At 45.2% G+C, this 72,089-nt stretch overlaps 1 protein-coding gene across 1 annotated transcript; it reads right to left on the bottom strand.

Annotated features, from left to right (window-relative positions):
- Nucleotides 1-53,556: 53,556 nt before the first annotated feature.
- LOC147965708 (uncharacterized) lies at nt 53,557-55,455 on the bottom strand. Its single transcript, XM_087530570.1, has one exon. The coding sequence runs from the start codon at nt 55,453-55,455 to the stop codon at nt 53,557-53,559; it is 1,899 nt and encodes a 632-aa protein (XP_087386696.1).
- Between the last annotated feature and the right edge of the window lie 16,634 nt (nt 55,456-72,089).

Here is a 72,089-nt window from a genome sequence, read left to right as displayed (position 1 = left end):
TTCGGCGCAGGTTGTCTAACCATCTCGCAGGACCGCCACAGCCATCAAGAACCAAGACCAGGCGCAACCCGCCTTGAGGTAGGGCCTCGTGAGTCCCACGCTGGCTCATGAGTGCCCAGATACACCTCCTCCAGCCTTGCCGTGCAAGCCATGTGTCAGGGCGGGGCTGTACACGCCCCGGGGGCTCTCTGCTGTAAGGAGCCCCCTCCCACGTACCAGCGGAAGCACCATGCTCCACGCTGGCAGTCGACACTGCCGAGGAGCGGCTATGCCCGTGCAAGTGCGGAAGCGCCATGGTCCGTCCTAGTGATAAACAACCGAGGGCGGCCTCACGGCCGTACCAACCTCGGGGAGCCTCCGGGCTCAGTGTCTGGCCTCATCGCAACACCTCCCCTCGGGAGAGTCGCGCGAGGGGGCTGGGCACGGGGGCTGCGCTCGGGTCACACCCAAGCGTACGCCACCCCGCCAGGTCCCTCGGACCTGGTCGTCACACGCCCTCCCAAGCAGAGCTAAGGTATGAAGGTCGTTTGAACGTCAAGGGGGACTCCCGAGCATCATGACTCAGGAGCCTAACTGACCACGTAGCCCCTCACTCCTTGGTCTGTCCTGGTGATCCGGTCGGCCCAATGGCGGCTGAGGTATGCGCGGGGGCCCTGCCGATGTAGAACACTAGACCTACCCTTGCATCCCCTTTTCCATAAGTTGTTTGCGCGTCAAGGGGGACTCCTGAGCATCGCGACTCAGGAGCCTAACTGAACACGTAGCCCCTCACTCCTTGGTCCGTCCTAGTGATCCGGTTGGCCCAATGACGGCTGAGGTATGCGCGGGGTCGGGCTCTGCCGATGTAGAATGTAAAGTAAATGGGAAGGAAATCGCAAAATCTCAAAGCAAATATTACATGACATATTGTTCTTTGAGTACCAAACACAAGTTTAAACGCCTCCACGAGGCACGGTACATGCTGCAGGAGTTTAAACAGGAAAGGAGCCACAAGCAAGTCATCCCTGGACACCGCCGGCGCCCGCAAGAGGCGCCCCCTCCTTGGTGGCGTCACCTTCACCTGCGCCGCCGGTCAAAGGCGCGGGGGCGAAGGCGCGGAACCTGTGCATCAGGGCCTCAACCTGACCCTTCACGGCTGCGGCAGCAGCTACGTAGCGCTTGTCGTCCACAGGCTCCAGCAGCTCGTCAAGGCGGGTGGCAGGATCGCGAAGATGGAGGTGGCTGAAGACGCGCGTCAGCGCAGCCGAAGAAAGGACGCAAGCCTCTTCCTCCGCCATGGGGCCGATGCCGCTCACGACTTCCTCAAGCGCCTCGACCAAGTAGGGAAGCAGCTGGGCAGGGCCATCCCCATCGGTGGCATCAAGTTCGGCCTTCTCCGCCTGCACCTTTCGCTCCAGCTCCTCTAGCCGGCCGCACTCGGCGGCCTGCGCCCGCGCCGACTGCTCCAGCTCGGCGTCGCGACCCTTGATGGCGTCCTCCTGGGCCTTCATCTTCTCTTCCTCCGCCTTACGGCCACGAGCATCTTCTGCACGCTCTTCACGCAGGGTCTTTAGCTCGGCCTCTAGCACCCGGCAGCGACCTTGGGTGGCCTCGACGTCCTTCAGCGCCGCCTAGCAAGCAACTGCTGCTTGGGCGGCAGCTCGCTTCTCCCCCTCGAAGATCGCCGCGGCCTGGCTAATCATCGCTCGAACCGACATGTCAGAATGAAGCCAGCCAGAGACCAGCTCCACGCGCCTAGCTGCGAGGAGGGGTTCGGCGCCCTGAAGATCTGCTCGCAGCCAGGTCATCTCAGAAAGGGCACGCTCCAAGACATCAAGGGTGGCAGAAGAACCTGGAACAGGAGGAGGAAGAGGCGACGACATCACCATGGCCTGAGAAACTGGAGGCTTCGAAGCTTTGGGGACCTTAGTAGCTGCGCTGGACATCAGCGCCTCCAGAGCCAGCAGGGTCACGGGGGCTGACTCCTCAGGAGGACACCCTACTGGGCCTCGCAAGGACGACCGGGCCGGTGAGGCGCGAGTGCCGTCGCTCCCCTTCCCCGCGGAGGGGGGTGAGGCCGCCGCGGGCGGATCGGCCCCGGGCGGTGTCACCGTGCCCTCCTTCCTCTTCTTCGCCGCAGACGGCGGCCTAGCCAACCAACGGCGAACGTCAAAGATCATCAGCCTAATCAAGAACAAGATGGAGCACGAACACTTACAGGTCCACCGCGGCGTAGTCCACCTTCCTCTTGGTAAGCTTGAAGCCCGAGAGCCTCACAGCCTGGGGCGTGGACGCGCGAGCTCCATAAGCAGAAGCAGGGGCAGCGGACGGACTGGGAACAGCTCCAAGCGGTGTCGGGGCTGGAGTGTCGTCCTGGAGGATCAGCGCCGACCTGCCCCTCATCGGGACCGCGGGAGGCTCCTCCCTCTCAGGAAGGGTGACATTCTCGTCATTGTCGTCAGGGTAGGTGCGGAGGATGTCGGCCTTGCGCAAGGGGGAGGTCTCCCCCGTCCCCTCGGGGGTCACCTCCGGGTCGCGCTCCTCGTCCTCGTCCTCCTCCCCGTCCCCTCGAGAATCACCAGAAGACACGTCCACCGTCGCCGCCGCCGCGGGAACCTCAAAAGGCGCTGGCGGCACCAGGCCGCGCCCATGAAAGGTGGGCATGGAGGCTACGACCTGCACCCCGTCCTTCCGAAGGAACAAGGGGGCGTGGGGATTCGGCGGATACTCTTGGTCATCGCCAACCAAGAGATGGAGGACCGCGGCCAGCTCCTCGTCAGATAAGGCCTTCGAGCTCAAGCGGATCTTGTCTTCTTCATCCACGAGCGTCCACAAGGGGCGCGTGCGCGCCTGGAGAGGAGCCACCCGCAGCATCAAGAATTCCCTCAGGAGCATGGCCCCCGTCAGCTTCGCTGCCTTCGCGTTGCCCGGCTTCAGGTCGGCGTTCATCTTCTCCAGCACCAGCTTCGCCCGGTCGTTAGTAAGCTTCGCGCGGGCCCAACCCTCATCAGGCTGGGGCATCCCCATCGGTAGCTTCAGCCGTGGATGGACACACTTGGCATCCATCATAACCCACTTGCTCCTGAAGCCATCGGCCTTCTTCCCGGTCTTCGAAATCACATTAGCCTTACCGTCTGCGATGAAATTGGCACACCCCATGGTGTGGCCGTCGTTGATCCGGAGGTAGGAGAAGTGCCGTAGCAGTGCCATGAAAGGCATCACCCCAACATACGCCTCGCAGTAATAGGCAAAGATGGACAGGAGAAGAACGAAGTTGGGATGGAGGTGAAGAGCCTGTAACCCGTGGTGTTGGAGTACTGCGTAGAAGAAGTCGGAGAAGGGGGGAACGAGGCCGTCGACGATGCCGCTCATGAAGAAGGGATAGAAGGACCTCTTCGGAGCCTCGGGCACGGCAGAGCCGGCCCGGAGCTCGGTCTTCCCCTTCTCGTTGTCCTTCCCTGCCGTCAGCAGGCGTGTGGCGGCGAAGTTCTTCTCCGAGACATTGGGTGTGTCCAGGCCCGACTCGTACTAGGCAGGCGGCGAAGCAGGCTTGGGCTTCCGGGGCGCCATCGGACGGAAGTTTGGAGAGGGATTGGAGCGGATCTGGAGATTTCGGGAGCAAGGAGTGTGAAGGGAGATCTGGAGCAAGGCGAAGGAAGCAATGAAGGCAAGCGTTGCCCGCACCGGCCTTTTTGTCAGACGGGCAGTTGCCGGGGCAGCATGGGGAAGCAGAGGCGCCCATGTCCAATCAGTCGCCACGCATCGACCAAGGCCGCAGGCTGTTGGAGCCCGCGGCGCTCCGCGCTTGCCCTTTGGCTTCGCCTCGAAGCCAAGACCGAGCGCGTCTTGGGCCCGGGGGCTACTGTCGGTGTTCTGGGAACGGGGGTCCCCAGACTTGCCCGCCTGCGGCTTGCAGCGTGGCTCCACGAGCGGCCCCGTACGACCCATCTTCACCAGCAAACACCCAAGACCCTCGCGAGGGGCCAAGCCTCACGAGGCGGACGATGCAATACCTCCTCAGGAGCGGCCTCATGATAACCCACAAGTATAGGGGATCGCAACAGTTTTTGATAAATAAGAGTGTCGAACCCAATGAGGACCTAAAGGCAGAACAAATATCCCCTCAACTTGTATCGACCACCGATACAACTCTTCGCACGCTTGATGTTTGCTTTACCTAGAACAAGTATGAAACTAGAAGTACTTTGTAGGTGTTGTTGGATAGGTTTGCAAGATAATAAAGATTACGTAAATAAAAAGTAGGGGCTGTTGTAAGTAAAGAAGAAATAAAGTAAATATAGCGAGTGTGGAAAAGTGGTGGCAGGAGTTGCGAAATTGCCCCTCAAGCAATTGACTACTTTACTAGACCGATAGCAAGTATTATGTGGGAGAGGCCACTGCTAGCATGTCATCCCTGACTTGGAATTCTATGCACTTATGATTGGAACTATTAGCAAGCATCCGCAACTACTAACGTTCATTAAGGTAAAACCCAACCATAGCATTAAGATATATTGGTCCCCCTTCAATCCCGTATGCATCAATTTCTATGCTAGGCTGAAGCTTCTGTCACCTTTTCCCCCCAATACATAGTCCTATCAACATACAACTAACCCTATGGTTTGATCCACGCGCGCGCTCATATGATGGGCACCAAAGGACAGCAACATAACCACAAGCAAATTAAATCAATCATAGCAATTCATCAACCACCGATAGGACAACGAAAATCTACTTAGACATCATAGGATGGCAACACATCATTGCATAATAATATGAAGCATAAAACACCATGTTCAAGTAGAGGGTACAGCGGGTTGCGGGAGAGTGGACCGCTGTAGATAGAGGGGGGAAGGTGATGGAGATGTTGGTGAAGATGGCATAGGTGTTGGTGTAGATCACGGTGATGATGATGATGGCCACGGCGGCGTTCCGGCGCCACTGGAAGAGAAGGGGAGAGGGGCCCCTTCGTCTTCTTCTTCCTTGACCTCCTCCCTAGATGGGAGAAGGGTTTCCCCTCTGGTCCTTGGCCTCCATGGCATGGGAGGGGCGAGAGCCCCTTCGAGATTGGATCTGTCTCTCTATCTCTCTCAGTTTCTTCGTTCTGTTATGCTGCCCTTTCACAGTTTCGTATATATATGGAGATCCGTAACTCCGATTGGACCGAAACCTTTGCCGTGATTTTTTTACCAAAAATTAGCTTTCTTGCAGCCAAAGAAGGGCATCAACCTACCTACAGGTGGCCCACGAGGGTCAGTGGCGCGCCCCCTACCTCGTGGCCACCTCAAGCACCGTCTCGCGTGGATTTTTCTTCCGGAATTCTCCAAATATTCAAAAAATATTCTCCGTCCGTTTTTTATCCCGTTTGGATTCCGTTTGATATGGATATTCTACGGAACATAAAACATGCAACAAAGAGGAACTGGCACTGGGCACTGGATCAATATGTTAGTCCCAAAAATAATATAAAAAGTTGCCAAAAGTATATGAAAGTTGTAGAATATTGGCATGGAACAATCAAAAATTATAGATACGACGGATATGTATCAGCATCCCCAAGCTTAATTCCTGCTCGTCCTCGAGTAGGTAAATGATAAAAAGGATAATTTTTGATGTGGAATGCTACCTAGCATAATCTTGATCACATATCTAATCATGGCATGAATATTAAGACACGAGGGATTCAAAGCAATAGTCTATTATTTGACATAAAAATAATAATACTTCAAGCCCACTAATAAATCAATCATGTCTTTTCAAAATAACAAGGCCAAAGAAAGTTATCCCTACAAAATCATATAGTCTGGCTATGCCCCATCTTCACCACAAAAAATATTCACATCATGCACAACCCCGATGACAAGCCGAGCAATTGGTTCATACTTTTTAGCGCGCTTCAACATTTTCAACCCTCAAGCAATACATGAGCGTGAGCCATGGATATAGCACTATTGGTGGAATAGAATGGTGGTTGTGGGGAAGACAAAAAGGAGAAGATAGTCTCACATCAACTAGGCGTATCAATGGGCTATGGAGATGCCCATCAATAGATATCAATGTGAGTGAGTAGGGATTGCCATGCAACAGATGCACTAAGAGCTATAAGTGTTTGAATGCTCAGACTGAAAACTAAATGGGTGTGCATCCAACTTGCTTGCTCATGAAGACCTCGGGCGTTTGAGGAAGCCCATCATCGGAATATACAAGCCAAGTTCTAAAATGAAAAATTCCCACTAGTATATGAAAGTGATAACTCAAGAGACTCTCTATATGAAGAACATGGTGCTACTTTGAAGCACAAGTGTGGTAAAAGGATAGTAACATTGCCTCTTCTCTCTTTTTCTCTCATTTTTTTCTTTTTTTGGGCCTTCTCTTTTTTTGGCCTTTCTCTGTTTTTTTGTCCGGAGTCTCATCCCGACTTGTGGGGGAATCATAGTCTCCATCATCCTTTCCTCACTGGGGCAATACTCTAATAATGATGATCATCACACTTTTCACTACTAGGGAAAAGCCTATACACAGAATCTTACCAGCAGCGCGCTTTAAAATCAGGCGTTGCTGCTAAGTAGCAGTAGCGCGGGTTTTTAAACCTCGCTACTACTAAGTTGATAGCAGTAGCACTGGTTTTTAACCCTCGCTACTACTAAGCGGTCTCTACCGTGCCCCCCGGGACATGCCATAGTAGTAGCGCGGGTTTTTAACCCTCGCTACTACTAAGTTGATAGCAGTAGCGCTGGTTTTTACCCCTCGCTACTACTAAGCGGTCTCTACCGTGCCCCTGGGCCATGCCATAGTAGTAGCGAGGGTTATAAACCCGCGCTACTACTAAGTTTTTACCCCTCGCTACTACTAAGAGGTCTCAACCATGCCCCTCCGGGACATGCCATAGTAGTAGCGAGGGGTAAAATCCCTCGCTACTACTAAAGGTCCCATTTTGAAACTCTACCCCCCCCCCCCCGTGGATCGCCTTTTCGGTTTTGTAAAAAGCAAAAGAAAATGATAAAAACTTCAGAAATTAAAATCCTTCGAGATGTAGTTATATTACTACATCTACTAGTTAGGAAAATTTAAAAACTTAAATTTTGACATGTTTTGCAAAAAGTGTAGGGAAAATGTAAAATGGCTATAACTTTTGCATACGATGTTAGAAAAAAACGTATAATATATCATAATGTTTCAAAAATTAAAATCCTTCGAGATGTAGTTATGTTCTTACATCTACTAGTTAGGAAAATTTAAAAACTTAAATTTGGACATGTTTTGCAAAAAGTGTAGGGAAAATGTAAAACGGCTATAACTTTTGCATACGATGTCAGAAAAAAGTATAATATATCAAAATGTTCAGCATGAAAATCCGCGTACGATGGAGACCGCCTATGGCCTATTTGCAAATTTTTAGAATCCTCAAATTCTAAAAGGAAAAAAAGTTATGCTCAAATTTCAGTTTTTTTAATTTTGGTCAAATTTGGTCAAACTGTGGTCAAACTACTTATTCAAGACGTATTAGTGTTACTAAATAATTATTCAAGAATATTAGTGTTACTAAATAATTATTTCAGTTTTTTGGTGGTCAAATCTGGTCAAACTGTGGTCAAACTTTGGTCAAAATGTGGTCAAACTCCTTATTCAAGAAATATTAGTGTTACTAAATAATTATTGTGGTTTAGAACAATAGTTTTAAACTCAAACAGCGAAATGTGTGACTTCATGCTCAAGCTAAACTCTCGAGGGTTAATAGGATTGACATCTTACTATTGTCAGGAAAACAACAAGTGCAGACTTGGAATCGAGGGAGAATAGAACCCGGAAGTTAAGCGTGCTCAGGCTGAAGTAGTAAGAGGATGGGTGACCGTCCGGGAAGTTAGATGATTTGGAATGATGAGGGGTGATTGGAGATTAAATTGAGCAGCGATGAGGGTGATTAGAGATTAGAGGTTAAAATAATTCAGAAATTTGAAAATTCGGGCAAAAAATTCGAAAAAAAAATTCCGCGGGTTAGTAGTAGCGCGGGTTTTTACCCACGCTACTACTAACGGACGTAGTAGTAGCGCGGGTGCGCCCGCGCTACTGCTATACATTAGCTGTAGCGCCTTATTAGTAGCGCCGGCCCCCGCGCTGCTAATAGGCCCAAAACCCGCGCTGCTGCTAGGCTTTTCCCTAGTAGTGTTTATTTACTTACAACTCGATATTACAACTCGATACTAGAACAAAGATATGACTCTATATGAATGCCTCTGGCGGTGTACCGGGATGTGCAATGATCTAGCGTAGCAATGCCATCAAAAAACAGACAAGCCATGAAAACATCATGCTAGCTATCTTACGATCATGCAAAGCAATATGATAATGAATGCTCAAGTCATGTATATGATGATGATGGAAGTTGCATGGCAATATATCTCGGAATGGCTATGGAAATTCCATGATAGGTAGCTATGGTGTCTGTTTTGAGAAAGGTATATGGTGGGTTTATGGTACCAGCAAAAGTTGTGCGATACTAGAGAGGCTAGCAATGATGGAAGGGTGAGAGTGCGTATAATCCAGGGACTCAACATTAGTCATAAAGAACTCACATACTTATTGCAAAAGTTTATTAGCCCTCGAAGCAAAGTACTACTATGCATGCCCCTAGGAGGATAGATTGGTAGGAAAAGACCATCGCTCGTCCCCGACCTCCACTCATAAGGAAGACAATCAATAAATACCTCATGCTCTGACTTTGTTACATAACAGTTCACCATACGTGCATGCTACGGGAATCACAAACCTCAACAAAAGTATTTCTACTAATCCACAACTACCCACTAGCATGACTCTACTATCACCATCTTTATATCGCAAAACTATTGCGAGGAATCAAACATATCATATTTAGTGATCTACAAGTTTTATGTAGGATTTTATGACTAACCATGTGAATGACCAGTTCCTGTCATATCTCTAAATAGATATAAGTGAAGAAAGAGAGTTTAATTATTTCTACAAAAGATATGCCCACGCTCTAACAAATATAAGTGAAGCAAAAGAGCATTCTACAAATGGCGGTTGTCTATGTGAAGAGAAACAGGCAATCCAAACTTCAAATGATATAAGGGAAGCACATGAAGCATTCTATAAAGCCATACTCAAAATATATAAGTGAAGTGCAAAGAGCATTCTATAAATCAACCAAGGACTACCTCATACTAGCGTGGTGCATAAAAGAAAAATGAAAACTAAATGCAAAAGACGCTCCAAGATTGCACATATCGCATGAACGAAACGAATCCGAAAACATACCGATACTTGTTGAAGAAAGAGGGGATGCCTTCCGGGGCATCCCCAAGCTTAGACGCTTGAGTCTCCTTGAATATTTACTTGGGGTGCCTCGGGCATCCCCAGCTCTTGCCTCTCTTCCTTCTTCTCACATCGAGACCTTATCGATCATCGAACACTTCATCCACACAAAACTTCAACAGAAAACTCGGTACAATCCATTAGTATAAAAAAACAAATCACTACTCTAAGTACTGTTGCAAACCAATTCATATTTTTTTGCATTGTGTCTACTGTAATATAAATTTTTCATGGCTTAATCCATTAATATAAATTGATAGTTTCATCAAAATAAGCAAACTATGCATCAAAAACAGAATCTGTCTAAAACAGAACAGTCTGTAATAATCTGTACATTCACCATACTTCTGATACTTGAAAAATTCTGCCAAAATTAGTAAAAATAAAAAATTTGTATAGAAAGACATTGCAAAAAGAATAAGAACCATTTAACATTCCAGTTAAAAAAGTAAAATCGCGCACTACAGCCAAAGTTTCTGTCCTGCACCGTACAAACCATCAAGCAAATGTAAACATCCTAAAGGCAAACCTTGGCACATTATTTTTATAATACAATGGAATTGTACAAGGGGATAATTATTTTTTGTTGAAAAGTTTCTGTAATCAAGATTCACAAAGTTTCAGTGAGCATGAACAAAGTTCAAGGAGCTCTCCCACTTCAACAATGCCTGTCTTTCTCACTTTCACTTTCCTTTTTGAAAAAGTTTTGGGTTCCCCTCTTTATTTTTGTTGTTTTTAAACTATATGAAAGCACTCAACAGAAATAAATGACTCTCTAAAACTTCTGGGTTGTCTCCCTGGCAGCACTTTCTTTAAAGCCATTAAGCTAGGCATATAGTGCTCAAGTAATGGATCCACCTGGATCCCAAGGTATATCAAAGACAATTTTAATTAACAATGATTTGTAATTTAGTAGTGAGCACAAAGTAACATATATCATGTAATGACGAAGTCTAACTCTCTTCCTATGCATCGGCATGTCATAAAAGAACAATTCATGCACACAAAGTAAAGGCCAATGCATAGTATAAATAGTTTCTTGCAATTTTATCGTGTGGGAAACATAGAGAGGTGGAGATATAGTTCCTCTCTCATAATAATTACAAGTAGGAGCATCAAACACATGCATATTATATCTATCAAAATCATCATGTGTAACAGTAAAAGGCAACCCATCAATATAATCCTTAATAAGGGCAAACTTCTCCGATATAGTGTAGTCGAGAGAATTCAAAAAGATAATAGGACTATCATGTGTGGCTGCAATAGCAACAATTTCATGTTTAACATAAGGAACTATAGCAAGTTCATCTCCATAAGCATAATTCATATTGGCATCTTGGCCACAAGCATAGCAAGCATCATAAAAAAAGGCATATTTCAAGAGAATCAACGGGATCATAACAATCACCATAGCAATCATCCTTCGGTAAGCACGAAGGGAAATTAAACAATGTATGAGTTGAAGAGTTACTCTCATTAGAAGGTGGGCACGGGTAGCTAATCCGCTCTTCCTCCTTTTGTTCTTCGCTCTCCTCCTCATCTTTTTCATCCAATGAGCTAACAGTTTCATCAATTTCTTCTTCCATAGACTCCTGCAAAATATTAGTCTCTTCCTGGGCAGCGGAGACTTTCTCAATAAGCGCATTAATATAGGAATTATATTCATAATTATCATAGCAATATTTTAGGATAGCTAAATTTTCAGGCCTATAAACATCATCATGAAAATCTTCAAACTCTTTAAACATAGATTCAATTTCATAAGCACCCATAAAAGCAACAAATTCTTCTATTTGTTCCACATCATAGTAATCATATATACCATTAGCATAAGAAGCTAAGGTTTTATTATCATTAATTTCGCATAAAAAGGGAAGGTGTGGAGCCTTCATCCTAGAGCAGCAAGTATAATCATATCTCAAGCATAGTTGCCTAGCATACCAATTCAATATATGAATTTGATCCCACAATAGTTTCCCTTTTTGTGTCAAGCGGTAATGCCTAAAGTATTCACGTTGATCCAACGTTACTCCCATTACATAATTGAATGGGGTTTTCTCAGGATTATTAAAGTAGTACATAATATCTTTCACATAACCAGCATCGAGGGTTTTAGGAGGTTCCCCATCTCCATGAGTAGCAAGTACACCTAATTTTTTTGGTATTTCGTGTTCCATATCCATAACTAAAGATAAAGAACAACTAAGAACAGAAAAATAAAAATTACTTAGTGATAAAGCAAACAAGCACACACGAGAATATTCACCCCACGCTATTGCTCCCCGGCAACGACGCCAGAAAAAGGTCTTGATAACCCACAAGTATAGGGGATCGCAACAGTTTTCGATAAGTAAGAGTGTCGAACCCAACGAGGACCTAAAGGCAGAACAAATATCCCCTCAACTTGTATCGACCACCGATACAACTCTTCGCACGCTTGATGTTCGCTTTACCTAGAACAAGTATGAAACTAGAAGTAATTTGTAGGTGTTGTTGGATAGGTTTGCAAGATAATAAAGATTATGTAAATAAAAAGTAGGGGCTGTTGTAAGTAAGAAGCAATAAAGTAAATATAGCGAGTGTGGAAAAGTGGTGGCGGGAGTTGCGAAATTGCCCCTCAAGCAATTGACTACTTTACTAGACCGATAGCAAGTATTATGTGGGAGAGGCCACTGCTAGCATGTCATCCTTGACTTGGAATTCTATGCACTTATGATTGGAACTATTAGCAAGCATCCGCAACTACTAACGTTCATTAAGGTAAAACCCAACCATAGCATTAAGATATATTGGCCCCCCTTCAATCCCGTATGCATCAATTTCTATGCTAGGCTGAAGCTTCTGTCACCCTTGCCCTCCAATACATAGTCCTATCAACATACAACTAACCCTATGGTGTGATCCACGCGCGCGCTCATATGATGGGCACCAAAGGACAGCAACATAACCACAAGCAAATTAAATCAATCATAGCAATTCATCAACCACCGATAGGACAACGAAAATCTACTCAGACATCATAGGATGGCAACACATCATTGGATAATAATATGAAGCATAAAGCACCATGTTCAAGTAGAGGGTATAGTGGGTTGCGGGAGAGTGGACCGCTGTAGATAGAGGGGGATGGTGATGGAGATGTTGGTGAAGATGGCGGAGGTGTTGGTGTAGATCGCGGTGATGATGATAATGGCCACGGCGGCGTTCTGGCGCCACCGGAAGAGAAGGGGAGAGGGGGCCCCTTCGTCTTCTTCTTCCTTGACCTCCTCCCTAGATGGGAGAAGGGTTTCCCCTCTGGTCCTTGACCTCCATGGCATGGGAGGGGCGAGAGCCCCTCCGAGATTGGATCTGTCTCTCTATCTCTCTCTGTTTCTGCGTTCTGTTCTGCTGCCCTTTCACCGTTTCGTATATATATGGAGATCCGTAACTCCGATTGGACCGAAACCTTCGCCGTGATTTTTTTAACCAAAAATTATCTTTCTTGTGGCCTAAGAAGGGCATCAACTACCTTACGGGTGGCCCATGAGGGTCAGGGGCGTGCCCAGGGGGGCAGGTGCGCCCCCTGCCTCGTGGCCACCTCGGGCACCGTCTCGCGTGGATTTTTCTTCTGGAATTCTCCAAATATTCCAAAAATATTCTCCGTCCATTTTTATCCCATTTGGATTCTGTTTGATATGGATATTCTAGGAAACATAAAACATGCAACAAACAGGAACTAGCACTGGGCACTGGATCAATATGTTAGTCCCAAAAATAATATAAAAAGTTGCCAAAAGTATATGAAAGTTATAGAATATTGGCATGGAATAATCAAAATTATAGATATGATGGAGACGTATCACCTCACCAGGCTGGCTCGCGAGGGGCGGAGAGATCAAGGCAAGGCGAACCTCGCGATGTTCCAATGACGTAAGCCATGACGATCAAGACCAGGCGGGCGCCAACGCACACAGTGTCCTCGTTTCCTCTTTAGTGCTAAGGAGGAAAGGCAGGCGAGGAGTTCCAAGGCATCAGGCAAAGGTTTCCATATCGGTGCAACGAGACCAAGACCAGCAGAACGGCAGGACGAAGGTCACCGTGGAGCCCAAGACAGTGTTACCACCAGAGCCTTTGGCAGGCGAAGACTACTTTTGTCAGGATAGCTTGTACTAGTTGTCCTTCTTCAAATTGGCCGTTGTGGGATCTCTTCCCGCTCAATATTTTGGAAGAGGACCAAGGCCACTATAAATAGGGCTAGCCACCACCATAGCTGGGCATCTCATCTCACCTCGGCTGATCTCATCTTGGATCGGAGCCATTCCATCCTCAGCCTCACACAAGTTCACCAAGCACAAGAACATCTCTCTTCAGGAGGCTGTTCTTCCCTTGTAACTGTTCATCCTCAGCCCAAGAGGCAATCCACCACACCACACTGGAGTAGAATATTACACCACAATGGTGGCCCAAACCAGTATAAATCATGTGTCTCATGTTCTTTGGGTCGGACGAGCTAGGCCGTGAGATTGTTGAGTGTGCGAGCTAGATAGGGGGGGATCTTGGTGCGCACCTTAGTGTTCGAACCTCAAGGGTTTTGCCGGAACCCGAAATCCAACACTGAAGTCCTGCGAGGCCTGCCAATTCCATGCCAAGTAGATCCATCAGCCAGCTCAGGGCCTCCAGACCATCCCGCTCTCGTGGCCGTTCGTAGTTTGTGGGATGGATATCTTAGAGTCGTTCCCTCGAGTGCCTGGGGGCTATCGGTACCTCTACGTCGCATCGACAAGTTCACCAAATGGGCGGAGGTAGAAGCTGTCCGCACCATCCCGACCAGATATGCGGTCAAGTTCATCAAGGGTCTCGTGAGCCGGTTCGGGATCCCTAATCGCATCATCACCGACAATGGCTCGCAGTTCACTAGCAATCTCTTCAAGACATATTGTGCTAACCTTGGAACACAGATCTGCTACGCTTCGGTGGCACACCCCAGGAGCAATGGCCAAGCCGAATGCGCCAACGCGGAGGTCCTGAGAGGCCTCAAGACCAGGACTTTCAAGAAGAAGCTCGAGGCCTGCGGCAGGGGCTGGCACGACGATCTCCAGTCTGTGCTGTGGTCCATCTGCACCACCGCCACCAAGCCAACAGGCGAGACCCCGTTCTTCCTCGTCTACGGAGCAGAAGCGATTCTCCCTCACGAGGTCAAGCATCGCTCCACGCGGGTCCTGGCGTTTGATGAGACGCAGCAGGACGCCATGCGGGGGATGGACCTTATGCTGGGGAAGGAACACCGCCGTGAAGCCACGCTCCGAATGGCAATATACCAGCAGGCGTTGCAGCGGTATCACTGCCACAACGTCCGCTCCAGGACGCTCGACGTGTGTGACCTCGTCCTAAGGCGGGTCCTCTCCAGAGAAGGGCTGCATAAGGTTTCGCCCATGTAGGAGGGCCCGTTTAGGGTTGCCCACGTCTCCAGGCCTGGCGCCGTGCGCCTGGAGACGCAAGACGGGGTCCCCATCCAGAACGCCTGGAACATCCAGCACCTCCGGAAGTTCTACCCATGAAGTAAGGCCCAGCGCCTATGAAGCAAGGCCCCGTGCCTGTGAAGGTCTCCGCCCGTGACACTCTCACGTAATAATGAGTGGGGCTGTACACGCCTCGGAGTCTCAGGAGTGCCGCCCTTGGGCCTCGAGGGCTCCCTCTCATGTCCTAGTGGCAACACTTAGCTCCACGCTGGTGAGAAGACTAGACTAGGTGCCGGACGCGGCTTTTCATTTGCTTTCCGTAGTTGGCTTGCCCCTTTTTTTTTAATGGAAGTTCACATTTTGGTGTTTCTTGTCATCTTGGTTCGATCACCTTTTCCTCTGTTCTTCCCCCGGTTCTTTGTTTCGGCCTGTACTCTTCCTCACATGCCTCACGAGGGGGCTGGAGAGGTGCACTCGTGAGCGTTTTGTTTTTCCTGTTCTTCATGAGGCATCCTCGCTCGAGCTCGCAAGCTGGCACTCCTCCCTTAATCCGTGCCCCTCGGGTACCGCGATGCAGAGCTCTGGGTCATGGCCGGCCACGCCTACGACGTGGGCTTGGAAGAATAAGAGGTTCTTAACAAATTTTTGTAGTTCCTCGACGCCTCCCAAGCCAACGGCAAGGAGGTCTCACCAGGTACTAGGAGAGGCGCGCCTCACGAAGCGAAAACTACTTCAGACACGTCAAGCTAAGTTATCTCTACACGCCCACGTAAAACGCTGATACTGCAACACGACACAGGAACGATAAACATAACATAGCAGCCTGGAAATCATGATTCGTTGCACGCCCTTGCAGGGCCCCATACTGGTTTATTTTTCAAATGCAGGAAGGAAGGAACAAAACAAAAGTGGCACGCACCCCCGCAGCGGTTCGTGAGGGTAGGCCCTCGGCGCCCCCTGGACTCAACCAGACCCCTCCTCGTGCTTCACTGGGGCGCGACGACGAGATGATCCGCTACCGCCTTCAAAGCGGGTGCGACGGCTGGTCATAGCCGCCGCTGCTGGAGCTGTCGCCGGAGGAAGAGCCGCCCTAGCTGGACGAGCCACGGCCAGCGCCGAGGACGAGTCCACCTTCATCCTCATCACGACCGTCGCCAAGGCCGAGCACCTCGCCGCCGTCGTTGTCCTCAAGGCAACACCCGACGCGGCGACCATCTTCCCCGAACACCCTCACGTAGAGGGTCGCGTTGCCATCGTACTTGAAGTGGAGGGTACACCGCCTGCCTAGGCCGCACGCGCGGGCAAACATTTGCCATCCGTGGGCCAAGGCTGTGTTTCCTGCGGCGGAGACCTCCACCGCGACCCACGGCCTTGCTGCAGCAGCCGTCCGCCTGCAGCTAGAGACCGCCTGAACCCATGGTCGGTAGTTCACCGGCGAAGAAGCGCGGGAGTTGAAGCCATGTGCCGGCCAGGTTCCCCGACCACACAATGAACTCCGGCAGCACCTCTGCCGAGTGGAAGTGCGGTCGAGGAGGCCGCGGAACTATGGTGCGCCTCGCTTCGTCGATGGGGCTGCCATGACTTGGGGCGACTCCCACCGTGCGAGGAGGCGCCGCCGCGGCCGCAAGGGGCTACGACAGGGGTCGCGGCGTGCTTACGCGGGCGACCGTGCCCCCTCTTGGGCGGCGGCGAGCCGGGCCCCTCATGGCGGGCCTTCCCTTCTCTACGGCTTAGAACCTCTTCGCAGGCGCCATGGGTGTCGCTACAAGCAATGAAGCAAGGGAGGGGAAGCGAGCGGAGTAGGAAGAGATGGGCGGCGGGGGCTCCGCCCCCTCCTCATTTATAGCGGGAGAAGGCCAACCACCAACCTCCATGATCTAAGGTAATAATGACCTTTTTCTGCATGCAACAGCGACTCGTCAAGTTGGGCAGTTGCCGAGGCAGCATGAGGAAGCGGAGATGCCCACATCCCATCAATGACCATGCGTCAACCGGGGCCGCAGGCTGTTGGGGCCCGTGGCGCTCCGCACTTGCCCCTTGACTTCACCTCGAAGCCAAGTCCGAGCGCGCCTTGGGCCCGGGGGCTACTGTCGGCATCCTGGGAACGGGGGTCCCCAGACTTGCCTGCCTGCGGCCCATGGCGTGGCTCCACCAATGGCCCTTTACGGCCCATCTTCATCAGCGAAAACTCGAGACCCTCGGGGGGGACCAAGCCTCGCGAGGTGGACGATGCAAGACCTCCTCGGGGGCGGCCTCACTAGGCTGGCTCGCGAGGGGCAGAGAGATCAAGGCAGGGGCACCTCACGAGGTCCCTGATATGTCTCCAACGTATCTATAATTTTTGATTGCTCCATGCTATATTATCTACTGTTTTGGACATTATTGGGCTTTATTATCCACTTTTATATTATTTTTGGGACTAACCTATTAACCGGAGGCCCAGCCCAGAATTGTTGTTTTTGCCTATTTTAGGGTTTCGAAGAAAAGGAATATCAAACGGAGTCCAAACGGAATGAAACCTTCGGGAACGTGATTTTCGGAACAAACAAGATCCAAGAGACTTGGATCCTACGTCAAGCAACTAACAGGGAAGCCACAAGGTAGGGGGGCGCGCCTACCCCACCAGGCGCGCCCTCCACCCTTGTGGGCCCCCTGTTGCTCCACCGACGTACTCCTTCCTCCCATATATACCTACGTACCCCCAAACAATCAGATATGGAGCCAAAAACCTAATTCCACCACCACAACCTTCTGTATCCACGAGATCCCATCTTGGGGCCTATTCTGGAGCTCCGCCGGAGGGGGAATCCATCACGGAGGGCTTCTACATCAACACCATAGCCTCTCCGATGTAGTGTGAGTAGTTTACTTCAGACCTTCGGGTCCATAGTTATTAGCTAGATGGCTTCTTCTCTCTTTTTGGATCTCAATACAATGTTCTCCCCCTCTCTTGTGGAGATCTATTCGATGTAATCTTCTTTTTGCGGTGTGTTTGTTGAGACCGATGAATTGTGGGTTTATGATCAAGATTATATATGAACAATATTTGAATCTTCTCTGAATTCTTTTATGTATGATTGGTTATCTTTGCAAGTCTCTTAGAATTATCAGTTTGGTTTGGCCTACTAGGTTGATCTTTCTTGCAATGGGAGAAGTGCTTAGCTTTGGGTTCAATCTTGCGGTGTCCTTTCCCAGTGAAAGTAGGGGCAGCAAGGCACGTATTGTATTGTTGCCATCGAGGATAACACGATGGTTTTTTTATCATATTGCATGAATTTTTCCCTCTACATCATGTCATCTTGCTTAAGGCGTTACTCTCTTTTCATGAACTTAATACTCTAGATGCATGTTGGATAGCGGTCGATGAGTGGAGTAATAGTAGTATATGAAGGTAGGAGTCAGTCTACTTGTCTCGGACGTGATGCCTATACACATGATCATACCTAGATATTCTCATAACTATGCTCAGTTCTGTCAATTGCTCAACAGTAATTCGTTCACCCACCGTAAAATACTTATGCTCTTGAGAGAAGCCACTAGTGAAACCTATGGCCCCCGGGTCTATCTTCATCATATTAAATCTTCCAATACTTAGTTATTTCCTTTGCTTTTATTTTACTTTGCATCTTTATCATAAAAATACCAAAAATATTATCTTATCATATCTATCAGATCTCACTCTCAAAAGTGATCGTGAAGGGATTGACAACCCCTTATCGCGTCGGTTGCGAGGAGTTATTTGTTTTGTGCAAGTATGAGGGACTCGCACGTAGCCTCCTACTGGATTGATACCTTGGTTCTCAAAAACTGAGGGAAATACTTACGCTGCTTTGCTGCATCATCCTTTCCTCTTCAAGGAAATCCAACGCAGTGCTCAAGAGGTAGCAAGAAGATTTCTGGCGCCGTTGCCGGGGAGTCTACGCAAAAGTCAACATACGAAGTACCCATCACAACCCTTATCTCCCGCATTACATTATTTGCCATTTGCCTCTCGTTTTCCTCTCCCCCACTTAACCCTTGCCGTTTTATTCGCCCTCTCTCTCTATCCTCCCTCTCTTTCTCTATTTGCCTCTTTTTGCCTGCTTGCTTTTTGTTTGCTTGTGTGTTGTATTGCTTGCTTGTCACGATGGCTCAAGATAACACTAAATTGTGTGACTTTACCAATACCAACAACAATGATTTTATTAGCACTCCGATTGCTCCTCTTACCGATGCTGAATCTTGTGAAATCAATGCCGCTTTGCTGAATCTTGTCATGAAAGATCCGTTTTCCGGCCTTCCTAGTGAAGATGCCGCTACCCATCTAAATAGCTTCGTTGATTTGTGTGATATGCAAAAGAAGAAAGATGCCTTTATAAGAGCGTGTTCTTCTAGTTCCTATGAAAATAAAGATGAAGATCTAAAAGTTATTGGTCCCCTATTAAATCTTTGTTTTGTAATATGAATCTTGATAATGATGGGACAGAATATGATCCACCTTTACCTAGAAGGCGTTCAAAAAATTCGGAGTTTTTAGATCTTGATGCTAAATTTGATGAAAGTGGGATTGAAGAAATTAAAACCCTAGATGTTGCTAAACCCACTATTTTGGATTTCAAGGAATTTAATTATGAAAATTGCTATTTGATTGATTGTATTTCCTTGTTGGAATCCGTGCTAAATTCTCCTCATGCTTATAATCAAAATAAAGCGTTTACTAAACATATCGTTGATGCCTTGATGCAATCTTATGAAGAGAAACTTGAGTTGGAAGTTTCTATCCCTAGAAAACTTTATGATGAGTGGGAACCAACTATTAAAATTAAGATTAAAGATCATGAGTTCTATGCTTTATGTGATTTGGGTGCTAGTGTTTCCACGATTCCAAAGACTTTGTGTGATTTGTTAGGTTTCCGTGATTTTGATGATTGCTCTTTAAACTTGCACCTTGCGGATTCCACTATTAAGAAACCAATGGGAAGAATGAATGATGTTCTTATTGTCGCAAATAGGAATTATGTGCCCGTAGATTTTATTGTTCTTGACATAGATTGCAATCCTTCATGTCCTATTATTCTTGGTAGACCTTTCCTTAGAACGATTGGTGCAATTATTGATATGAAGGAAGGAAATATTAGATTCCAATTTCCGTTAAGGAAAGGCATGGAACACTTTCCTAGAAAGAAAATTAAATTACCTTATGAATCTATTATGATAGCCACTTATGGATTGCCTACCAAAAATGGCAATACCTAGATCTATCCTTGCTTTTTATGCCTAGCTAGGGGCGTTAAACGATAGCGCTTGTTGGGAGGCAATCCAATTTTATTTTTATTCCTTTATTTTTGCTCCTGTTTAGTAATAAATAATTACCTAGCCTATGTTTTGGTTGTGTTTTTTTGTGTTTAATTAGTGTTTGTGCCAAGTAGAACCGTTGGGAAGACTTGGGGAAAGTCTTGTTATCTTGCTGTAAAAAACAGAAACTTTAGCGCTCACGAGAACTGCTGCCATTTTTATTTGGAAAGTGATATTTAGCTAATTATTTTTGCAGATGATTAATAGATAAATTCCTCACATCCAGAAATTTATTTTATAATTTTTGGGGTTCCAGATCTTGCGCTAGCTACAGATTACTACAGACTGTTCTGTTTTTGACAGTTTCTGTTTTTCGTGTGTTGTTTGCTTATTTTGATGAATCTATGGCTAGTAAAATAGTTTATAAACCATAGAGAAGTTGGAATACATTAGGTTTAACACCAATATAAATAAAGAATGAGTTCATTACAGTACCTTTAAGTGGTCTTTTGTTTTCTTTCGCTAACGGAGCTCACGAGATTTTCTACTTTAAGTTTTGTGTTGTGAAGTTTTCAAGTTTTGGGTAAAGATTTGATGGATTAAGGAACAAGGAGTGGCAAGAGCCTAAGATTGGGGATGCCATGGCACCCCCAAGATAATCTACGGACAACTAAAAGCCAAAGCTTGGGGATGCCCCGGAAGGCATCCCCTCTTTCGTCTACTTCTATCGGTAACTTTACTTGGAGCTATATTTTTATTCACCACATGATATGTGTTTTGCTTGGAGTGCCTTGTATGATTTGAGTCTTTGCTTTTTAGTTTACCACAATAATCCTTGCTGTACACACCTTTTGAGAGAGCCATACATGATTTGTAATTTGTTAGAATACTCTATGTGCTTCGCTTATATCATTTGAGTTATATAGTTTTGCTCTAGTACTTCACTTATATTTTTTAGAGCACGGTGGTGGAATTGTTTTATAGAAACTATTGATCTCTCATGCTTCACTTAGATTATTTTGAGAGACTTAAATAGCATGATAATTTTCTTAAATAATCCTAATATGCTTGGTATTCAAGAATAGTAAAAACTTTCTTATGAGTGTGTTGAATGCTATGAGAAGTTTGATGCTTGATAATTGTTTTGAGATATGAAGATGGTGATATTAAAGTTGTGCTAGTTGAGTAGTTGTGAATTTGAGAAATACTTGTGTTAAAGTTTGTGATTCCCGTAGCATGCACGTATGGTGAACCGTTATGTGATGAAGTTGGAGCATGATTTATTTTTTGATTGTCTTCCTTATGAGTGGCGGCCGGGGACGAGCGATGGTCTTTTCCTACCAATCTATCCCCCTAGGAGCATGCGCGTAACACTTTGCTTTGATAACTTGTAGATTTTTGCAATAAGTATATGAGTTCTTTATGACTAATGTTGAGTCCATGGATTATACGCACTTTTCTTCCTTCCACCATTGCTAGCCTCTCTAATACCGCGCACCTTTCGCCGGTATCATACACTCACCATATACCTTCCTCAAAACAGCCACCATACCTACCTATTATGGCATTTCCATAGCCATTCCGAGATATATTGCCATGCAACTTTCCACCGTTCCGTTTATTATGACACACTCCATCATTGTCATATTGCTTAGCATGATCATGTAGTTGACATCGTATTTGTGGCAAAGCCATGATTCATAATTCTTTCATACATGTCACTCTTGATACATTGCATATCCCGGTACACCGCCGGAGGCATTCATATAGAGTCATATTTTGTTCTAAGTATCGAGTTGTAATTGTTGAGTTGTAAGAAAATAAAAGTGTGATGATCATCATTATTAGAGCATTGTCCCAGTGAGGAAAGGATGATGGAGACTATGATTCCCCCACAAGTCGGGATGAGACTCCAGACGAAAAAAAATAAAAAAATAATAAAAAAGGGGAAAAGAGGCCATAAAAAAGAGAAAAGGCCCAAATAAAAATAAAAAATGAGAGAAAAAGAGAGAAGGGACAATGTTACTATCCTTTACCACACTTGTGCTTCAAAGTAGCACCATGATATTCATGATAGAGAGTCTCTCATTTTGTCACTTTCATATACTAGTGGGAATTTTTTATTATAGAACTTGGCTTGTATATTCCAATGATGGGCTTCCTCAAAATGCCCTAGGTCTTCATGAGCAAGCAAGTTGGATGCACACCCACCTAGTTTCTTTTGTTGAGCTTTCATATACTTATAGCTCTAGTGCATCCGTTGCATGGCAATCCCTACTCCCTCACATTCATATCTATTGATGGGCATCTCAATAGCCCGTTGATATGCCTAGTTGATGTGAGACTATCTTCTCCCTTTTTTGTCTTCTCCACAACCACCATTCTATTCCACATATAGTGCTATATCCATGGATCACGCTCATGTATTGCGTGAAGATTGAAAAAGTTTGAGAATGTCAAAAGTATGAAACAATTGCTTGGCTTGTCATCGGGGTTGTGCATGATTTAAATACTTTGTGTGGTGAAGATAGAGCATAGCCAGACTATATGATTTTGTAGGGATAACTTTCTTTGGCCATGTTATTTTGAGAAGACATGATTGCTTTGTTAGTATGCTTGAAGTATTATTATTTTTATGTCAATATTAAACTTTTATCTTGAATCTTTCGGAACTGAATATTCATACCACAATTAAGAAGAATTACATTGAAATTATGCCAAGTAGCATTCGACATAAAAAATTCTGTTTTTATCATTTACCTACTCGAGGACGAGCAGGAATTAAGCTTGGGGATGCTTGATACGTCTCCAACGTATCTATAATTTTTGATTGCTCCATGCTATATTATCTACTGTTTTGGACATTATTGGGCTTTATTATCCAGTTTTATATTAATTTTGGGACTAACCTATTAACCGGAGGCCCAACCCAGAATTGCTGTTTTTGCCTATTTTAGGGTTTCGAAGAAAAGGAATATCAAACGGAGTCCAAATGAAATGAAACCTTCGGGAACGTGATTTTTGGAACAAATAAGATCCAGGAGACTTGGACCCTATGTCAAGCAACCAACAGGGAAGCCACGAGGTAGGGGGCGCGCCTACCCCCCCAGGCGCGCCCTCCACCCTCGTGGGCCCCCTGTTACTCTACCAACGTACTCCTTCCTCCTATATATACCTACGTACCCCCAAACGATCAGATACGGAGCCAAAAACCTAATTCCACCGCCGCAACCTTATATATCCACGAGATCCCATCTTGGGGCCTGTTCCAGAGCTCCGCCGGAGGGGGCATCCATCACTGAGGGCTTCTACATCAACACCATAGCCTCTCCGATGAAGTGTGAGTAGTTTACTTCAGACCTTCAGGTCCATAGTTATTAGCTAGATGGCTTCTTCTCTCTTTTTGGATCTCAATACAATGTTCTCCCCCTCTCTTGTGGAGATCCATTCAATGTAATCTTATTTTTGCGGTGTGTTTGTTGAGAACGATGAATTGTGGGTTTATGATCAAGATTATCTATGAACAATATTTGAATCTTCTCTGAATTCTTTTATGTATGATTGGTTATCTTTGCAAGTCTCTTCGAATTATCAGTTTGGTTTGGCCTACTAGATTGATCTTTCTTGCAATGGGAGAAGTGCTTAGCTTTGGGTTCAATCTTGCGGTGTCCTTTCCCAGTGACAGTAGGGGTAGCAAGGCACGTATTGTATTGTTGCCATCGAGGATAACAAGATGGGGTTTTTTATCATATCGCATGAATTTATCCCTCTACATCATGTCATCTTGCTTAAGGTGTTACTCTGTTTTCATGAACTTAATACTCTAGATGCATGCCGGATAGCGGTCGATGAGTGGAGTAATAGTAGTAGATGCAGGCAAGAGTCGGTCTACTTGTCTCGTACGTGATGCCTATACACATGATCATACCTAGATATTCTCATAACTATGCTCAATTCTGTCAATTGCTCAACAGTAATTCGTTCACCCACTGTAAAATACTTATGCTCTTGAGAGAAGCCACTAGTGAAACCTATGGCCCCCGAGTCTATCTTCATCATATTAAATCTTCCAATACTTAGTTATTTCCTTTGCTTTTTTACTTTGCTTTTATTTTACTTTGCATCTTTATCATAAAAATACCAAAAATATTATCTTATCATATCTATCAGATCTCACTCTCGTAAGTGACCGTGAAGGGATTGACAACCCCATATCGCGTTGGTTGCGAGGAGTTATTTGTTCTGTGCAGGTATGAGGGACTCGCGCGTAGCCTCCTACTGGATTGATACCTTGGTTCTCAAAAACTGAGGGAAATACTTACGCTACTTTGCTGCATCATCCTTTCCTCTTCAAGGAAATCCAACGCAGTGCTCAAGAGGTAGCAGTCCCTGTGACGCAAGCCATGATGACCAAGGCCAAGCGGGCGCCAGCGCGCGCAGTGTACTCGTTTCCTCTTTGGTGCTAAAGAGGCAAGCGCTGGCGAGGAGTCCCGAGGCATCAAGCAAAGGTTTCCATATCGGTGCAACAAGACCTAGACTAGCAGGGCGGCAGGACAGAGGTCATCATGGAGCCCAGGACTGCATCACCACCAGAACCTTTGGCAGGCGAAGACCACCTTTAGTCAGGATAACTTATAGTAGTTGTCTCCCTTCAAATTTGGCCATTGTTGGATCCCTTCCCGCCTACATTCGAGAAGAGGACCATGGCCTCTATAAATAGGACTAGCCACCACCGTAGTCAAGGATGGGCTCATCTTGGATTGGATCCACTCCACCAAGGCCATCTCACCGGCTCATCAAGCTCAAGGACACCTCTCCTCAGGAGGCTGTTCTTCCCTTATACTCGTTCATCCTCAGCCCAAGAGGCAATCCACCAGACCACACTGGAGTAGGGTATTACACCACATTGGTGGCCCGAACCAGTATAAACCCTGTGTCCTTTGTTCTGCGAGTTTGACATGCTGAGCTTTGAGATTGTGGTGAGAGCGTGAGCTAGGGGGGGGAGATGTTCGTGTGCACCCCAGAGTTCGAACCTCAAGGGTTTTGCCGGAACCCGAAATCCGACAACCTTCGTGCAACAATGGCCCCCAAGTTATATTGTTTATCACTTAATACTGCACTTTTGAGGACACTTAGATCTGGAACGCACATGTGACAAGCCTCATCTTTACCGTTAATGCATCTACCAATAAAGAGAGCAAAATAATGTATGGAAGGGAAATGAATGCTCCTATGGTAGCTTGTGTGATTTCCCTAGATTCCCCCACAGTGATACTAGCAAGAAAGTCTTGATATTAAGATTTGCGAGGTTCACTAACATTGCCCTAGTGCGGGAGTTTACAAGCAGTGTTAAAATCTTCTAGGTCCATGGTATATGATTTATTATAAAGATCAAATAAAATAGTGTGAGAATTGCGCGAGGATGTAAATTTAAACCTTCTCACAAAGGAATCAGTTAAATAGTAGTATTGTGGGCACTTATCTGACACGAAGCCCTCAAGATCAGCGTTACACACATACGCGTCAAATTCATCCTTGATGCCTGCTTGGACCATAAACTCCTCTGACGGCCATTCACAAGGCCGCACTTGGGCTTCCCTCGGTGGTTCATCATTCGGCTCATGTATCGCGAGCCTCGGTCCTTGCTTCCTTGAGGAACCACCTTGGTACATTTTCCTAAACATTTTTCTTCCTCTGAAAAATTTCTGAGATTTTTAGTGACACAAAATAAAAGTGAATCAAACTCAACAAGATTTTCGGGGAATTTTTTATTGCAAGGATAATTCAGAAAACAGATAGAAAATAACATTCTTGCTTTATTTAATCTAAATATCAGAAAGTAAAAGGAGGGCACAGAGGGTTGTGCTTTCTAACTTTATCCATCTCATGCTCATCAAAAGAAATCCATTAACAAGGTTGATCAAGTCTTGTTAACAAACTCTTTCCGAATAACATGAAACCGGAGAATTTTCGAATAACACTAAGTTACCTCAACGGGGATATGCATGTCCCCAACAATAAGAATATCATATTTTTTCTTGACAGTAGGAAGAGGGAATTCAAAACCTCCAATAGTAATCGTTGAAAATTTTCCAATAGAATTGATATTGTGGACTTGAGGTTGTTTCCTCGGAAAGTGTACCGTATGCTCATTACCATTAACATGAAAAGTGACATTGCCTTTGTTGCAATCAATAACAGCCCCTGCAGTACTCAGAAAGGGTCTACCAAGGATAATAGACATACTATCATCCTCGGGAATATCAAGAATAACAAAGTCCATTAAAATAGTAACGTTTGCAACCACAACAGGCACATGCTCACAAACACCGACATGTATAGAAGTTGATTTATCAGCCATTTGCAAAGATATTTCAGTAGGTGTCAACTTATCCGAATCAAATCTATGATATAAAGAGAGAGGCATAACACTAACACCGGCTCCAAGATCACATAAAGCAGTTTTAACATAGTTTCTTTTAATGGAGCATGGTATAGTTGGTACTCCTGGATCTCCTAATTTCTTTGGTATTCCACCTTTAAAAGTATAATTGGCAAGCATGGTGGAAATTTCTGCTTCCGGTATCTTTCTTTTATTTGTAACAATATCTTTCATATACTTAGCATAAGGATTCATTTTAAGCATATCAGTCAAACGCATACTCAAAATCCTCATCATCCTTTTCCTTGGATGGTTTCGGAGGAAAAGGCATGGGTTTCTGAACCCATGGTTCTCTTTCTTTACCATGCTTTCTAGCAACGAAGTCTCTCTTATCATAACGTTGATTCTTTGATTGTGGGTTATCAAGATCAATAGCAGGTTCAATCTCTACATCATTGTTATTGCTAGGTTGAGCATCAACATGAACATCATCATTAACATTATCACTAGGTTCATGTTCATTACCAGATTGTGTTTCAGCATCAGAAATAGAAATATCATTGGGATTCTCAGGTGTGTCAACAACAGGTTCACTAGAAGCATGCAAAGTCCTATCATTTTTCTTTTTCTTCTTTTTAGAAGGACTAAGTGCATCAACATTAGTTCTCTGAGAATCTTGCTCAACTCTCTTAGGGTGGCCCTCAGGATACAGAGGTTCCTGAGTCATTTTACCCCCTCTAGTCATAACTCTAATAGCATTATCATTTTTCTTATTATTTAATTCATTGAGAAAATCATCTTGTGCTTTAAGTGTTTACTAATAAGTTTAAGGTCACCTTTAACTCTAGACATATAATCACTGAAGTGTTCAATCATATAAGCATTATGTTTCAATAGTCTACCAACGTAAGCATTGAAGTTTTCTTGTTTAACAATAAAATTATCAAACTCATCCAAGCATTGGCTAGCAAACTTAGTAGATGAGATTTCACCCTTATCAAATCTATAGAGAGAATTTACCTTTACTACCTGTGTAGGGTTATCAAGACCATGTATTTCTTCAATAGGTGGTAAATTCTTAACATCTTCAGCTTTAATACCCTTTTCTTTCATATATTTCTTTGCCTCTTGCATATCTTCAGGACTGAGAAATAGAATACCCCTTTTCTCTGGAGTTGTCTTAGGAGTTGGTTCAGGAAGTGTCCAATCATTATCATTACTCAATATATTATTCAATAGCAATTTAGCTTGATCAACAGTTCTTTCCCTGAAAACACAACCAACACAACTATACAGGTGGTCTCTGGAAGCATCGGTTAGTCCATTATAAAAGATATCAAGTATTTCATTTTACTTGAGAGGATGATCAGGCAAGGCATTAAGTAATCGGAGAAGACTCCCCCTAGCTTGTGGGAGACTCTCTTCTTCAATTTGCACAAAATTATATATTTCCCTTAAGGCAGCTTCTTTCTTATGAGCGGGGAAATATTTAGTAGAGAAGTAATAAATCATATCATGGTGAATACGCACACAACCAGGAGCAAGATAAGTAAACCATATTTTAGCATCACCCTTCAATGAGAACGAAAATAACATAAGGATATAGTAGTAACGATTTTTTTTCCTCATGAGTGAATAGGGTGGCTATATCATTTAATTTAGTAAGATGAGCCACAATAGTTTCAGATTCATAGCCATAAAAAGGATCAGATTCAACCAAAGTAATTAACTCAGGATCGATAGAGAAATCATAATCCTTATTAGAAATACAGATAAGTGAAGTAGCAAAAGCAGGGCCATATTTCATTCTAGCATTCAAAGATTTTTCTTTCAGCTTAGCTAACAGTTTCTTAAGATCATATCTATCTTTGCAAGCTAAAAGATCTCTAGCAGTTTCTTCATCCATAACATAACCCTCAGGTACATTAGGCAATTCATATCTAGATATTTCATTCTAGCATTCAAAGATTTTTCTTTCAGCTTAGCTAACAGTTTCTTAAGATCATATCTATCTTTGCAAGCTAAAAGATCTCTAGCAGTTTCTTCATCCATAACATAACCCTCAGGTACATCAGGCAATTCATATCTAGGGGGAGAATCTTCATCATCACTTTCATTAATATTATCAGTTTCTATAATTTCATTCTCTCTGACCCTAGCAAGTTGTTCATCAAGAAATTCACCTAACGACACAATATTATCAAGCATAGAAGTAGTTTCATGATAAGAATCATGCATAGCAGAAGTGGCATCATCAATAACATGCAACATATCAGAATCAATAGCAGGTGTAGGTGTCACAAGTTACTCAAAACATAAGGTGAATCAAGTGCAGAGCTAGATGGAAGTTCCTTACCTCCCCTCGTAGTTGAGGGAAAAATCTTGGTTCTTTCATCTTTCAAGTTCCTCATAGTGATCAATAGATATAAATCCCAAGTGACTCAAAGAATAGAGCTATGCTCCTCGGCAACGGCGCCAGAAAATAGTCTTGCTAACCCACAAGTATAGGGGATCGCAACAGTTTTCGAGGGTAGAGTATTCAAACCAAATTTATTGATTCGACACAAGGGGAGCCAAAGAATATTCTCAAGTATTAACAGTTGAGTTGTCAATTCAACCGCACCTGAAAGATTTAATATCTGCAGCAAAGTATTTAGTAGCAAAGTAATATGGAAGCAGTGGTAACGATGGCAAAAGTAACAATAGTAGTTTTTGTAGTGATTGTAACAGTGGCAACGGAAAAGTAACTAAGAAATGATCAATATGTGAAAAGCCCGTAGGCAATGAATCAGTGATGGATAATTATGTCGGATGCAATGTAATGTAGGCATGTATTCCGAATATAGTCATACGTGCTTATGGAAAAGAACTTGCATGACATCTTTTGTCCTACCCTCCCGTGGCAGCGGGGTCCTATTGGAAACTAAGGGATATTAAGGCCTCCTTTTAACAGAGTACCAGAACAATGCATTAACACTTAGTGAATACATGAACTCCTCAAACTATGGTCATCACCGGGAGTGGTCCCGATTATTGTCACTTTGGGGTTACCGAATCATAACACATATTAGGTGACTATTGACTTGCAAAATAGGATCAAGAACTCACATATATTCATGAAAACATAATAGGTTCAGATCTGAAATCATGGCACTCGGGCCCAAGTGACAAACATTAAGCATAGCAAAGTCATAGCAACATCAATCTTAGAACATAAAGGATACTAGGGATCAAACCCTAACAAAACTAACTCGATTACATGATTAATCTCATCCAACCCATCACCGTCCAGCAAGCCTACGATGGAATTACTCACGCACGGCGGTGAGCATCATGAAATTGGTGATGGAGGAAGGTTGATCATGACGATGGCGATGGATTCCTCTCTCCGAAGCCCCGAACGGACTCCAGATCAGCACTCCCGGGAGAGATTAGGGCTTGGCGGCGGCTCTGTATCGTAAAACACGATGAATCCTTCTCTCCTATTTTTTTGTCCCTGAACGCGAATATATAGAGTTGGAGTTGACGTCGGTGGATCCTCAGGGGGCCCACGAGGCAGGGGGCGCGCCCCAGGGGGGCGCCCTGCACCCTTGTGGACAGGGTGTGGGCCCCCTGGTGTTGATTCTTTCGCCAGTATTTTTTATTAATTCCAAAACGTGTCTCCGTTGATTTTCAGGTCATTCCGAGAACTTTTATTTCTACACAAAAATAACACCATGGCAATTCTACTGAAAACAGTGTCAGTCTGGGTTAGTTCCATTCAAATCATGCAAGTTAGAGTCAAAAACAAGGTCAAAAGTGTTTGGAAAAGTAGATACGTTAGAGACATATCATACACTAGGCTGACCAGAATTTCCTGTCCGTCGGATCCTAGAGGTACGACCCGTGCCAAATGATTCGGATCAAGTCCGGTGTACCGTGTTTTCACCATGGCCCAGGCTTCCCGCGCACCTTCTCGGCAGGCTGATATCTTCCATAGCCCAAAACGGCGCCGAGCTCCCTTGAACAAATTAACGAGTTCCTCCATACTTCCTGGAGGAGAATCGGCTGGACATAAAGCCTTAGCGATGTTTCTCATTGCTTTCTGAGCTCGTTCATGCACCTTCAATAGCTCTTGTAGCAGGCTGCCTTGAAATCCGGACACCTCTTCTTCGGGCTGCGTAGTCAGCACACCTACAGCAATAAACTTGTTAGGATTCGCATTAGCGAGCTGTGCGGAAGTAAGTTAAAAAGCATACTGAATATGTCGCCTCTCAGCTTTCGGTTCTCCTTCAAGGCATTTTCCAGTTGGGCTCGCACGTCTTTCAGCTCTTCGCCTAGCTGGGTGTTGGCGTCCTGCCGCTTGTTCTTTTTATTCCTGGTCCGTGTCAGTACACACTGACCAGCGGCTTCTTGCCTTTCGACATGTTGTTTAGCCACTTGCGCGGCCTTCAGTTTCTCTTCTAGATGACCCGACGATCCTGCCATCGTAAACAGTGTTTATTTGAAAAAAACATTACTGACACATGATCATATTTTCTGGGCAGGAGGGGACATTACCAGTCGGTGCCTCCTTGGACTTCTCCAGTTCGGCGATAACAGTAGTTAACTGGGTCCGACAATTTTCCAGCTCTTGAGACAACATGTTGTTCTTCTCCATGAGTACCTAATTATACAACGATCCTTAAAATTAGTTGCTTCAACGGTTTCAATTCTCGGGGGCTACTGGTACATGATTATTAAATCTACGCAGTACGATCTTACCTACATGTCCTTTGAAAGCTGGTAAGTGGCTCTAGCAAGCCCATCCCGAGAAGCTCGGATGTATGCATCCACCGAGCTTAAGGCATTGAATGCCTCTTCAGTAAAGTTGGGTCGCGCATAGCGGCCCTCCGACGCCGATGGTTCATTGCACTCTCCACTTCGGAGTTGGTGACAGACGCATTATAAATCTTCGGAGAGAGGACAATCCGGCATTGCACCCGCATCAGCTCTAGCCCTGGAGGCAGGGTTCGGGGTCGGATTAGTGGACGCATGTTCGGCGACATCTCTGGATATAGTCCGGCGAACGCTCTTCCTGAAATATGGTGCAGTAAGGAACATCACAATTCGGTATGATTGCCATGGGGCATATTAAAAACCATACCTCTTCAACGAAGGCTGGGTAGTGCCGCCATCCGCCTTTCTCTTCAAAGATCCACCTCACGCGGGTTCCCCCCTTTGAAGGGATGCCTCTGGTGCGGAGTGGCGAGATGAGCGCCGCCCCTTTAAAACACGAGACAGGGCAGTGGGTGAAGCGCAGTGAGAAAACTCTTTTTGAGGAGAGATCTTCAGGGTACTTACATGAGAAGAAGGGAGAAGGCCGGGGTAATCGGCTATAATGGCCACTTCCGTGCCATCGTAGCTCGCTTGATAGAAGACCCCATCCTTGAGCTCTATAGATATATCCGGATCCTCTTCAAATCTGGGATCCAGGTCCCGATTATGGTCCTCCAGCTGCGGGGCGGGGCTATAGATCTCCGCAAAAACTTTCCTCCATTCCTGTTAAGAAATGATGGGGTTAAGTTCAGCTGAGTATGACTCAAGAGGAGTATTAAGTAAAATTACTGAGCGAAGGCTTACCCAGTTGGGAGGGTTGTAGATGGAAAAGCCATCTCAGCACTTAAGGCGAGTGAATTCTTCTTTCTCCCCCTTAAAAAGATCAGCCAGCATGGCGGCCAACATAGCGAAGTTGTCTGGACCCTTACGTCTGGATCGTGATGCGTCGTCTTCTCCATTGTAATGCCACATAGGGAGTCCTCTGGATTGGAGTAGCTGAACGCCCCGCGTTATTGAAATCTCCATTACCTCAATAACGGGCAGTCCGGATTGGGCGAGTGTCTTTATCTTGTCCATTAGCTTCTTAACCTCCGCACCGTCTTCCTCCTCGAGGCTTCGGGGGCACCAGCTATGGCACTTCTTTAATGAAGCATTGGAAAACATGGGTAGGCCTTGTCAGATTGGGTCTGAGAGAACAACATCTTCAATATAAAACCACTCCGAAAGCCACTCTTCGAATGCCTTCTTTGGAGTGCCGGATAGGTATCCTGTCCCGGCTATGTGCCACACTTAGGCGCCGCCCACCTCGAATATGGACCCCTTTTGGGAGCGAGGGACGAGGCAGAAAAGCTTCCCCCATAATTCAAAATGGGCCTCATAGCCTAGGAAAAGCTCGCAAAGAGTGACGAAGCCCACGATGTGCAGAATGGAGCCTGGCGTGAGGTTGTGCAGTTGGAGGCCATAGTACTCTAGGAGACCTCAGAGGAAAGGATGGATTAGAAATCCAACGCCTCTTAATAAAAAGGAAACAAAGCACACTCGCTCCCCTTCTGAAGGATTAGTGAAATTCTCTGCCAAGGCTTCGCCAGTAAAAGAGGTTAATCCCGCCCGAACGGGGACTAGATCCGCAGGGGGAGGTATCCCTGCATCTGGAGCTTGGTCAGCTAGGCATGGGATACAGAACAACTCTCCCAATCACCTTTTTGCGGACTGTGGGGGCGGGAAGAAGAACTGGTAGCGCTGGCCATGTTTGCATGGTTTCTTGTGGCAAGATCTAAGGATTTTCCGCCTGATGTGGAATGGCATCTGAGATTCAATCTCCTTAAATAGACACCTTCCCTACATGGCCCGGTGTTATGTGTAAAAATGCTTGGACTCTTCGTATTCGTCTGACACGTGGGAGCCGGAGCAGTGATGGTGCAGAAGCCGAAGGATATAACATTTAATGTAAAGCCGAATTATTCGAAGAGCTCACCTTACCAAGACCGAAGATGTAAATCCGAATATAGTCCTTTGGTTCACATGCTTTGAAGTCTGTGGAGGAGGAACCTGCCTTGCAATGCCAAAGGCAATTTGCGTGCCGGACACGTCGTCATTGAAGACTGGTTCGGGGGCTACTGAGGGAATCCTGGATTATGGGGTCCTCGGGCGTTCGGTCTATGTGACATGGGCCGGACTGATGGGCCGTGAAGATACAAGACGGAAGACTTTCCCCCGTGTTTGGATGGGACTCTCCTTGGCGTGCGGATATCAAGATTTCTTTCTCTGTAAACCGGACCTGTACAACCCTGGTCCCCTCCTGTGTCTATATAAGCCGGAGGGTTTAGTCCGTAGGGCCAATCTAATCATACAGGCTAGACATCTAGGGTTTAGCTATTACGATCTCATGGTAGATCAACTCTTGTAACCCCTATACTCATCAAAGTCAATCAAGCAGGACGTAGGGTTTTACCTCCATCAAGAGGGCCCGAACCTGGGTAAACATCATGTCCCCTGCCTCCTGTTACCCTCGATCGTTAGACATATAGTTCGGGACCCCCTACCCGAGATCTGCCGGTTTTGACACCGATAGTAGCCTCGAATATGGAGTGTGGCATAGAACTGCAGCAGAAGCTCTTCATTCCAACGTTCCTTGTCCGTTACAAAGGGAAGAAGTCCAATATCCCTAAAGCAGTCAAGAGCTTACTCAAGACATGGCATTCCAGCAATAGCTTCACAATCTAGACACATGTGTGGAAAGATCCGGTCTTGATTGTACAGGATGCATGAGTAGTAGCTTCGCTGCTGGTGGCTCCAAAATCTATCAGAGGAGATTTTGGGCTTCGAGTATGGATTCTTGGCGCTGTCAAAGAAATTGTTGTGCTCTCTGAAGCTGAGCATGATGAATGAACCTTGGTTTGTGATAGCACTTGGAAGCCTTGGCAGACGCGACTTGGGCTTCTAAACATGAGGCCTTTGCTCCACATGATAATCGTACTGTGGTCCAGGAGCAGTGGGTGGAGCCATAACAGGACATCTGACTGTGACGAGCTCACCTTCGCGATTGAACGCACGTTCCATGGTATGGGGCCTTGGAGGAATGGCGCCATCAGAGTTGATTTGTGTCACGGGGGCTTCAGCATTCACAGTAGCTTCAGGCTCCACATTGTCTTCAGCCATGACAGAGTCATTGGCTTCAGTGGCGTTGTTGGTGGCAGCCTCAGGGTTTTCAACCTGCATCTATTCAATGACTGGAGGATCGGGCACAATCACATTCTCCTCGAGAATGACTTGATCACTTGATGGGGGTGTGGCTTCTCTTTCTTCTTCTCTTTCTCCTTCAGTTGATGCAGCCGGAATGTCTTCAACAGTCTTGGCTTCAGACTCTCAGGCAGTCACAGAAGGAGTGGCTTCAGGAAACACTTGACGTGCTACTGAGCTAGTGTATTGCGCTTCTCCTTTTGGAATGGTGGACATGGAGACCTGTGGCTGAAGGCCCTTGCGAAGCCTGCAAAATGATGGCGATGCCTTTGGATATGGAGTGGTTTGTTCCATGTAATTCTCGTCGTCAAGCACCGGCGTGGTAACTTGAGGTGGTGGTGTTCTTGGTGTCTCATCTTGCAGAGGGGTTTCTTCTTGTTGTCGCTCCTCCCATGAGTCATCTTGAGCAATTGGCGTCAGTGGACGACCAATGCTAATGAGTTCATTGCTCGTGAGAGCAGGCGATGATACCGACTGGGGCTGGAGCTGAGGAAGGACTACATCATCATGCGCATTGTCTTCATGGCAAATATCTTCAGCTATGTTGAGGTCAACAGCTGGAACTTCTTCACTTGCATGAGCCTCTATGGAAGCAGGCTCATGGATCAAAAGTCGACGCTTATGGTTGGTTGAAGCAGGAAGAGCGACGTAGATAGGTTCAATGATGAGGGGCTCTGAGGCAGCAGCACGCTCTTTCTTTGAAGACATTGAAGCCTTTGTCTTCAATTTCTTCTTAGAGGGAGCATCATCAGATGTATCCTTGTGCTTCCTCTTCCTGGCTTCGGCTTCAGCTTGCCGTGTCTTCTTCATTTCTGAAGCTGCTGAAGGGACCTTTGGCTTCGAGCCAGGCATACTGGCAGGGAAGACAATGCGAGGTTCTTCCTGCCTTTAAGCTTCGGATTGGGCCGCAACAGACTTCTTCTTTTGCTTGGCAGCCATCCTGGGGTCGATGCCAGGATGGCCAAGAGCCTTTCTCTTTTCAGCTTCATCGTATGCTTCGACACATTTCTATGCATAATACTTCATGCGCTCTCGAGAGCCTTTGGCTTCTTCACGCTTCTTGTGGAACTCTGCCTTCAGATCATGCAACATCTTCTTGAAGATTTGCACATCAGCCACACTGAGCTTGGCCATGTGCTTCTTGAAATGTGCCTTCTCATGATCAATCTTGTTCTTGAGCTCGACGATTTTTTGAGCCAAGGCCAATTCACTGGCAATGGCTCTATGGAATGTGACGCTGATGTCCACGGGCAACTGAAGGGGTCATCAATACTAATGCTCTAGTCGTCAAACCATTCATTGATGAAGTTGTTCAATATATCAACATCAAAGAGGGACAGATCATTGAAGATCTCCGCCTCTTGCTTGCTCTTGATTAGCATTTCTAGAGCTTCATCACCAAGATCTTCATCGTTGGACAGATCAATGGTGTCTTCCTCATTGCGCAGAATGGCAGCAGGAGTCAAGAAATGCCCATAAACTTTCTTGGGCTTCTTGGTCTTCTTGGTCCTCTTGGACACGCAAGATAGGTCTTCAGACTGCACACTGGGTTCAGGAGGTGAAGTGGCCAATGGCTTCACAGTTGAAGCGGTTGGTGCAGCAGAGGGCTTCGGAGCCTTTGGTTTCTTCTTCTACTTTGGTGGTGCTGGCACTTCTTCAGAGTCAGCGTCATCAGCAGATTGATCCACGATGGCCCTCTGAGCAGCAATGTGGGAGAGGAGCCCATCAAAACTTGTGAAGGGGCCGATGACATTGGGATTTGTGTCACGAGTGCCATCCGGCCTTGGAGAAAATGGACCAGGGTTGAAGTTAAGTCTGAGTTACTTCCTATTCTTCGTAGTTGACTCCTTGGCAAACTGATAGTTGTGCTTGAAGAGATTGTCGTCACGACACCATAGCAAAGATGATGGGTCGGCATTTTCAGGTTGCGGTCCTCTGACCATGCAAGGATAGAAACCTTGAGCAATAGCTTCAGGCTTCGACTCTGGCTACAGATTCCTGTAGAGAATATTGCCCCATGGGCGCTTGATGGCATTCTTCTTTGCGTATTGGGCAGTGACAAAGTTGTACTTGAACCACTATTCTGCCCAATATCTTCGGATCCATTGTATTGAAGGAAATATGCCCTAGAGGCAATAATAAAGTTGTTATTTATATTTCCTTATATCATGATAAATGTTTATTATTCATGCTAGAATTGTATTAACTGGAAACTTAGTACATGTGTGGATACATAGACAAACAGAGTGTCCCTAGTATGCCTCTACTTGACTAGCTCGTTAATCAAAGATGGTTAAGTTTCCTAGCAATAGACATGTGTTGTCATTTCATGAATGGGATCACATCATTAGAGAATGATGTGATGGACAAGACCCATTCGTTAGCTTAGCATAATGATCATTTAGTTTTTATGCTATTGCTTTCTTCATGACTTATACATGTTCCTTAGACTATGAGATTATGCAACCCCCGAATACTGGAGGAACACCTTGTGCGCTATCAAACGTCACAACGTAACTGGGTGATTATAAAGATGCTCTACAGGTGTCTCCGATGGTGTTTGTTGAGTTGGCATAGATCGAGATTAGGATTTGTCACTCCGTGTATCAGAGAGGTATCTCTGGGCCCTCTCGATAATGCACATCACTATCAGCCTTGCAAGCAATGTGTCTAATGAGTTAGCCTCGGGATGATGCATTACAGAACGTGCAAAGAGACTTGCCGGTGATGAGATAGAACTAGGTATGATGATACCGACGATCGAATCTCGGGCAAGTAACATACCGATGACAAAGGGAACAACGTATGTTGTTGTGCGGTTTGACCGATAAAGATCTTCGTAGAATATGTAGGAGCCAATATGAGCATCCAGATTCCGCTATTGGTTATTGACCGGAGATGTGTCTCGGTCACGTCTACATAGTTCTCGAACGCGTAGGGTCCACATGCTTAACGTTCGATGATGATTTATATTACAAGTTTCGTGTTCTGATGAACCGAAGTTTGTTCGAAGTCCCGGATGAGATCACAGACATGACGAGGAGTCTCTAAATGGTCAATACATAAAGATTCATATATTGTAAGGCTACATTCAGACACCAGAATGGTTTGGGTCATTTCGGATAAGTTTCGGAGTACCGGGGGTTACCGGACCTCCCTCCCCCCGGAAGTTAATGGGCCACCATGGGCCTTAGTGGAGAAGAGAGAGGGCCGTCTAGAGGTGGCGCCCCCCCCTTACCCATCCCGAATTGGACAAGGGGCGGGGGCGGTGCCCCCCTCCTTCCTTCTGTTCTTTTCCTCCTTCCCTTCTTCTCCTACTTGGACTAGGAAAGGGGGGAACCGGATCCTAGTTGGACCAAGAGTCCAAGTAGGACCCCCCCTTTGGCGCGCCACACCTTGGCCGGCCTCCTCCTCCCCCCTTATTTATATACATGGGAGGGGTCACCCCAAAGGCACACCAAAGTTTCTCTTAGACATGTGCGGTGGCCCCCTCCACAGTTACACACCTCGGTCATATTGTCGTAGTGCTTAGGCGAAGCCCTGCGCCTGTAAACTTCATCGTCACTGTCGCCATGCCGTCGTACTGACGGAACTCTCCCTCAGCCTCAAGTAGATCAAGATTTCGAGGGACGTCAAGGAGCTGAACGTGTGCTGATCGTGGAGGTGCCGTACGTTCAGTACTTGGATCGGTTGGATTGCGAAGACGTCCGACTAAATCAACCGTGTTACTAAACGCTTCTGCTTTCGGTCTTCAAGGGTACGTGGACACACTCTCCCCGCTCGTTCCTATGCATCTCCTAGATAGATCTTGCATGATCGTAGGAAATATTTTGAAATACTACGTTCCCCAACATGGATCCGGATCTTGCGCTGGTTGTAGTTCTCCTCAGGATCTGTCTTGTATAGTTCATATAGATGTGGAGGTAGATCTAGAGCAGTATTGCCACGGCACTACCTACCACCTTTCCTGGCCGACTTCTCAGTGGCCATGATATTCAAGCAGATAGGCTTCAGAACGGTGAAAGGCTTCTGTCTACTAGTTAGAAAAGAACTGGCTTCGGGAGAGTGAATATGATGCCGCAAGAACTCTGCAAATGAATGCAGACTATGAGAACCTAGGGATTCTCCCACAGACATGTACCCCTGACATCATTAAAGATGCGAGGGAAGGGAAGAGGTCATATGCATCCTCAGAAGATTTTGAAGATAAATCCGTTTGAAGACATTGACCTGATAGTGCGAAGACATTCACTTATTTGAAGAGAGTTCATTCCAGATTTGTACGAATCGATGAATAGGTACAAGTGAGGAATCTAACTAGTTATGAAGCATAAGTGAATACCTTTGGCATGATATGAGATGCAGAAAGGGACGGATCCATAGTTGGAAGTGTAGAAACCACTTTTGGTTGAAGTGGATGGATTTTACGGATCAAAAAGACAGTAAAAAGTGAGATTTAATTACCACTGACGAACTGCTAGACGAGGTAGTGAAGTAAGCCGAGCAGTCCAATCTCTTGCGCCCTAACTTTGCCACGGAAGACACCTACGGCGGCGGCGGAGAGAAGGAGGTCCGCGGCCGGCGTGGGGACGGCGTCGAAGAAGTCACGGCAGCTAAGCGCTTCGTCTCTGGCGTCGACGTGAGCTAGCGGTGGAGCTAGGGTTTGAGCAAGGTGGAAGGGGAGATAGTGACCGCGTGGGGTGAGTATTTATAAGGTAAAGGGCTACATAGCGCAATTATGCAGGTTCCCCATGTGGCTCACATCTGATGGACACATGGCGTGCATGCAACTCATTGAAAGTTGTTCCATGTTCCCACACACGCCTGGTTTGTGTGGAGATTGTTCCGGCTTCTCCGGTATTCAGGCAAATGAGATATAGCATTGAAAATAGGTTTAAATGTGTGTCTCTGTATCTTCAGCTGACAAGGACGCAGTGAAGACATTTGACACGTTTCAATAGAATGCATATGACTAGATAGACAGAGTTTGAGGAAGAAGCACATAAGGGGTTAGGGTCCGATCACATTCACTTACTTCAGAAAATTGCAAGGTTGAAGACATAGATATAAGTGAATGTTGTAGAGGACAGAACACCATATATATATATATATATATATATATATATATATATATATATATATCAAAAGGACAAAATCAACATTGCGACGATAAACCTTGAAGATCAATCAATGTTGAATACAAACCAAATGTGAAGGTAATGCAATCATGACACCAAAAGAAAGTCGTCGAGGAAGTTTTGGTGGTGGCGTTACCGTATAAGAAGTATTAGACCCAGACACGGCACACAATTATCGTGGCGCTCGGAAGTCAAATTCTGCGTTAATGTATTCACACTTAGAGTGTATGTCTTCATTGAATGAAGATATATGTTACTTCGTGTGTTGCACATCTAAGTCATCAACATGCATAAGCGTTAGGATGTGTGTCCAATCACAGGACATTTGAGGATTCTAAGATATTTAGCTCACACCGCAACTTGCAAAACCTTGTCTCATCCAAGGGCTTTGTGAAGATATCTACCAATTGCTCTTCGATGTTAACGTGAATGATATCAATATCTTCCTTCATGACATGATCTCTGAGAAAGCGATGACAGATCTGAATGTGCTTTGTCTTCGAGTGCTGAACTGGGTTGTTGGCAATCTTGATGGCACTTTCGTTGTCACAGTAGAGTGGCACATGCTTCAGGCGGATGTCGTAGTCCTTGAGGGTTTGCTTCATCCATAGAAGCTGAGCGCAGCAAGATCCAGCAGCAATGTATTCGGATTCAGCAGTGGAGAGAGATACACAGTTCTACTTCTTTGAAGACCAACAGACAAGAGATCGTCCAAGAAAGTGACATGTCACTACTACAGGATGCTGCTAACGCGACACTACGATCAGATACCCTTCGATGAAACTATGTGCGATGCCATAATCGCAAACGGTGGTGTAAAAAACCCATCAAAAAAGGTGCAAAACGTTTGCGATGGCGGAGCCATCAAACACGGTTCAAATTTTAGTTGCGTGTGCGATGCAGGGCATACAGTTCAGTTCAATTAACTATTTTCGATGAGGAGGAACAAAAGAAATGTGCAGCCAGATGGAGGTGTGTGCGATATACAACATATGGTTCACTCGGATGAATTGTTTGTCATTAGGCAACACAAAAGAAACAGTCAGCCAGATGAAGGTGTGTGCGATATACAGCATCCGATTCACTCGGATGAACTATTTGCGTTGAGACATGAGAACAAAAAGGTTCAACTTAACAAGATGTGTGTGATACGCGACAAACAGGTCTGTAATCAGAAATGTGTGTGAAGACCGATAATAACACAGACGGTTGCTGCTAATATGACGTGTGTGTTGTGCGATGGGATTGCATACAGAACAACAACATACATACACACACACACACACTTATAAGCACATGCTTGCATAACCAAATTAAACATCCACTTACATAGGTGGCTACTACAACCATGGCATTTGCACACACCAAAGTAAACTATTACATGCATAATTACATAGGTGGCTACTACACACATGACATTTCCACACACCAATAAAGTAAACTATATATTACATGCATGATTAACTAGCATAAACGATCATCTGATTACCATTTACTTCTTGTGACGCTTGCTCTGCTTGTGGCTCGATTCAGGCTCGTCGATTTGGGTAACGAGGCACTTCCTCATGTCAACGATCCGCCTGTGCATCTCATAGCATGTGTACACGCTCTTGGCCGCGAACCTGAGGTGAGGTTCATCTAGTTGCCGCATCCAGGCCCTGTGCCAGGATAGGGGACTTGTTCTCTGGGCATCCTGCTTCATCTTTTCGTAGTAGGGGTCGATGATGGCCTAGGCGAGTTCAACCACGGAGTCCTTCTTCGTGCTGCCCCAGACCCTGTAGTGGTCACGAATTTCGACAAGGTTCTTGCAAGCCAAGCCCGTAACACTAAGCGCGTTTACATCGTCGGTGGTTTCCACAGTGGCGAACTTGTAGTCGGTGTTGCTGACAAACGTGTTGAAACGGTCGCAAGGCTCTGTGGCCATGCAGTATTGGTAGATGAGGACATGATGGCGCACGCACAACTGGGTGACAGCAACCTTCTGATCTATGCCGGGATGACCGGTGGTGTACTGGAGGTCGATGCCGACCACCTTATACTTGTCTCGAGCAAGCAATTGCTCAATAATGTTGATGTAGTCATCCACCACGGCCGGGTCGATGGTGTACACCACCGAGAGATCTGTCTCCCTCGCGTGGGTCTCCACTCTATGCTCGCCGAACTCCATTGGAGCTCCGCTGGACATCCCCTCTCTATGTGTCGTCATGGGTGTGCTTGTTGTGTTGTAGGGCGCAATCGAAAGGTTGAAGAGACTAAGGTTATAATGACCGCGGGAATTAAAGGGGAAGCCGAATGACCAAGAATATCGGCAGCCCCTGATGGCAGTTCTAATTTGCAGCACGTAACTCCATCGTGTCGCACGTAACTGCATCGCGTGGCAACGCGCGCGGCGCAACCGCATGTGTATGGGCCCCCGACATGATCGTGCGCACGCCCACCCGCTGGCAGAGCGCGCGCAGAGGGACGCGAGAAGACTGCTCCGCAGTCGCCTCAACGGCGAGCAACCATATATATATATGCATATAGAAGTTAAACACGCAAGGAAAAGCTATCCACAAGTCGATCACGCCGACGGACATGAGCAGAGCGCGCCAACGGGTGCGAGCAGAGCGTGCCGCGGCGCCTAACGGTGAGCACAGCGTGCTGCGGCACCTAACGACGAGCAGAGCTTGCCGAGGGACGCGAGCAGAGGCCGGCACAGTGATACATGGAAAATAAGACAAACTAAGCGAGCGATGTCAGAGACATCAAGCACGAATCAAATTAGAGTTGCGTGTGCGATACGTGGTATACAGTTGATCCATCCGAGCAGTTTGTGATGGAATAAGCCATGTGTGTTGCGGGCAAACGCTTGCTGGTATATAACCTTAAATTTAACCAAAAAAGTGTTAATGCATGTTACAAAAATTGTATATCTGGGAAACTATGTTCAAATACGACTCCCAACGATATAATCTTTGGTGACATGGATTCGTATTTTATTAGTTAAATCCTACTTATAAACCAGGACGGGGATATAGTCGGTAATTAAATCGCAAACGTTTTTCTTGTATTAACCGTATGTGTACATGTCCTTTCGTCCTCCTCTCGCACGTCTTGTCACCCCGCTGCCGCAGACGGCTTACAATGCAAACTTGCGCAGCGCGCGGGGGCGTTCTTTTGGCCAAATGGTGGCGCCAATGAATCGTCGGTGAGCCTGTTCCCGCGCAACCTCGTAGGTTTCCGCGCAAGCTTCCCTCCTGACTCAGTGAAATCCCACAAAATCCCAATGCTTACCGCCCTGCTATAAAAACCCTCACAGCCAGCGAGTCCTATGTCGCATTTTCCCCTCTCTCCCTGTAGCTTATCTCGTGTGCTTCTCCCACAATCACCAATGGCACCAGTCTGTCGTCGTCGCTCAGCCACTCCGCCATCATCAGAGGACAGCTCCAGCTGGGAGGCTACACCGCGGCGGCGGCGCCGTCCCCAGCGTAGTGTAGTGCATGTGGCGTCCCTATTGGGTGTGCGCAGAACACCCACCACACGCTCCGCCGCCGCTGCCCGTCAGCAGCTGTTGCCGGCCGCCATTGCCACCACACCACCGTCGATAGCCAGGGCCATCTCCTGCTCCACCGCAGCGGCCCAAAGGCGGGAGGTGGCCGTCATGGCCGCCACCCCACTGCCGACCACCATGGCCATCACTCGCACTGCCACCGCGGCCCGAAGGAGGGAGGTGGTGATCGTAGCCGCCACCCCATCGTCGGCCGTCATGGCCGCCAGCCCACTATCGACCGCCGGGATCATCACCTGCTCTGCCACCGCCGCCTGAAGGAGGGAGGAGGATATGGAGGCCCGCACGTGCGTCAGCGACCTGCGCGCTACATCGAGGTCCTACAGGAGAAGGAGGAGCGCCTCGTCGATCATGCAAAGAGTCTTACCGCAGCCGTGGCCGCAGCACACGCCGACGCAGAGGTGAGAAATCAGGAGATCTACGAGCAGTCTGGCCGCTTCGAGAGGGATCGTCTGGAGCGGCAGTGGGCGTTCGAGCTGGCGAGCGTCGCTGAACATGCAGCAGCGGCAGACACAGTATTGCATTTCTCTAGCTAGTCGGTAGGCTCCTCCTCCTCCTCTGCCTCTTACTGAGCGCGCTCGGCAGATGAGAGGCTGCCGGAAGTAGCACAAAGCCCCTCCGTGGTAGTAGAAGTAATTAGGGGCTATTTTGTTCAGTTCATCTGACTATAGATGTGTGGTCAAATTGTACACAACATACTTAAAATTAGCTAGTATATATAGTTGAACTAGCTATTTTAGTACGTGGTTGGCAATAATTGGGGAAAGGTTTGGTCGGTTCAGCTATCGATTTGAACTGTTTGTATAAATTAAGAATGATTGCTTAATCTATGAATGAAATCTATACTTAATTACTAAATTTTAGTTGCATAAATTAGATAGTGCTAGTGATTTCTAGCTACATATTTTGACAAATCGTAGTGTTACAAGGATTGACAAATGGCAACGTTACTAGATTAACAAATGTAAATCTTTCTAGTTTGACAAATGGCAACATACCTAATATGACAGATGCAAATCTTACCAAATTGTTTGTACGTGGTTGCACACGGGTCATACAAAACAACCGTTTGCATTGAAGGGATGCACAAATCCTGTGTTGCGGATTTTCCCTCGACTTAAGGGGGAAGACCATAGATTCATAGCTCCCTTTGCATACGGGTGTTCTATCTAAAACGTTTGCTATCAAGAGCTGTAGAAATCCTGCTCGGCACATTTTCTCTTGGCTTCCTGGGGAAGCTGTCGTTTGCGATGAGTGTTTTATATTTAAAAACCGTATTAAACTGCGGCTTGGGCGCCATTAATGTAGAGGGTGCGAGCAAGGCGGGCGGCCACGGAAGTCAAAGGGCTCGCTTCCCGGTGAGCCTGCACGGCGTACAACTCGCTCGCTTCTCGGTGAGCCTCCGCATTGGAGTACAACTCGCACGCCTTCCATTTAGTCAAGCACTCAAGCACCTGTCCGCACGGCACCTCCTAGCCATTAAAATAGTGAGGCATGGCGTCACGTGAATGGTTATCAGAACGCACCCAATTTAAATTATACAAAATGTTTGAGATGTTAAAGTGGCAGCTATTTGTTTCAAAATGCCTTTGTTGGTTGTTATTCGAGTGCGCCTTCTCTCCAAATGGACACGAAAAATACCACATCATGTCAGGTGCCATTCCATTATAGCATACCAAGTTTCATGAATTTTAGACGAGTTTTGGACTTACTAGAATTTTGAAATAAAGTATCTCAACGTTTTGCCGGCAATCAACAGTGTCCTGGTGTTTGAAATTCATTCGGTCATTCCCATTCCTTGCATGGGACCTAAGCATGCCCCGAAGGACACAGATTTGGATTTTCAACCAATTTATATGCACTGAAGCTTGTGCATGTAGTTCAAATTTGAATCATGCACATGAAATTCCTAGAAAACCTAGTTAATGTATAGAAATGTCCAAACGAACCCTGAAAAATTCCAAAAGTAAACACAACACTCCTGTTGTTCTATGTCGACGCTAGAAATTTTTTGAAAGCAATAAGAGGCAACCGATATCGTTTCGTCCCCAAAGGTGGCACGTTCCCTACCGAAACCATCACGCTTGTTGTGAGAAGCTAATGTTTGTGAGAATCTTATACCCAAACCTGCCCCAAATGGGACAAAAATTTTACCACGGCATGTTGATGCTGCTCCATGATAGCATGCGAAGTTTCATGAATTTTAGACGACTTTTGCATTTACTAGAATTTAAAAGCCAGGTATCTCAATGTTTGCGGCCGAGTGACGGTGGAGGGTGTTTGAAATTCAGTCCCATTTCTTGCATGGGACCTAAGCATGCAACCAAGGACACATATTTGATTTTTCAACCAGTTTATATGCACTGGAGAATGTGCATGTAGTTCAAATTTGAATTATGCACATGAAATGCCTAGAAAACCCAGTTAATGTATAAAAATGTTCAAACGAACCCCAAAAAATACCAAAAGTAAACACAACACTCCTGTTGTTCTATGTTGACACTAGAAATTTTTTGAAAGCAATAAGAGGCAACGGATATCGTTTCGTCCCCAAAGGTGGCACGTTCCCTACCAAAACCATCACGCTTGTTGTGAGAAGCTAAGGTTTGTGAGGAGCTTATACCCAAACCTGCCCCAAATGGGACAAATTTTTTACCATGGCATGTTGATGCTCCTCCATGATAGCATGCCAAGTTTCATGAATTTCAGACGACTTTTGCATTTACTAGAATTTAAAAGCCAGTATCTCAATGTTTGCGGCCGAGTGACAGTGGCAGGGTGTTTGAAATTCATTCTCATTTCATGCATGGGACCTAAGCATGCTACCAAGGACACATATTTGATTTTTCAACCAGTTTATATGCACTAGAGAATGTGCATGTAGTTCAAATTTGAGTTATGCACATAAAATGCCTCGAAAACCCAGTTAATGTATAAAAATGTCCAAACAAACCCCGAAAAATTCCAAAATTGAACACAACACTCCTGTTGTTCTATGTTGACACTCAAATTTTTTTGAAAGCAATAAGAGGCAACGGATATCGTTTTGTCCCCAAAGCTGGCACATTCCCTACCGAAACCATCACGCTTGTTGTGAGAAGCTCTGGTTTGTGAGAAGCTTATACCCAAACCTGCCCTAAATGGGACAATTTTTTTACCACGGCATGTTGATTACGCTCCATGATAGCATGTCAAGTTTCAGGAATTTCAAACGACTTTTGAATTTACTAGAATTAAAAAACCAGGTATCTCAATGTTTGCGGTCAAGTGACAGTGGCAGGGTGTTTGAAATTCATTCTCATTTCTTGCATGGGACCTAAGCATGCAACCAAGGACACATATTTGATTTTTGAACCAGTTTATATGCACTGGAGAATGTGCATGTAGTTCAAATTTGAATTATGCGCATAAAATGCCTGGGAAACCCAGTTAATGTATAAAAATGTCCAAACGAACCCCGAAAAATTCCAAAAGTAAACAGAACACTCTTGTTGTTCTATGTTGACACTCGATTTTTTAAAGCAATAAGAGGCAACGGATATTGTTTCGTCCCCAAAGGTGGCAGGTTCCCTACCGAAACCATCACGCTTGTTGTGAGAAGCTCTGGTTTGTGAGAAGCTTATACCCAAACCTGCCCCAAATGGGACAAAAATTTTACCACGGCATATTGAGGCCGCTCCATGATAGCATGCCAAGTTTCATGAATTTCGGACGAGTTTTGGATTTACTGAATTTAAAAACTAGGTATCTCAATGTTTGCGGCCGAGTGACGGTGGCAGGGTGTTTGAAATTCATTCCCACTTCTTGCATGGGACCTAAGCATACAACCAAGGACACGGATTTGATTTTTCATCCAGTTTATATGCACTGGAGAATGTGCATGTAGCTCAAATTTGAATTATGCACATAAAATGCCTGGGGAACCCAGTTAATGAATAAAAATGTCCAAACGAACCCCGAAATATTCCAAAATTAAACACAACACTCCTATTGTTCTATGTTGACACTCGAATTTTTTTGAAAGCAATAAGAGGCAACGGGTATCGTTTCGTCCCCAAAGGTGGCACGTTCCCAACCGAAACCATCACGCTTGCTGTGAGAAGCTCTGTTTTGTGTGAAGCTTATACCCAAACCTGCCCCAAACGGGACAAAATTTTTACCATGACATGTTGATGCCGCTCCATGATAGCATGCCAAGTTTCACGAATTTCAAACGAGTTTTGGATTTACTAGAACTTAAAAACCAGGTATCTCAATGTTTGCGGCCGAGTGACGGTGGCAGGGTGTGTGACATTCATTCCCATTTCTTGCATGGGGCCTAAGCATGCAACCAAGCACACAGATTTGATTTTTCAACCCGTTTATATGCACTGGAGCATGTGCATGTAGTTCAAATTAGAATTATGCACCTGAAATGCCTACAAAACCAAGTTAATGTATAAAATCATCCAAACAAGCCCTGAATAATTCCAAATTTTTTGATGCCACACCTATAGTTGCATGTTCATTGTAGATAAAAGTTCTAGCAATTCAAACACCATCCTTTGTAGTTGTGACCCCATTACGTAATTCAAATAAAGACGGTAAATCAAGTAGATCGCACACAGTTTATTATCACCAACCGTGTGAGATGGAGCACAAAATATTTTGGAGCACCGTCGGTGTATAGTATGCCTATGGAGTACGCGAGAAGGTGCGTCGGCTATAGTCCATAGCCGGTGTGTCAAGCACACTAGCTCACTCCCCAAATATCATTTCACTGTTCATTCGTCGCTGGTGAAAGATGGGGACGTGGACCCATGTCGTGGGGGAAACTTCGGCAGCCCACTCCGGTGAGAGCATGGCCACAGCTGCCAGGCGCATGCTAACAAGCTTCGTGAGGGAGACCGCAGTCTGCGTCCGGGCGGCCAAGGCAGCCAAACGGCCGATGTTGCTTCTCAGGCGGCAGCATCTGCCTCGGGGATAGCAACTGGCGAGAGCGGCACATCAGCTGTCTGTTCCATTGCGGCGGCCTTAGCCCTGATGGAGGCCGCCCACTACCATGTCGAGGCCGTCCACGCCCAGCTCGTGGCGGTCACCGCACAAATCGAACGAAGCTTCTCCGACAACGGTCGGCAACCCACGGCCAAAGAGTTGGCAATCTCCAAGAGAGTTGGAGCAGTCGTCCGTTCCTGCGCGGCATACTTTGCCATGACGGAGCCCGCCAGAGCCCAGATCGCGGCCGCCCACGCCTAGCTCATGGCGGCCTACTCCACAGATATGGAGGACGCGAATGGCGAGATGCTTGCTGTGTATGGTGCAATTGATGCCATGGAGCCCCTTCCCCAGGAGACCGTCGGGCGCGAGCTGTACATGGAGGCGGCGGCAGAGATCAACGAGCACCAGCCGTAGTAGTACTCTTTGTTTTGTTTAATTAAGAGTGTCGGTCTTTAATTTGTTAGAGTAATGTTTAGGTCAGCTAGCTCTGTTTAATTGTTGAACTTGCTCGATTAAGAAGTTAGTTTCCTTTGTGTACCCAAATTATGCAATGACGTGGATGACCACTATAACCAGGGAAATTCGAACCAAAATTTTTGACGTTCAAACACAAAACACACGGGTTAAGCTATTTGAATCGTTTGTGATGTTCACATATCGTACACAGTTCTGAATAAGGGACCGTGTCTGATGACACTTTGCACGCCAGTTTTTTCAGTGAAGCGATTCCAAATTTTCGGCTTTCGCGGAAATATCTGCCTTCCCGCCCCCTCCCCCTTACCAAAAGCCACATTTCCCCTGTTTCCACCTTCCTTTTCAAGTTGAAACCTTCACTCCTTGTTTGCAGCGCTGCCTCCTCGTCGGCGACCCTCCTCCATGCTGCTCGGCCTCGCCTATCCAGGCAGGTAATCCACACCCGACCCCCATCCTCCTTCTCCTTCCACATCCCACATGCCCCGACCGCCGAGGCGACACCTTCCACCCAAATCACCGACTCCTCCACCAAATAAGCACCGCCCTAAGCCATGGTGCACGCAGTATAGCCAGGATCCAAAGGACCATTTGGCAGCGGAGAAGCAAATCACGGCCGCACGCGTGGATGAGGTCGCGATGGCTGCCATTTGCCGTCGAGGCCACCGTCGACGCCTCACGCGCCGACGATGCGACGCGGTTGGCTGTTTGGTTCAAGTTTTCAATGCGATGTTCAATTTTTGTGGGTGCATTTTGTTATTGTATACCATGTGAGAAGTAAATCGAATTTGGCTGTACTAAATACATGAGAAACAAATACAATTGCTATATTTCCATGTTGTTAAGCATGCTTGGTTTGGTTAACTGTCTGATCTTCTATTAGGAGTATGTTATATTGTGCAATGTGGTGCTCAGTTAATGTTTGATTCATTTGTTGTGGTGTTTAGTTAACTGTTTTGTTTGGTTCAACTCTGCAATGCGATGTTCAATAGTTTTTTTTGACCTTGAAGACTGCAGGGTTTACACCCCACAGCATTTTATTAAAAAAAGACAGGAAGAACATCACAGAGTTCCTTAAGAAAAGGAACTGGACAGGAAAGGAAAGAAAAATAAAACTGAACAAACTAGTCTAGACAGAAAAGAGAAGTCTAACTATAAAGATTACAAATGCAGGGCCCCTCAAGGAGGCAGGAAATCAATCCATCTCATCAACGCATCCCTGTGTCTTGACTTGATTCTGTGAGCTAAGAGAGAGATGTCCTGGACAAAGCCATTCCTCCACTGCCTAAAGGTAGGTCTGAGATGCCTGAAGACTTTGTCATTCCTAACTTTCCAAATATTCCACCAAGTGAGGAAGACCACTTCAGAGAAGAAAGGCTTATTGAAATCCTTCCTAGCATGGTGTGCAATCTGCACCATATCCTGACTATTGAGCCATGAAATTTGTAGATAGTTCCATACTCTCATGCTAAAGTTGCACTGGAAGAATAAATGATTCATGTCTTCAAGTGCTCCTGTGTGACAAAGTACACACTCAGGCCCATCATTGATCTTCCACTTCCTGCGTTGAATCATATCTTTGGTGTTTACTCTGTCCATAATGACAAGCCAGGCAAACATTTTAATTGTCATAGTACAGCAGGATTTCCATATCCAACAGAGAAGAAGGTTGACAGGAATTGGCTCATGAACAAAGTTATAGTATTTCTTTGCTGTAAACCCAGCATTCTTCCCATGTTTCCATTGCCAGGAATCATTAGCAGCAACATCGAAGGAAATCTCAGCCACAACTCCAGACAGTTGATTAAACTCCATATAGGCCAATTCAGATAGTGGCAAGGAGAACATGCTCTGAAACTCACTGGTCTGCATCACTTCCATAACAGAGAAATTCTTTTGCAAGCAGAAGGAAAAAAGTCTAGGGAATCTGTCTTGGAGTGGTATGAATGAGTTATCAATTTCCCAAGAATCAGACCAGAATAGCAAAGAGTCCCCTCTTCCCACAAATACAGAAGAAACAGCCCTGAATTTATCCATTAGCTTACAGATGTCTCACCACCAAAAGGAGCCACACAAAGCAGTGTCATGAGGAACTCTATGATAATAGTAAGTGTCCCAGATCAAATGAACCCATGGCACATCTACTTATAGAGCTTATTGAGGAATTTCATTAACAAAGCTTCATTTTGCAGGCCCAGATTGAGTATGCCAAGCCCACCCTTAAGTTTGGGCCTGCAGACCAAGGGCCAAGCAGCCAGAGAATTCCCCTTCTCCTGACCATACTTTCTCCATAGACATTGTCTCTGTATTCTTTCCAGTTGCTTTAAAATCCCTTGTGGTATTGATAAACTACAAAGGAAAAAGATTGGCAATGAAGAGATAACAGAGTTTACCAACTCCAGCCTACTACCTTGGGGCAGAAACCATGAGCTAGCAGTTAACCTTCTTTCCATATAGTCAACTAGTGGAAGCAGATCAACAATTTTGGGCCTAGTTGTGCCCACTGGCAGACCCAAATATGTGAATGGCATAACCCCCAGTTGGCACCCAAACTGTGCAGCAAGAACATTGGCAGAAGTGGCATCCACATTAATTGGTTACATTGATGATTTGTGATAATTAATCTGCAGTCCAGTTGCCATGGAGAAGGACTTTAGAACAGACTTAAGCACCTCCAACTGAGCAGAATCAGCATTCACAAACAGAAGTGTGTCATCAGCATATTTGACCACTGGGTAATCAGGATCATGAGTTAGTAGGGGCAAAGAGAGAAGTCCTTTCATGAGATGATCATTAATCATAGTCTGCAATAGATCAGCAGCAATCACAAACAACAAAGGTGAGATGGGATCACCTTGCTTTACCCCACACTTGCACTTGAAATGATTTCCTGGTACCCCATTAAGTAAGATTGAGGAGGTTGCTGAGGACAACAATTGCTGTATCCAGGATATCCATTTATTATCAAAACCCTTTGCCACCAAGATCTTTATAATTGCCTCATGCTGAATAGAATCAAAGGCTTTTTCAAAGTCAAGTTTGAGTAACATGATTGGCTGTTTTGACTGATTGCACTGGTGAATGTACTCAAAAGTCCATGCTATACAATCCTGAATGGTTCTTGATTGGATAAAGCCATATTGATTCTTATGCACACATTTGGTTATTTCATCTTGGAACCTGTTGGCTGCAAGCTTAGTGAGGAATTTCAACCCCACACTTGTCAAAGAAATTGGCCTAAAATCTCCAGCAGTTTCAGGTGACAACTTTTTGGGGATCAGAGTTATGAAGGCCTCACTGAGATTTTCAAGCTGAGCAGTTCCAGCATGGAACTCATTGACCAGTGCAATGAAATCTCCTGAAATGATTGGCCAACACTTTTTCATAAAAAGACCATTAAATCCATCTGGTCCATGAGCCTTGTCAATGGGCAATTCCCTGATCACCTGCTCAATTTCTTTGACCTCAAAAGGCCTAGTGAGGACATCTAGCCCCTGCACCCTATGGATGATAGAAAGGATGTCATTGCCCAGAAAGATTGGTTTCACAGTTCCCATTCTGCCCTTAAAAATCTCCAGAAATTCCTTAGCAATTGTGTCATGGTCTGAAGAAACTGTTCCATCAGACAACTGTAAGGTGGCAATTGAATTTTTTCTATATCTCTTAGTTGCCATGGCTTGGAAGAATTTGGAATTTTCTTCCCCCACTTTGATGTACCTAATGGTGCACCTCTTCTTCTAGTATAGAAATTGCAAATGAAGAAGATATTCATGGTGCATCTTCACTAGTTTTCTGAAATTGGATTCAGATAAGAACAAAGGCCTGGATTCTTCCAAATCATCTAACCAAAAGATCACCCAGTTACACTTCTCAATCGGAATTTTAATATGTGACAAACCCTTCTGCCATTTCTTAAGAGCAAACCTCAAAGCTTTTAGTTTGTCCATAATAATTGCTGATATGTGTGTTTTATGAGAATGTTTTTGCCAAACCTCTTGAACACACTCCATGAAACCAGGTTGGTGGACCCAATAATTTTCAAATCTGAATATGTGAGCCTTTGGGATGTTTGTGCATATAGAAACCACACATGGAATATGATCTGACGCAGTTTTGGCAAGAGGTGTAACTTGAGTATTTGGGTATTGGTCAATCCAGCTGGCAGAGGTAAAAAACCAATCCAACTGTTCAAGAAGAGGGAAATCCTGCATATTAGACCAAGTGAACCTTCTTCCTTTTAGAGGTAATTCAAGCAGTCCCAAGTGACCTATGATCTCACTGAAAATAAAAATATCATTGACATCTCCACCAGGAAGATTTCTATTGTCTAGAGATCTAATGAAGTTAAAATCTCCCAACAACAGCCAATTCTGTTCAGGTTCAACCTTTAAATTATAAAGCCAGCTGACAAATTCATCTCGTAAGACACCCTAATAGGGTCCATAAACATTGACTAGGTACCATATGTCATCATTATGCACAGACTTGAAACTAATCACAACCCCATAAGGTTTAACTTCAATTAAGGTCCCTGAAAAAACATCTGATCGCCACACAGTTAAAATGCCACCAGAAGCTCCCCTTGAAGGAGATTCAATAAACTGATCAAAACCCACAGGACAAATGCTTTTAATTAAATTTCGAGGGCACTCAGAGAGCTTAGTTTCCTGCAGGCACACAACTGCACATTGACTTTCAGATACTTTCTGCCTAACCGCACGCTGCCTTGTTTCAGAATTCAACCCACGGACATTCTAACAAAGAACCTTCCAGCTACGCATTAACCTTTGATTCATAGAATAATATATAAGAACATAGCATAAACAGTGTGACACCTAGTGCCACACAACCCAGGCCATAGAAAACCAGAAGTGCCAAGTCTAGACCATAGTGCATAAGTTCAGAGAGGACATAACAGACAGCAGATTTGACAGGCTCGCTACACCTAGACAAAACATGAAACTTTAACATTTAAGCACTGCCGGAGGAGGAGTCGTCCTTAGGATTAGCCATAAGCTTCTCCTGAGACAGCAAGTTGGAATCAATTTCCAGCTCTGCTCCAATTTCCTGCAGCACCCCGAGCGGCGTCGGCGGAGGGACATCTTCAGTCTTGTCGTTGCCCAAATCTTCAGTGTTGTTGTCCATGCCAGTAGCAGCTTCCGGATTGGGCCGGGCCTTCTCTTCCATGGGCTTGGACCTAGGACGTCTTTTAGCAAGCTGAAGTGAAAGTTGCTCAAAAACCACAGGTTTGAAACCATCCAACTTTGCCGCGCTCCTCGTACATCTTCTAACTGAAGTGTCCACCAAGGGAGCAGATATCTTCCGCCTGCCACGTTGGTTTTTCTGGCGAGTCTTGGACTCCGTAGCGAAAACCACAGGAGAGGAAACCTCCTCCTGGCCAGAAAGCCCCACAGCCCCAGAATCCGCAGCAACCACAGCATCAGAAATCAACAGCCCATCAGAACTCACATCACCAGAATGCCCATCACTTGAGACAGAAGAACTACCAAACAAGGATCGAGCAACTGGGCGCCTAGTGACAGTTGCAATATTGCTAGGCAGAGTACTGGGCAAACTTGGGACCAGCATGGACATCCTCTGAGAGTCATCAAACGCAATCGACCATTTGCGCTTGGAATAGGTGACAGTCCCGAAGGGCTTGAAGAAAATGGACCTAGGCACCTCCTTCACTGAAAAGTCAAACATCAAATTCTCAAACGAGCGCTTCCAAAGCATTTCAGGCGGAAGAGTTGGTCCAGCCACAATCCGAGCCATCCCAATGAAGATCTGATGGTGCTGAATTACAGGTGGCTGATAGGGGACAATAGCCAATGGATTTTCCGCCACAACTGCAGGTTGAACATGAACTGGGGCAATCAGATCGAACAATGGTGGATGCTGCGGTTGAACGACCTGCAGAGGCTGCTCAACAGACTCAGATTCTTCTGGTTGATCAATGACAATGGAGACTTGATCTTGTTCTGGCACAGCGGGCTGTGGGGGCTGATTATTGTCCTCCTCATCTCCCCATTGAGCATTGCCCCAACCAGCAGCAACTGGGTTATCAGGAGGGGGACGGGGTGCGAGAGGCGCGTCATTCCATCCAAGCATTGGGTAAGGCGGGAGAACAAATGGTATGTTGTCTGGAATTAGGTGTCCAGGCATTGGATGAGTATTTCCATCCAAAGGCATCGGATCCTCATTGTTGGGCTTCTGGTCGGCAAAGTCTGCCCCAAGAACATAACATGCAGCAGTCCAGGAAACTTGTGCACCCCCCCCCCATTCAGCATAATCTCCAAAAACCACATCCCTTGGCACAAGAGGCGTATCCGGAAAGCTTGCCTCCACAACAGTACGGGCCAGGTACAGATCTTCACTATCCCAAGAATGAAACTTTCCAAAAGTACCTACTGCCTGAGAGATAAACTCTGTTGTACGATAATCAAGTGGAATCCCAACGAACATGAGCGAGCCCTTACGAAAACCATGATTTCCTTTGAAGTTTCCCCCCTCATCATGCTTCATAAATCTAACAAATCGATCATTTCCCAAAGCAAACGGCGGATGCTGAATCAAAGTATATCTAACAGACGGATCCCGAACTTGAAACAGACCAACTCCATGAAACCACGGCTGAGCAGAACGGACAAGAATACCTCTGTTCTGAAGAAACTGAACCACTTCCTCTCTGACAGGTCCAAGAGGTCCATCCGGAGCAGGCATAACCTCAGCCACCATGTAATCTTCATGGCGTCGAGGCGGGTGGGTCGCAGGCGTGAAGAAGGTGCGGGGCAGACGTCGATCCCCACCATCGATGATGTGATGCCCCGGCGGCACCAGACGGTGTGGGTTGAGCTCAAAGTTCGCCATGGCCGTCTGCAGCGGCGACGAGCGGAGGTTTTCTTTGGAAGGGCAGGAGGTTTCCTTGGCAGGGAGGCGAGGAGATTGGAACAATGTGGGCGGTGGCGATGTGACAGGACTAGATATCCCAATAACTCCGGCTCCCTTCCCCTGATCAGCTGAGGATTCTGAAATACTCATGTTTTGTTGCAGCGAGCTCTGCCTCCAAACCAATCCATGAGCCCAAGAAAAATCATTACACTCATGCCTAGAGTGACCCACACGAGAGCAAGCCGAGCAGACCGCTCGCATTCCACAAGAGACTACCATGTGGCCCTTCTAAGCGCAAATCGTACATGTTAAAACATGGTCCACCATGTCATCGACCATAGCATCAAACTGCCTGGCTGCCTCTTGTGTAGAAGGGATTTCAAGCATAACACCCTCCAGGCTCTGGCACACAGATGAAACCAACCCAATATCGGGAAGCCCAGAAGCAAATGGGCCAGCTTCAAGCCCACCAGATGCAATAGAACCCTGACTAACTGAGCTCTCACATTGTGGGCTGACCAACTATGAAGGGCCCGATTCTAAACACCCATTTTGAATTAAAGCGGTTCCCACTTCCTCAAATTGCACCGAGAGATTAGTAGCAATCTAGGGCTGCTGATCCACAGAAACCGGACCAGAATGAGGCACAACAGCCGGCCGGTGCAACTCCGGCGACAAGTTGACTGTACCAAACACAATGGGTGGCCTTGCCACCGTCCAACGCAGATCTAGAGCAGGAGGTTGCCGAATGACTACACGCTCATGAGCAGAAAGATTATACCCTCCATCAACTATAGTATCAATGCAATTCTGAGTAGCTGGGTATCTATAGCCCTTGCAAGCAGAATACCTTTCAAACATGGCAAAAGATAGCTTTTTTTACTGGTTGAATTTGAGGATTTGAGAGATGACCGAACCGGGGCCTTATGCATAGCCATTAAACCTAACGAGGACCTACGCTTAGTAGGACTAATTAGAATCCATTCAGCATCACATTCCTTTCGCCATATCTTAAGCTCACGAACCCAATTAGGTCCTCCATTACCCCAAAGATGGAAATAACACTTGAACAAATCACAAGCAAAACAGCGTAGATCCATGATAAGAAAGCCAACCTGCTTGCATGAGACTTGGAAAGAATAAACCTTGTCCTTAATATGACTGACCCGAAGATCAATTGCCGATCCACCGAGCGCAGCTTCCAGCGCCGCCGCCACTGAATCCTCTGACAGGCGAAAGACGTGCCTACTGAAAGACACGATCACAATGAAAGCCCTCCCTCTTCTCATCGGATGAATTGTGCGACCAGTAGATCTGAAAACTTCATTAGCGAAAACCCTACCCTTGGAGAAATCCAAACCAAGGGTAGATCCACCAGAAGAACCCATAAGAGATGGGCATTGCCTTGATCCAGAGAGAACGCCGTACAAGATGGCCCGAGAGGATCAAGAAATCAATGGAGAGAGGTGAAAATCGCCGGAGGGGTGGTGGGAGCGCCGACGTGGGAGGTGGGAGAAGCCATTCCTCCCTTGTTTCGCGATGTTCAATAGTTGTGGGTGCATTCTGTTATTGTATACCATGTGAGGAATAAATTGAATTTGGCTGTAGTAAATACATGACAAAAAAATACAATTGTTATATTTCCAAGTTGTTAAGCATGCTTGGTTTGGTTAACTGTCTGATCTTCTATTAGGAGTATGTTATATTGTGCAATGTGGTGCTCAGTTAATATTTGGTTCATTTGTTGAGGTGTTTAGCTAACTGGTTGGTTCAATTCTACACTGCGATGTCCAATTATCGTGGGTAGAATTTTGTATTGTTGTGCATGTGAGGAATAAATCAAATTTGGTTGCACTTAATACATGAGAAACATATACAAGTGCTATATTTTCTAGTTCTTAATCATGCTTGGTTTGGATAAATGGGTTTTCCATGTGGCTTGAATTAATCTGATGAATCTGCAATGTGCTTATTTTTCATCAACATATTTTACTAATAGCATGCGAACCCTTACTTAACATGATGACTAACTACCCTATATGCGTTGCAGGGAAACAATGGAAAGCACTGAGGTTTACAATCGAGGTTAGCATGTGCATGGTCCGTTGTCTAATAGCACATTACTGTGCAATTGCAGGAACCATTCTAATATTTAGGTTTTTAACAATTTGGTCTTGCACATGTAGGTCCTGCTGTCAGAGGTTTTGACCCATTGTTCGACCCTTTTTGCATATGGGGAAATGAGTTGTCCATGAATAACAGTCAAGTCAAGAAACTCAGAAAGATTGTTAGGATAAATAAATTAGCAACAAAAAACAACAAGATCTTTGTATGCACATTGAAGAAGACATCAGTTCACTATAGGATGGTACTAACTATTATACCTTGCCTTTTTTATTCCTTTGCCCCATTTCCAATATAGAGAAGATATTTATGCACATCCTTGTTTTCAGGCCTTTTCAAAGCAGTTCACTGATGATTACCTCTCAAACCACCTGTATGGTCAGGAGGCGAGGAAGGTATTCATACAACACCCACGGTTCAATATTGAACTGTTCCTGAAGAGGACGAAGGATGGACAGTCAATCATCCATAGGCACTGGCCTAAAGTTACAAAGACCTTCAACATCAATGAAGGCTCAATATTCGCCTTCTGCTTCAGCAGTTTTCCAGATGAGATACATCTGTCTATGTACCGTCTATGATGCTAATTTCGAAACGTTATAGATGTTGCATATAAAACTTGGTCCTGGTGTAGTTGTGTAATGGGGTAGCTAAGTTCTGAAGCTATATGATGTTGTAATCTAATGCATTTCAATTATGAAAATGAAATATATTGTGTGCTTAATATGAAATGTTAATTAGATTAATAAATGGATTATGAATAATCGGATAATTAGCCAGCCAATTGGGTTTTTCTATTGCAAACGGTTATTGAGAAAACACCGTGTGCGATGCATTCAATAACACACGCAGTTTCTAGGAATAAACCGTGTTAGATTAATGAACAATCTCACATGACATCCTCTTGAAAACTATTTGCGTTAGGCACCTGGCGCAAACGTTTACCACATAAAAACTGTGTGTGATGGACAGCCCTTGACACACAATTTCTTCTAGGCACCGTGTGTGATGAATTCAATAACGCAAACGATAAAATTGTTAATACCGTGTGCAATGGAAACACTATCACAAACGATTTAACCTGGAAAATTGTGTGTGATGTACTTGCGAAGAGAAACGTTTTCCTTGGAGCGACTGTGTGGGATGTATATACGAACATAAACGTTTAGCACTGCCTCACTGTGTGGGATGTACTTACGACCGAAAATGATTTCGCTTGTATAATTGTATTTTTTTGAGCACTATTGTACATATTTTTGTATTTGAGTGCTCGCCGGTCGCACACGACCTCATTTTGCTAAGCGTGTGTGCTAGGAGGGCATATCCCCAACGGTTTCTGGGTCGTGTGGGAAGGACCTCCCTATCGCCCACACTCACTTGGCGACGGTTCCAAATGCCGTCGCGGAAAGGGGTTAAAAACTATTTGTTTAGCACCTCGCTGTACTAGTGTGTGCCTGATGTGTACTTATGATCAACCTTGTCACCAACATAATCAGCATCTGAGAATCCAACTAGATCAAACTATGAACCCTTTGGATACCATAATACTAGCGTTGGTGTGTAAGCCAAATATCAAAGAATTCGCTTCACAGCTAAGTGATGCGATTCCTTTGGTGCCGCTTGGAATTGGGCACACATGCAAACGCTAAGCATTATATCTGGCCTAGATGCACATAAGTAGAGTAAAGAACCAATTATGGAGTGGTGTACCTTTTGGTCGAACTCTTTACCATTGTCGTCGGGGCCCAGATGACTTTTGGTTGGCATTGGCGTCGTGTACCCTTTGCAGTCTTGCATTCCAAACTTCTTCAGGCAATCTTTGAGGTATTTTTCTTGTGATATGCAGATGCCATTACTTTGATGATGGATTTGAAGACCAAGGAAGAACTTCAGCTCACCCATCATTGACATCTGATATTGCTCTTGCATCATATGCCCAAATTCATCACTGTATCTCTTGTCAGTGCAGCCGAAGATAATGTCATCCACATAGATTTGGCATACAAATAGTTCACCATCATATGTCTTCATGAAGAGTGTAGGATCTAGGGATCCAGGTTTGAAGCCTTTGCTCTTTAGGAAGTCTTTGAGTGTGTCATACCAAGCTCGAGGTGCTTGTTTTAGGCCATATAGTGCCTTGTTGAGCTTGTATACCATATCATGACGCTTTGGGTCTTCAAAACCAGGTGGTTGTGCAACATACACTTCTTCAATTTTGACATTGAGGAAGGCACTCTTTACATCCATTTGGTACAGAAGAATGTTGTTGTGGTTGGCATAGGCAAGCAGTATGCGAATGGCTTCAAGCCTAGCCACAGGAGCAAATGTTTCATCGAAGTCAATCCCTTCACCTTGTGTGTAACCTTGAGCAACGAGACGAGCCTTGTTTCTGACAACTTGACCATACTCATCTTGTTTGTTGCAATAGATCCATTTGGTACCTATGATATTGTGCTTGCGAGGATCAGGACGCTTCACTAGCTCCCATACATTGTTCAGCTCGAACTGTTGAAGCTCTTCTTGAAGGAAATATGCCCTAGAGGCAATAATAAAGTTATTATTTATTTCCTTATATCATTATAAATGTTTATTATTCATGCTAGAATTGTATTAACCGGAAACATAATACATGTGTGAATACATAGACAAACAGAGTGTCACTAGTATGCCTCTACTTGACTAGCTCGTTGATCAAAGATGGTTATGTTTCCTAACCATAGACATGAGTTGTCATTCGATTAACGGGATCACATCATTAGGAGAATGATGTGATTGACTTGACCCATTCCGTTAGCTTAGCACTTGATCATTTAGTTTGTTGCTATTGCTTTCTTCATGACTTATACATGTTCCTATGACTATGAGATTATGCAACTCCCGTTTACCGGAGGAACACTTTGTGTGCCACCAAACGTCACAACGTAACTGGGTGATTATAAAGGTGCTCTACAGGTGTCTCCGAAGGTACTTGTTGGGTTGGCGTATTTCAAGATTAGGATTTGTCACTCCGATTGTCGGAGAGGTATCTCTGGGCCCACTCGGTAATGCACATCACTATAATCCTTGCAAGCATTGCAACTAATGAGTTAGTTGCGGGATGTTGTATTACGAAACGAGTAAATAGACTTGCCGGTAATGAGATTGAACTAGGTATTGAGATACCGACGACCGAATCTCGGGCAAGTAACATACCGATGACAAAGGGAACAACGCATGTTGTTATGCGGTTTGACCGATAAAGATCTTCGTAGAATATGTAGGAGCCAATATGAGCATCTAGGTTCCGCTATTGGTTATTGACCGGAGACGTGTCTCGGTCATGTCTACATAGTTCTCGAACCCGTAGGGTCCGCACGCTTAAAGTTCGATGACGGTTATATTATGAGTTTATGTGTTTTGATGTACCGAAGGAGTTTGGAGTCCCGGATGAGATCGGGGACATGACGAGGAGTCTCGAAATGGTCGAGACATAAAGATCGATATATTGGACGACTATATTCGGACATCGGAAAGGTTCCGAGTGATTCGGGTATTTTCGGGAGTACCGAGGAGTTACGGGAATTCGTATTGGGCCTTAATGGGCCATACGGGAAAGGAGAGAAAGGCCTCAAAGGTTGGCCGCACCCCTCCCCATGGGCTGGTCCGAATTGGACTAGGGAGGGGGGGCGCCCCCTTCCTTCCTTCTCTTTTTCCCTTCCCTTTCCTTCCCTCCTACTCCTACTACTTGGAAGGGCTCCTAGTTCTACTAGGAAAGTGGGGAATCCTACTCCCGGTGGGAGTAGGACTCCCCTAGGGCGCGCCATAGAGAGGGCCGGCCCTCCCCCTCCTCCACTCCTTTATATACGGGGGCAGGGGGCACCCCAAAGACACAACAATTGATCTCTTGATCTCTTAGCCGTGTGTGGTGCCCCCCTCCACCATAATCCACCTCGATCATATCGTAGCGGTGCTTAGGCGAAGCCCTGCGTCGGTAGAACATCATCATCGTCATCACGTCGTCGTCCTGACGAAACTCTCCCTAAACACTCGGCTGGATCGGAGTTCGAGGGATGTCATCGAGTTGAACGTGTGCAGAACTCGGAGGTGCCGTGCGTTCGGTACTTGATCGGTCGGATCGTGAAGACGTACGACTACATCAACTGCGTTGTGCTAACGCTTCTGCTTTCGGTCTACGAGGGTACGTGGACACACTCTCCCCTCTCATTGCTATGCATCACCATGATCTTGCATGTGCGTAGGATTTTTTTTGAAATTACTACGTTCCCCAACAGTGGCATCCGAGCCAGGTTTTATGCGTTGATGTAATATGCACGAGTAGAACACAAGTGAGTTGTGGGCGATATAAGTCATACTGCTTACTAGCATGTCACACTTTGGCTCGGCGGTATTGTTGGATGAAGCGACCCGGACCGACATTACGCGTACGCTTACGCGAGACTGGTTTTACCGCCGTGCTATGCACACAGGTGACTAGTGGGTGTCAGTTTCTCCAACTTTAGTTGAACCGAGTGTGGCTACGCCCGGTCCTTGAGAAGGTTAAAACAACACTAACTTGACGAACTATCGTTGTGGTTTTGATGCGTAGGTAAGAACGGTTCTTGCTCAGCCCGTAGCAGCCACGTAAAACTTGCAACAACAAAGTAGAGGACGTCTAACTTGTTTTTGCAGGGCATGTTGTGATGTGATATGGTCAAGACGTGATGAGATATAAGTTGTTGTATGAGATGATCATGTTTTGTTGAAGTTATCGGCAATTGGCAGAAGCCTTATGGTTGTCTCTTTATTTCATAAGATGCAAGTGCCAAATAATTGCTTTACTTTATCGCTATGCGATAGCAATAGTTGCAAGAGCAATAGTTGGCGAGACAACCATGTGACGACACATTGATATAGATCAAGATGATGGAGATCATGGTGTCATGCTGGTGACGATGGAGATCATGACGATGCTTTGGAGATAGAGACCAAAGGCACAAGATGATGATGGCCATATCATGTCACATATTTTGATTGCATGTGATGTTTATCTTTTATACATCTTACTTTGCTTAGTTATGACGGTAGCATTATAAGATGATCTCTCACTAAATTTCAAGATAAAAGTGTTCTCCCTGAGTATGCATCGTTGCCAAAGTTCGTCGTGCCCAGACACCACGTGATGATCGGGTGTGATAAGCTCTACGTCCATCTACAACGGGTGCAAGCCAGTTTTGCACACGCAGAAATACTCGGGTTAAACTTGACGAGCCTAGCATATGCAGATATGGCCTCGGAACTCTGGAGACCGAAAGGTCGAGCGTGAATCATATAGTAGATATGATCAACATAATGATGTTCACCATTCAAAACTACTCCATTTCACGTGATGATCGGTTATGGTTTAGTTGATATGGATCACGTGATCACTTAGATGATTAGAGGGATGTCTATCTAAGTGGGAGTTCTTAAGTAATATGATTAATTGAACTTTAATTTCTCATGAACTTAGTCCTGGTAGTGTTTGCATATCCATGTTGTAGATCAATTGATCGTGTTTAGCTCCCATGTTTTATTTTTGATATGTTCCTAGAGAAAACTAAGTTGAAAGATGTTAGTAGCAATGATACGGATTGGATCCGTGATCTGAGGATTTTCTTCATTGCTGCACAGAAGAATTATGTCCTTGATGCACCGCTAGGTGACAGACCTATTGCAGGAGTAGATGCAGACGTTAAGAACGTTTGGCTAGCTCAATATGACGACTACTTGATAGTTTAGTGCACCATGCTTAACGGCTTAGAATCGGGGCTTCAGAAACGTTTTGAACGCCATGGAGCATATAAGATGTTCCAAGAGTTGAAATTAGTATTTCATACTCATGCCCGTGTCGAGAGGTATGAGACCTCTGACAGTACTTTGCCTACAAGATGGAGGAGAATAGCTCAACTAGTGAGCATGTGCTCGGATTGTCTGAGTACTCCAATTACTTGAACCAAGTGGGAGTTAATCTTCCAGATAAGAGAGTAATTTACAAAGTTCTCTAGTCACTATCACCGAGTTACTAGAACTTAGTGATGAACTATAATATGCAAGGGATGACAAAAGTAATTCCCAAGCTCTTCGTGATGCTGAAATCGACGACGGTAGAAATCAAGAAAAGCATCAAGTGTTGATGGTTGAAAAAGACCACTAGTTTCAAAAAGGGCAAAGGGAAGAAAGGGAACTTCAAGAAGAATGGCAAGCAAGTTGCTGCTCAAGTGAAGAAACCCAAGTCTGGACCTAAGCCTGAGACTGAGTGCTTCTACTGCAAAGGGACTGGTCACTAGAAGCGGAACTTCCCCAAGTATTTGGCGGATAAGAAGGATGGCGAGGTGAACAAAGGTATATTAGATATACATGTTATTGATGTGTACTTTACTAGTGTTTATAGAAACCCCTCGGTATTTGATACTAGTTCAGTTGCTAAGAATAGTAACTCGAAACGGGAGTTGCAGAATGAACAGAGACTAGTTAAGGGTGAAGTGACGATGTGTATTGGAAATGGTTCCAAGATTGATATGATCATCATCGCACACTCCCTATACTTTTGAGATTAGTGTTAAACCTAAAATAAATGTTATTTAGAGTTTGCGTTGAGCATGAATATGATTGGATCATGTTTATTGCAATACGGTTATTCATGTAAGTTAGAGAATAATTGTTGTTCTGTTTACATGAATAAAACCTTCTATGGTCATACAACCAATGAAAATGGTTTGTTGGATCTCGATCATGGTGATACACATTTTCATAATATTGAAGACAAAAGATGCAATGATAGTGCAACTTATTTGTGGCACTACCGTTTAGGTTATATTGGTGTAAAGCGCATGAAGAAAATCCATGCTGATGGGCTTTTGGAATCACTTGATTATGAATTAGTTGATGCTTGCGAACCATGCCTCATGGGCAAGATGACTAAGACTCCATTCTCCGGAACAATGGAGCGAGCAACAGATTTGTTGGAAATCATACATACTGATGTATGTGGTCCGATGAATATTGAGGCTCGCGGCAGGTATCATTATTTTCTGATCTTCACAGATGATTTGAGCAGATATGAGTATATCTACTTGATGAAACACAAGTCTGAAACATTTGAAAAAGTTCAAAGAATTTCAGAGTGAAGTGGAGAATCATCGTAACAAAAATAAAAGTTTCTACGATATGATCGCAGAAGTAAAATATTTGAGTTATGAGTTTGGCCTTCAGTTAAAACAATGTGAAATAGTTTCACTACTCACGCCACCTGGAACACCACAGTGTAATGGTGTGTCCGAACATCGTAACCGTACTTTATTAGATATGGTGCGATCTATGATGTCTCTTACCAATTTACCACTATCGTTTTGGGGTTATGCATTAGAGACAGCTACATTCACGTTAAATAGGGCACCATCTAAATCCGTGGAGATGACACCGTATGAACTGTGGCTTGGCGAGAAACCTAAGTTGTCGTTTCTTAAAGTTTGGGAATGCGATGCTTATGTGAAAAAGTTTCAACATGATAAGCTCGAACTCAAATCTGAGAAGTAAATCTTCATAGGATACCCAAAAGAAACTGTTGGGTACACCTTCTATCACAGATCTGAAGGCAAGATATTCGTTGTTGAGAAAGGATCCTTTCTAGAGAAGGAGTTTCCTTCGAAAGAAGTGAGTGGGAGGAAAGTGGAACTTGATAAGGTAATTGTACCTTCTCCCGAATTGGAAAATAGTTCATCACAGAAATCTGTTCCAGTGATGTCTACACCAACAAGAGAGGAAGTTAATGATGATGATAATGAAACTTCAGATCAAGTTACTACAGAACTTCGTAGCTCAACCAGAGTGAGATCCACACCAGAGTGGTACGGTAATCATGTTCTAGTGTAACATCCCAAATTTTCAATTTGGAATGTTATACATTAGATCATCATTCCATATCATATTTTATTGCATTTTGGTTGATCCTAGAAATTCTACGCAACTCAAGGACCCTCGGAGAGAGTTGGGGATTTCATTATTTTAATATTTGAGTTTTCTCAAATTTTGAAAATAGGATCATCTGATTTTATTTATTTTATCTTCATTTATTTATATCATAAAAATATGAGAGAGGGAATAAAATGACTTTCCCAAAAATAAAGAAATATTGAGGATTTAATAATAAAATCAAATAAGATTTTATGTTGGTTTTATTTGCTATTTTATTTGAATTTAGGAAAAATGTGCGTTTTTCAAAATTCCATTTAGGCCCCAAATAAATGTTCATCCTGTGCGGCTTGATTTTAGCAGCCGGGGGAAATTTATTTCGGGATTTTTGGAGTTCGTTTAGTATTACTTTTATTTGTTTTTCTGCGCGTAATTATTTAAAAAAAATGAACCGACTACGGGCCGGGATCGACCAGGACTCCTCTGGCCGGGGCCCTTTAAATAGCGCCACCCTCAGCCGCTTTACCCCAAGCCGCTGCCCCAGGAAACCCTAGCCCGCACCCCCAAGCCGCCGCCCGCCGTCGTCGCCCCGCGCCGCAGCCGCCGCCGCCGACACCGACGCCAGACCCACCCGCCGAGGTTGACCCCGCCGCCGTTTTTTTTAGAAAAACCATTTGGTTTTTCCGCCGGTTTTTCGTTGATTTTTTTGGATCCGTTTTTTTATTAGATTGGTTTTTTCGGTTTAGGTTAATTAGTGAGCGTTCGCCCGTTCGTTCGTTTTAACGAACGCGTTCATCATTTAGATCCAGATAACGAATGTTCATTCGTTAATCTGTTCGTCGTTTTTCTTTTTCTCGGATTTTTTCCCGCGATTTTTCTGATCCGATTTTTGTTCTAGTATAACTTTTCGCTCGTTTGTCGGAATCAGGCGATTCAAACGCCTGAAGTTTCGTCTCGAAACCCTCTTTCCGTTTAACCAACTCAAACAAGTTTTTGCCTGTGTAAAATTAGACCTAGATCTAGATTAGTAAACGAAGCTTGTTTCTTTTGCCGCTTGTTTTTCGTTGCTTCGTTCGATTTGATTCTTTTTGCAAACCGGAGTTCTTAAGTTGAACTTTCTGGTTAGATCTCTTATTTTAGTTTTACCCGTGCATTAGATGAGTACTTATTGTATGCTTGTTTGTTTGCGATAGAGTACCCGGAGTGCGCCGCTTGCTACTTCGAATCGCTAGGTTTTGCGGATCATCAGCAAGCCAAGTAACACTTTGATCATACCTCCTACTACCCAGTTTTTATTGCATTAGATCAATCCTCAAACAATGCATGATTAGGATCTAATTAAATTGTGGGTTTTGGAAAGTAGATGAGGTAGTACCTATTACCTGTTTTATTATCAAACCTTTGGGAGTTATTTCTACGTTTGCTTATTGCCATGCTATGCTAGTAGACTTGGATTGGGTGAGTGTATCCATGACAGATGTGAGATTGTTAAATTAATGGTTTATCTAAGGTGGCAACTTAAACACACATCTGGGTGGATTGAGGCACCTGGGTATTCCAGCGATTGCCTGTTTTTCTTTTGGACCGCCACCCAAGCTCAAAGGGATCATGAGATTATTCATACTAGAAACTTCCGTGTGCAGCCACAAACTACTATGGGCTCTAGCATAGTTGACTAAGTCGTGCGAACTCTTACAGTGGTAGACTAGCAGATGTAGATTGGTACGGTCTACCCGTTCGTAAGGTGCAAGTGCTTCTGAAAGACTATGTCTCGGTCATCTGTTTCTCAAACACCATGTAGTGCGAGAATCCCAACGGAGGAGATCGAGTCTTGTGGGGAAAAGTGCGCAAACCTCTGCAGAGTGTATAAACTAATCATGGTTAGCCATGTCCCCGGTTATGGACAATTTGAGTATCTAGTACTTGGATTATCATGTGAACTCATCATGTTACTCTAATTAATTTTGTTGGGTTTTAATGATGATGCTTAATTGGGATTGGGAGGGTGTCTACACTCTCAATGTTTAACAACTACCATGATAGTTAAATGAAATTTATTCCTTTGTAGTAGGGAAAAATTGGCTATACGCAAAACTGTAACCATAGAGCTTTCCACCAGCCAAATATGCATGTAGTATAGCCTTATTCTTTCATTGCTCTTTATGTGTTACTTTGCCAGCATATTCCATGTGCTGACCCGTTTCGGGCTGCAACGTTCATGTTGCAGAATTTTCAGACGACGAGTAAGGAGCCTTTTAGGTCATGGTTCTATACTCAGTGATGCCGTTGGAGTTGATGGACTCACTTATCTTCCAAGCCTTCCGCTGTTATCGTTATTAGATGGCCTTAAGCCATATTAATTGTAATAAGTTCACTTTTGAGACACTCATTGTAATAAGTGTGTGATTGCTACTCTGTTATAAATCCTTCAAGTACTGTGCGGTGTCAGCATTACTGATCCAGGGATGACACTGGAGCACAGAGATTGGACCGTTTCAGGTCTGATCGCTACAAGATGTTATCAGAGCACACGCTGACTGTAGGACACGACCACTAAGCTAAAGCCCTAGATCACTACTCACTCTTCTCATTCTGACTCCTCATCTTTTCTACTCTTTTAGGATGGCGGATGCAAGGAACAAGTTTACACAACAGGATGAAGATACACCCTTTGGACGTCACTTGAAGGAAGTCACTAGATATCTGAACATCGGAGTACCAAGCTTCACCGGAACCTACAACGCCACTTTACCTGAAGAGGAGCGTTGGATGATTCAAGTTCAAGTTCCAGGAAGGACGTTCATGCCAGTCACTGAGCCCATAGAGTTTTCCTTTGATGCACCAACCTGGAGTCTATGAAAGAGCATGGCAGCTCACATCACCATGGGACGTATTGGAGAAGTTTACCGCAATGATCTTAAGGATACAATCTACCAGATTTGTGGGCACCAAGATGAGCATTGGGAGATGATCAGCACCAAGAAGGATAGACCAATCACAACTTTTATCCAGAAGTTAAACCAGCACATTCGACGTCAGGAGAACCAGATGTGCGCGGACATGATAGATCTGAAGAAGGCGAGGACAAGAATCACGGAACTGGAGGAAGAACTCAAGGCTACACGTGAAGATTATGAGGAGGAAATCGAAGTACTAGTGGATAACAATGCCGGCCTAACAATGAAGATCGGAATATTTATGGGAGGCCCTACACCAGTAGAAGAAGACAAAGAACCCAAGGAGATTCGTCCGGAAGACTACATCATCATCGACGACACCGACTCGGATCCAGATTATAGCGATGATGACTATGTTGATGAAGTGGGAGCAGATATCATGGAGTCTGCAACCGAAGAATATTTCTAGTAGACCACCCCATCAGTAGTAGTAGTCCACCATGTAAATATAGTAGTCCGAGCACTTTTGCGATCGTTAGACCGATTGTATGCCCTTGTTTGGTTGAATGAAGTGAATTGTTTGCTTTTGCCTCATGTGCATATGGGTAGTGTTTTCTCTTTAGACCCCTCTCTATTCTTAAATCTCATATTTTCTAAACCCATCAGATGCCTCCGAGACGTGACCCGGGTTTACCTTCCCACCGGAGCTCACTCAGCTGATCCAGCAGCAGAATACGTTGATGCAGTTGCTAGTCCAGAATCAGAATCAGGGGAACAACAACAAAAACCCACCACCACCACCACCTGTTGATCACTTAGCCCGTTTTCTTAGGCTAAATCCGCCGGTGTTTTCCAGTAGCACCGAGCCTATAGTAGCAGATGATTGGCTCCGCAAGACAGCAAGGGAGTTGACCATGACAGGATGCACAGATGCGGAAAAGGTAAAGTTTGCCGCACATCAGCTTGACGGACCCACAGCATCATGGTGGGAGAATTTCACAGCCACTTTCCCTATCGACACTGTCACATGGGACCATTTTCAGAGGCTTTTTGTACTGCCCATGTTTCAGCAGGAGCTATGGCCATGAAGAAGCGTGAGTTTCACAAGTTGCGCCAAGGAGGACGGACAGTTGGCCAGTATGTGGATGACTTTAGTAAGCTAGCCCGTTATGCCCCAGATGACGTTGCTACGGATGCATCTAAGCAGGAGAAGTTTCTGGAAGGACTGAATGATGAGTTGAGCACGCAGTTGATGGTAGCAACCTTCAACAACTACCAGGAGTTGGTAGATCGTGCTCTTATGATTGAAGGGAAGCAACAACAAATTGAGAACCATAAGAGGAAGTATGGACAAGGGAAGTACAATTCTGGAGCTCAGCAGAAGCCGTGTTTTACCCCTAGACCGGGAGGGCCTTTTCAGCATACCCATGGGGGAGGTAGCTCGCACAATCATAATGGCTCCAAGAATGGTAATGGGAATGGAGGAAGCAACGGCCAGAACCGTACCAACCCATCAACCCCAGCTAAGAGAGACCTGAGACAAGTCACTTGCTTTAAGTGCTAGAAGACCGGACATTATGCCAATGAATGTCCTGAAGCCCAGAATGGAAGTGGCAATGGAAGCTCTGGGAAGAAGCCGAACCCTTTCAACAGAGGACAGGTGAACCACGTTAACGTGGAGGAGGTTGAAGCTCAGCCAGATGCAGTAATAGGTAAGTTTTTGGTTAAGTCATTTACTGCACTCGTTCTTTTTAATATTGGTGCATCGCATTCATACATATCAAGGGGATTTGTGGATAAGTATAAACTGCCAACCCAAGCCCTTAGGTCACCCATGTTAGTAACCTCACCTGGAGCAGAGTATATGGCTAGTCTATGGTGTGATCGGTTACCACTAAGGATCGGTAACTATGTATTTCCCTCAGACCTAATAGTATTGGAATCTCAAGGATTGGATGTGATATTAGGCATGGATTGGTTATCGAAGTATGAAGGGAACATTGAATGCGCCAGTAAGTCAATTTTGCTTACAAAGCCAGAAGGAAGAAGGATCAAGTATGTATCCCGGCATGTGCCGAAAAGGACTCAGGTAAATTCCTTAATAGGAGTTGTGCAGGAGGAAGTACCAGTAGTGAAGGATTTCCCTGATGTGTTTCCAGAGGAGTTGCCAGGCATGCCACCGGATAGAGATATTGAGTTTTTGATTGAGCTTTTGCCAGGCACATGGCCAATATCTAAGAGACCATACAGGATGCCCGCAAAGGATTTGGAGGAGATTAAGAAGCAGATTAAAGAGTTATTGGATAAAGGTTATATTCGCCCAAGCTCTTCGCCTTGGGGATCGCCAGTACTTCTAGTGGAGAAAAATGATGGATCGTTAAGGATGGTTGTTGATTATCGAGGATTGAATGAAGTAACCATCAAGAACAAGTACCCACTACCGATGATCAATGATCTGTTTGATCGATTGCAAGGAGCTAAGGTATTTTCCAAGATGATCTGCGATCGGGATACCATCAGTTGAAAATTCGAGAACAGGATATACCTAAGACGGCTTTTACCACCAGGTATGGGCTGTACGAGTATACCGTTACGTCATTTGGTCTGACTAACGCCCCTGCCTATTTTATGAACATGATGAACAAAGTGTTTATGGAGTTTTTGGATAAGTTCGTCGTAGTGTTCATTGATGATATTCTGGTTTACTCGAAGAATGAAGAGGAGCATAAGGAGCATTTGCGTTTGGTACTTGAGAAGCTTAGAAAACATCAGTGATATGCCAAGTTTAGAAAATGTGAATTTTGGTTGAAGGAAGTTGGATTCCTAGGACACGTTATATCCGGAGAAGGTATAGCAGTAGATCCCACCAAGGTTGACACTGTGACGAATTGGGAAGCCCCAACAACAGTTGGAGAGATCCGGAGTTTTCTTGGACTCACAGGATACTACCGGTGATTCATTGAAAATTTCTCGAAGATTGCAAAACCTATGCCGGAGTTGTTGAAGAAGGATACCAAGTTCAAATGGACTGAGAAATGTGAGGCCAGTTTTCAGGAGTTGAAGAAACGTTTGGTTACATCACCAGTATTGATTTTGCCGGATCAGAACAAGGATTATGAGGTATATTGCGACGCTTCACGTCGAGGACTTGGAGCAGTGCTTATGTAGGAGGGAAGAGTTGTTTAATATGCCTCACGACAGCTTAAGCCTCATGAGTTGAATTATGCCACGCGTGATTTGGAGTTAGCAGCCGTAGTGCATGCATTGAAAACTTGGAGACATTTTCTCATTTGGAACCACTGCGAGGTGTACGCGGATCACAAGAGTTTGAAGTACATTTTCACGCAGAAGGAGTTGAATCTCAGGCAAAGGAGATGGTTGGAGCTCATCAAGGATTATGATATGAGATTGCATTATCATCCCGGGAAGGCTAACGTAGTAGCCGACGCATTGAGCCATAAAAGCCATGTCAACACCCTAATGACGGGAGATTTACCAAGGGAGTTAGCCGAGGATCTTCGTGATCTATGTTTGGAGATAGTTCAGAGAGGCTATGTAGCAGCATTGGAGATTCAGTCTACTTTGATGGATAAGATCAGAGAAGCTCAAAGGACTGACAAGGAGATTGTTTCTATAAAGGAGAAAATGATCAAAGGAAAAGCT

Source organism: Triticum urartu, chromosome 6A, assembly GCF_056163025.1.
Source record: "Triticum urartu cultivar PI428250 chromosome 6A, HENAU_Tu73, whole genome shotgun sequence".
NCBI lineage: Eukaryota > Viridiplantae > Streptophyta > Magnoliopsida > Poales > Poaceae > Triticum > Triticum urartu.
This window is presented reverse-complemented; position numbering and strand designations above follow the sequence as displayed.

Bases quoted from the DNA above. Each gene is read 5' to 3' on its own strand.
- LOC147965708 (XM_087530570.1), bottom strand. From the start codon at position 55,455: ATGGCGAACTTTGAGCTCAACCCACACCGTCTGGTGCCGCCGGGGCAT.